Genomic DNA, 53,365 nt, shown 5'->3' with positions numbered 1-53,365 from the left:
ATCGTAGCATTGGCATAGCAAGAGCGAGCAAACTAGCATAGCAAAGATAGTAGTGATTTCGAGGGTATGATCATCTTGCCTGCAAAGCTGTCGGAGTTGACTGGATCCTCAAAAGCAAACTCAACGGGCTCCTCATTAGCGAACTCGTCTCCTGGCTCTACCCAAACAAGCAACAAGGATACAATCAACCACGTGCAAGCTCAAACAATAAGATGCAATGATGATATGCTATGCGGGATGCAAAATGCAAGATATGACAGGAAATGCATGAACCTGGCCTCAAATTGGAAAACCAAGTGTGCCACTGGAAAGATGGGATGAAATCACTTGAAAACGATATAAAGAACGCCGGAATCGGACTTACGGTTTGGAAATGGCAAGCGATTTAAGAATGACACCGGTCTGCGATTTACAGCAAGTAGGCATCTAAATGCAATGAAATGAACATGCTACAGCACCCAAACATGACAAAAAAATACATGGCAAGGAAGCATTCAAGATGCTTAACAAAAGACTAGCACTGAGCCACGGCCAATTCATCCATTATGAGGTTCAAAAAAGCATGGCAAAAACGCAAATGCAAAACAGATTTCAGACTTAGTGAAATTAACACTAGTCTGAAATTTCAGATCATGAAGCCCTCTTCGGAGCAACAAAACAACATGATACATGACCTGATTAGGACAAAGAAGAACATGGCATGGAGCTACTCAACAAGCTTAACAAAAGACCCTAAGTGACCTGGGGCCAAAAGGGATCACAAAATATACTAATAAGCGCATTAACATGCTGAAATATAACTCACGAAGGCATGTAAACGAGCTCAATGCACTCACTACGGTGCAAGTCATGGCAAGGCAAGCATACATCCATTAATAAGGTACAAAATTCTAGCTAGAAATGGCAAGAATAATGGCATAGCATGCACGGACCAACCGCAACAACATCGGCAAAATCGCAAACAAGTTGACGATCTGCCCAGATTCACCATGAAGCAAAAGTAGAGCTCGATTGACTCAAGCTAGGGTGATCCATAATTTCAAGTAAAGACATGGATGGATAAAGCATAAAAAGATTAACAAAACTCCTTTACTGATCATCCTCAAAAGAGGCACGGATCATTAGGAAACAGCAAGAACATATGGCATCATGAACTAAATAATCCCAGACTTCGTGAAAACAACTAAGTCCCTGAAAACAGATTTACCGGGTGCCTCACTTTGCAAGCTTGCGCAAGTCACCACACACATCCTAAAAATGCATGGATTTCACCTCTGGAAATATAACAAGATGCTTAACAAAACATATGAAGGACTCACATGCATATCATGCACACAACAATCATGGCAAAAATGACAAAAGTCTAAGATGAACTAGCAGATCTGACAAATAACTCACGAAGCCTCCTTCTAACAGCATTTCGGGCATCAAGATGAACTCAAATGAAAATGATGCAATGGAATGAAATAATGTACTCGTCGAGATGAACATTTTGATATACTATATGTCCAAAACGGATCTACGGATGCGGAGATATGGCAGGTCAAAGTTTGCACAAAAATTAGAGGGAGAGGGGAAAAAGTCAACCCCTCGGGTTTCGGATCTGGATATGGATCTAGGCGGTTACTGTAGCGCACTGTTCATCGGGGTTCGCCGGAGCCCTCCTCGTCGCCGGAGATGGAGGGGAGAGGCCGGGGCCGGCCGGATCCGGCGAGGGAAGACACGGGCGGCGGCGAGGGACGCCGGCGGCGTGGCTCGGGCGGCCGGAGAGGCGGCGCGGTGCGGCGGTCGCCGGCCGGCGTCGAGTGGCGGGGCAGCGCCGGCGACCGGACGCGGGGACGGAGGAGGGAGACGGCGCGGGCGCGCGGTGGGAGGCGATGGGCTCGCGGGGGCCCGGAACGGGCCTCCCGGGCCGGCGGCGGCGGTGAGGTGGCGCTGCCACGTGTCGAGGCGGGATTGGCGGCGGCGAAGTGTCCGGCCGGGTCGGACACGTCCGGCGGGCGCGAGGGAATTTTAGGGTTTCGGGGAGAGGGAGAGATCCGAAAATCGGGGGTCCTATTTATAGGCATAAGTGGAGCTAGGAGAGTCCAAATGAGGTGCGGTTTTCGGCCACGCGATCGTGATCGAACGCTCTAGATGATGGAGCAGAGTTTGGTGAGGTTTGGGCCAAATTGGAGGGGTGTTGGGCTGCAACACACACGAGGCCTTTTCGGTCCCTCGGTTAACCGTTGGAGTATCAAACGAAGTCCAAATGATACGAAACTTGACAGGCAGTCTACCGGTAGTAAACCAAGGCCACATGACAAGTCTCGGTCCAATCCGGAAATGTTTAATCTCCACACACGAACGAAAGGTAGAAATGACCACCGGAGGAGAATGAAGCGCCGGAATGCAAAACGGACAACGGGGAAAATGCTCGAATGCATGAGATGAACACGTATGCGAATGCAATGCACATGATGACATGATATGAGATGCATGAAAACGAAAACAACACACGGAGACAAAGACCCGAACCCGAGAAATAAATATAACTTAACGCCGGAAACGGCAAGAGTCGGAGTACAAATTGGGAAAGTTATATCTGGGGTGTTACAGTGAACCTATTTTTAGGCGTAATTATTACAATGGTTTCGTCGTTTCTAGCACCGGTTTGATGCTTCGAACGCGTCTACGATGTTTTAAAAATAATGGAAAATGTAGTTCATCAGACATGGGTAGTGGAAGTCATCGTCGTTTTACATTTTTGGCTGTTTTGCTTCTGCATTTTCATTGCTTACTTCACCGGCTAGCATGGGTAGGTTGATCATGCAGCCACAACGTTTTGCTGAGGTTTACGCACGTTACGCTGTTTTCCAACTTGTTTCCCATACACTTGCACGCAACACACTACGTGTCCGTAAACCGCGTCGTATTGTCATGGGAATATATGCCATGCAGTGTCATCAGGAATACCATGGCAGATACAGTACAAACAACATGGCAGCTCCAGCATAATTAACATGGCAAATACAGCACAACTAAGATGGCAGATCCAGTACAATTAAAATGGTAGATCCACTACAACTAGCATGGCATATTCAGTACAAAATAGCATGGCATATTTTAGCATAAAATAGCATGGCATGTTTAGTATAAAATAGCATGGCAGACTAACTACACATAACATGGCAAATTAACTGCATATATCATGGCAGATTAAGTACCCATAACATGGCAACTGCATTTATCCATTCAATGAAATTTTCCTTGCACTTCTGATGCCCCTGAAGAGTCATCCCCCCAATTGTTTTAAAAAAGAATTCTCATCATCTAGGGTACAAAACAAAATTTCCACAAGGACCATGCCACATCGCCACAATTTTTGCTCATGGATTGGCCGCCCCTTTCTTCGTTTTCTTGTGTTTTTCCTAGATCTCCAATCCCGACTTGTACCTTATCTCTCTTGGACGACCCATTGTGATGGAACGGGGTGGGTTCCTGACCTGGGTCTGTGTGCTTGCTGTTCCAGATTCTATCTCTGAGTTTTCAGACGATGGCCCCGTGGATGAAGGCACGCTTGATGTGCGGGGAATCGGTGTAAGGCTTCCTCGGCTTTCCTCTTCTTGATCTCATCAAGCTCTCTTTTCAGTGCCTTCCTGTGTTTTTCTGCGACTCTCGTTGTGTCATCACTCTTGCATGCTTCATCAATTAGCTCAGCATAGTTCTTTGTTAGCACAACGTGCCTCACGGCTTCCATGGTTGACTCTAGTCTCTCGTGATGCACAGCCAGAACTGTGTGTGTTGTTTGCGGCGCCAACGCGTCGTTAGCGTCCCAAGTCCATCGCCGCCTTATGAAATGGCGGGGCATCCGTGTCACAGCGTTCACGTCCATTTCTTTTAGTATGTGACAGCACACAATGCCGTCCCGTTCGAACTTGCAGCATTGGCAGTAGAACTCGCCTTCGCCTACCGAGGCTGTGACGAAGTAGTTCCTTCCTTTGTCCGGGTCTTCAGGTTCTGAATCTGACATGCCCAAAATAGAACACACCTTGAACGTACGTTCGTCCACCTGGAAAGCCGTGAACATGCTGACACGCTTTATTTCTTCCTGGAATCTGCAAATTTTGTGTGTTTTCTGTTAAACTATCATGCGCTCTTTTCTTGTACCACCTTATGTTGTCATGGAAATAGAAATACATTTTGTTTGAACATGGCAAACATAATTCATTGAACATGGCAAATATAGTACGTTGAGCATGGCAAATGCACTACGCTATACATGGCAAATGCAGTACACTAGACATGGCAACTGTAGTACATTTTCAACGTGACATCATCATTTTCCACAGCAGCATTCCCCAATGGAAGCACATTGCATAAAACATGGTAACTGCCCTTTTATTTAAACATGGAATCTACAGTTGAGTAAACATGGCAACTGCATTTCAACAAACATGGCAGATGCATCTTATTTAAACATGGCAACTGCATTTTATTAAACATGGCAACTACAGTTGAGTGAACATGGCAATTGCATTTCAGCAAACATGGCAGTTGCATTTTAGTAAACATGGCAATTGCATTTCAGTAGATATAGCAACAACATAACATTTTCCAGTTGACACTGGCATTTGCATACCAACATGCCCAATGGAAGTACAGTGCATTAAACATGGCAACTGCATTTCATTGAACATGGAAACTGCATCCGGGTAACCATGGCAAACAGAATTTCCATTGAACATGACAACTGCAGCTGAGTAAGCATGGAAAATAGTATTTCATTAAACATGGCAACCGCATATCATGGCAACTGCATTGCACCCTATAAGGCAGATACTGACTTGGTGCTTTTTCTGCAAACAAGACTGTAATGCAACTGACTTACTTGTTAAAGATCTTGTTGGTGTATATCTTGCTCATTTGCCTCTCCATCGGTAAGTACGTTAGCAATTTTGGCTGCTTTAGCGCGGTGTTCGCTTCTTGCTGTAGCTCAGATCCCAGAATTTTTTGTTGCAAAGCTGTGTACTGTTTGGCAAACTGTAGCAATGAGTTGCCAGGGCTGACGTACCGCTTCAAAACAGCATTGAATCCCTCGCTGCGCTGCGTAGTCTGCAGAAAGGGGAAGAAGCACTGCATGAAGTAGGCTGGCACCCAGTACATTCGCTTCTCCCACAGGCTTACAAGAGTCTCGTTGTCTTGGACTTGATGTGTTTCAGTCATGGCCATCCAGCTCCTTTCAAACTCCTCCACCGTCAAGCTGTGGTCCACGCACAGCTCGAATTCCTTGTGCAGATCTGGACGCTCAGCAAAAAACGGTCCTAGCGTCTCCTCAGCCTTCCTTATAATGTGCCACCTGCAGTGCCTGTGCACTACCAACGGAAAGACCTGCTCTATGCCTGCACGCATGCTGAAATCCTGTTCCGTTATTATGTTCATCAGAGCAAGTCCATCCATGCACTCCAAGAAGGTCTTGAACAGCCAAACGTACCCATCCGTGTCTTCGTTCCGGACGAGCCCGCAGCCGAACTGCAATGACTGATTGTGGTTATTTATTCCTATGAACGGAGCGCATGGCATCTTGTACATGTTGGTGAGGTACGTCGCGTCGAATGAAATGCAATCTCGGAAATGTTTGTAGGCTCTCCTTGCAGCACCATCCACCCAATACATGTTCCTGACACGGTCCTCATCGTCCAACCTTATCCTGTAGAAGAAATCTGGATCTTCTTTGGCTTTCTCATCGAAGTAGGCAATTGTGGCCTCTATGTCTGCCAACTTGCTCTCTCTACGGTACCTGGCCTGTAGGTTTGTGACGTCAGCTGGTATGTACGGCATGCTACTCAGAGTCCCCTTTTTGCTGTGGATGAGAGATAGTATCTGCACCATTCTTGATGGACCGACGTTACAATCATGTAGCAGCTTTACGAATTGCCTTTCGACGGGGGTGAACCCTCTGTGGGCGGTCAGAAATTTCACCAGGTCGAACTTCTTTATCAGTTGGTGGTTGTGCTCGTCAAAATATTCATTGACCACCCACTGTGCTCCATCTACGTTTAGCTTACACCGGACAGGGTACTCAGTCTTCTGAATGATACCTCTCTTCGTTCCGGAACGACAGGCGCATCGCCTTTCCCCTTCTTGTTCCTACGTGCCTTGTGGCACCTCATCTCACCTATGCTGTACTCGTTAGTTTTCTTAATTTTCCTATGGTACTCGGTGTTGACCGCAAATCCAAGGAACTTTGCATATGTCTGGTAGTATTCCTTTGCTCCTTCGAACGACTCAAATCTCTGCCCAATGTACGGTGGCTGAGGCACCACGATATCTGATTGCCCTGAAGGAAATATGCCCTAGAGGCAATAATAAAGTTATTATTTATTTCCTTATATCATGATAAATGTTTATTATTCATGCTAGAATTGTATTAACCGGAAACATAATACATGTGTGAATACATAGACAAACAGAGTGTCACTAGTATGCCTCTACTTGACTAGCTCGTTAATCAAAGATGGTCATGTTTCCTAACCATGGACAAAGAGTTGTTATTTGATTAACGGGATCACATCATTAGATGAATGATCTGATTGACATGACCCATTCCATTAGCTTAGCACCCGATCGTTTAGTATGTTGCTATTGCTTTCTTCATGACTTATACATGTTCCTATGACTATGAGATTATGCAACTCCCGTTTGCCGGAGGAACACTTTGTGTGCTACCAAACGTCACAACGTAAATGGGTGATTATAAAGGTGCTCTACAGGTGTCTCCAAAGGTAGATGTTGGGTTGGCGTATTTTGAGATTAGGATTTGTCACTCCGATTGTCGGAGAGGTATCTCTGGGCCCTCTCGGTAGTGCACATCACATAAGCCTTGCAAGTATTACAACTAATGAGTTAGTTGCAAGATGATGTATAACGAGTAAAGAGACTTGCCAGTAACGAGATTGAACTAGGTATTGAGATACCGACGATCGAATCTCGGACAAGTAACATACCGATGACAAAGGGAACAACGTATGTTGTTATGCGGTCTGACCGATAAAGATCTTCATAGAATATGTAGGAGCCAATATGGGCATCCAGGTCCCGCTATTGGTTATTGACAAGAGATGTGTCTCGGTCATGTCTACATAGTTCTTGAACCCGTAGGGTCCGCACGCTAAACGTTCGTTGACGATATAGTACTATGTGAGTTATGTATGTTGGTGACCGAATGTTGTTCGGAGTCCGGGATGAGATCACGGACATGACGAGGAACTCCAGAATGGTTCGGAGATAAAGTTTGATATATGTGATAATAGTGTTTGATCACCGGAAGGGTTCCGGAAATTACCGGAAGGGGTTCCGGATGTTTCCCGAAATGTTTGGGTACGAGAACACTTTATTTGGGCCAAAGGGGAAAGCCCACAAGGTTTTTGGAAAGCGCAAAAGGAAGTTTTGCGGAGTCCAGGGGCCAGACGCCAGGGGCCAGACGCCAGGGTCCCTGGCGTCTGGGTCCAGATGCCGGGAACCCTGGCGTCTGGCCCTGGAGTCCGAGAAGGACTCTTGCCTTTCGGGTGAAACCAACTTTGTGGAGGCTTTTACTCCAAGTTTCGACCCCAGGGCTCAACATATAAATAGAGGGGCAGGGCTAGCACAAAGGACACATCAAGAAACACCAAGCCGTGTGCCGGCAACCCCGTCTCCTCTAGTTTATCCTCCATCATAGTTTTCGTAGTGCTTAGGCGAAGCCCTACGAAGATTGTTCTTCACCAACACCGTCACCATGCCGTCGTGCTGCCGGAACTCATCTACTACTTCGCCCCTCTTGCTGGATCGAGAAGGCAAGGACGTCACCGAGCCGTACGTGTGCAGAACTCGGAGGTGCCGTGCTTTCGGTGCTTGGATCGGTCGGATCATGAAGACGTACGACTACATCAACCGCGTTGATATAACGCTTCCGCTTACGGTCTACGAGGGTACGTAGACAACACTCTCCCCTCTCGTTGCTATGCATCACCATGATCTTGCGTGTGCGTAGGAATTTTTTTGAAATTACTACGTTCCCCAACATGCCCACCATCTTCATCCCCTTGCGCGTCGTCGTCAGTTTCATCATTCACTTCAGTATGGGCGGCAGTCCCATCTACCTGAGTGTTGCCAGTGCTTGTGTTCAAAGGGGTGCTTGCCGGCATTGCTGGAATGATTGCCATTCCCGACTCTGACTCGAAATTGTTTGCGGCATGTTTGTCTGCTGGCTGGTGGAACGCGTCTTCCGTGCGCTCAGAGCTCCCCGCAGTAGATGTTTCTGCGCCGCTGTGCATTGTAGTTGTAGGTTCTGTAACAGGAAAAAACAGGTACAAGAGTAAGATTTTTGTGTTGGATAACATGTGTATCGCAACGGATCACACCATCTTCGAGTGATTTTGCATGACATCATTTTCAGACAGCAAGCCGTCAGTCTGTGTGTGGACATTTTATGGTAGCTGTAGGTGTGCAGTCATGGCAGCTACTGTTCAACAAACATGGCAACCATTGTTTTGCCTACAAATAACTACAAATAGCAAATGTAGCACTGTTTTTTGTGGTTCAGATATTTTCCCTCTACCTTGTTGTGCTGTATTTGACCATCTTGTGTGGTCTGTGACACCATAATGACGTGATCCACCTGGAATTTGTGAAGCTTGCCAGGAGACGTTTGCCGGGTCACCGCCAGCGTAATAACCTGCAAGCATAGTAGTGGTTGGTCAATTCGCGGCAAACGCATTTCGTGCTAGCATGGCAACTGCAGTTGCCCCTTATGTGGCAAATGCAGTTTTGCTTGCATGGCAACTGAAGTTGCATCGGTATGGCAATCGCAGTTTGCTCCTAGATGGCAATTGCAGTTGCCATGACATGGCAACTGCAGCTGTTCCTACATGGCAACTGGAGGTGTGCAGGGATGGCAATTGTAGTTTTTAATACATGGCAATCGTAGATGTCCAGTCATGACAATTTTTGTAGTTGTCAACTATGCTCCTTGTGCTAACTGAGCATCCGCAACTTCACTATGTTTATGGACTCACCTGTGTATGCCGTCGATGGCAGGTACATGGGTGCTGCCTGATGCCACGTGCTGCATGAAGGCTCTGCATTTTACACCCGTGATAACTTGTGAGTCCTTTTGCCATCTTTTTTCATGTTCATTTTTCATGTCCACAACATTATGTGCTCTTTTTTCGTTTTTGCATTACCTTGATTAGCCATACTAGCTAGTTGAAGTTGGCTGCCCGTACATTTGTCATCGTTAGCGCCTTGTGACAGAACTTGCCACGGGGCCCCCCTAAGAGTGTTCTGGTCATAAGAACCTGCAAGAAAAATGACAGTGCACGACATAAGTAGAATGTCATGTCCATCATCGCGAAGATGGCAAATGTTTCTCTTCATTGTTTAGCACGCATCGTACCTACGCCTGCATACTGTTCTAGTAGCGGCAGCAACGGCCCCGCAGAGATGAGCTGACTGTACTCTGATGCATCCAAAGGTGGCGGCGTTTCTGGCCTTTGAGAACCCCAATCATCAGCGCCATCTTCGTGATTCATTCTTTTCCGTGTCTCGCTTCTGTTCCGATGTGTTCTCAATCACTGGATGAACAAGAAGGCATCAACAATCCAAAAAAATGTTATCATTGTGCTGCTTGCATTTAGAAGTTAACACGTCAGTGTTATCACATTTTCATGCGTTGGCAACCAACATATCATGGCTAGTAGGACATGCACATCACACATCTTTTCTAAAATCTGGGTGCTAGCTATCCGTTTGATTCGACGGCATCAGCCTCTACAATAGGATGGCAAGCAATAAGTTGACATGGTGGCAGCTGACGACAATGACAGGTGGCAACTAACGTTAGACACCAATGGCAATTAATTTTTCACACCCCCCATTATTCCAAATTTATCAATTTTCTCTCCCTTTTTATGGATTCGTGCACATCCATTCATTTACCAACTACGTGCATCAATCTACCGAGAACTTACGGTTATCTCTAGCGTACTACATGGCAGATCTAGTCTATTCTGCTTGGCAACCGCGAAGACACACAACGTATGCAGTGTTTTAACCCTGTAGGATGGATCTAGTTGCCAACTTTGTCGGTAATTTTGCAATTTTCTGCCCAGAAGGAGGATGAGAAGCAGTAGGGAGATCGGGAGATTCACCTGCTTTTAGCTGATCGTCTTTGGAGGGCGTTGCTGGAGTGGGGGTGGGGGTGGGGTGGGGTGGGGTGGGGGAGATAAGGGGTGTGGTTTGCGGTGGGAGCGCCCTATGGATCCTCCCTGGTTGCCATGGCAACCAGAGATGGCCGGCGACGGAGGTCGGGGTTCGATAGGTGGGGGACGAGGGCGGCAGACGAGAGAGGGGACAGATCGGAGGCTGGGAACGGCTGGGTCGTGCGGGCAGCGGCTCCTCTGGCCCGGACGAGGCAGTGCGGGCGGGGTTGCCACGCACCGGACGTGCGGGTGCGCTTTTGTGCGCGCGGACGGGGTCGTGCGGGGCGGTTCCCGTCCATGCCACACGATGCGTGCGGGCGGGTTGCCCTCCACGCCACACGTGTGGCAGTTAGCACGACCCTTATACTATTATTGTCTTGAAGGTAATACTACTACAGCAATACTACTCCGTTGCTGCTATTCGCGTAAAGGGATCCATCGAATATTTGAGAGGGTGCTTGGATCCAAGGGACTATTTTTAGTCTGACTAAAAATAGTCTCTTTTAGAGGCTAAAGTTCCAAGCACCTCTGACTAAAGAGAGGCTAGGACTAGTCTTGAGGCTAAAACTTTTTAGTCATAGGAAACCTACTAAAATATGTATTAGCCCTCTCTCTCCTCATTTAATTCCTCTCCTTTAACACATGCGAGTTCTGGATTGGAGGGTTTGGAGGATAATAAATGCTCAATAACTTGATTTTAGTCTCTTTAGTATTTAGATCCAAGCATGGGTGAGGCTAGCAAGTTTTAGTCCCACTACTGAGACTCGGGAGCTACAATGGTATGACTCGGCAAAATTAACCGGTTTAAATAAATTCAAGAACTCCGGGTCATTGAAGGGAAAAATAACCCGGCCCCGGAGATTACTGCTAGATCGATGAAAATTTAAAAGCCATCAGAAGATTTCCGGCTCAAAATAAGGATTCTGGTTTAAAATCCGGTTCAAGAGACATCTTTCTCCACAAAGCACTGAAGCTCTCAAATCCGGTTCAAAATCCGGCCCAAGGTAAATTTGTCCCTCACAAATTTTTGAAGCTTTCAAATCCAGTTTAAAGTTCCGGTTCAAAAAGAATTAATCTCTCGCAAGTTCGAGTTATAAGAAAAATTAAAGGTTGCCAAAAATAACTTGCTGCCATGATGTGCGGTTCAAACGTAGATATCCTGCCTTACGGCTTATCTTATTATGGTCACTTGGGGGCTTCCTTCTCATCGAGCACAGCTGTCGGTACCCTCTTGATCGGTGTAATGCTAAAACTTATATGATCACTTGGGGGCTTCCTGTTCAAACATAGGTCGTATTCGAACCAAAGAGAACATAGCTGTCGGTACCCTCTTGATCGGCACAATGCCAAGCTCACTAGGGGGCTTCCTGATCGTATCCGAATCATAGCTTAACCTCTTTTGGGTTCGACGTGGATCGTATTCAAATCAGCGTCGTTAAACAACTCTCAAGGTCATTTGAGGGCTTCCTATTCAAACATAGGTCGTATTCGAACCAAAGAGAACATAGCTTTCGGTACCGACTTGATCGGCAATGCCAGAGCCACTGGGGGCTATATGATCGTATTCGAATCTTAGCTCAACCCCTTGGAATGGGTTTCTGATCATATACGAATCAGAAGCCTTAAACTTTTTAAGTCTTTTTTGCGAACAATTTTCGGGTTTGACTTGATACCTTTTTTTGGATCATATCTCAAATATATATGAGTGGTTTATACTTAACCCGGCTTGACTTTTCGACTATAAGTCGCCAGCTTATGACAATCATCATCTATGTGGAAGCATTGGCTTCTAAAGATTGGGTTATCACCCTTACTGCATAGGTCATGTAAACCGGCAGTACAAATTCAATATCACAGTGGTTATATGTGAGGTATTATGACCCGCCCTGCGGTAAACCACCAAGGGTTCTTGTGATCTACTTGTGTGCAGGGTAAGACTACATTTGGGTGGTGACCCGCCCTGGCTCTTGACGTTAAGTCGCCAGGGCATATCTTGTTTAAACTCTGTGCAGGATTTGCAGAATTATGACTTATATAAATGCTTCAGTCCAAGCTCATCACTGAAATTGGTGTCTCAAAAGGGTTATCAATTATTGATTTTCTCAAGGGCTATAGGCCACCGGGTTACAAAAATTCCGGCTTACAATGAATGTGCATTAAGTCGTCATCGGCCAAGAGCTGCCAGGTATTTAAACTCTGGATTTACTTGTCAACCGATGAGGTATTCAAATCTTTAATAGCCAAAACTGGCTGGATTTTCATGATGATATTGAGTGATTGAGGTTTTCATACCGGATTATATTATTCAAATCTTGAATAGCTAACATGGCTGGATTTCTATTGTGATTATCAATAACCAGTGTTATGATTGAGGTTTTCAAAGTCGCTTTAGCGCAACGGCTATTATTTTTATCAATGGATATGATTTATTCTACAATGGAAGGAATAGTCCCGAGTTGCTGCAGGCTTACGACCCGGCACTTGGGGGCTACATTACTTAGATTGGGATTATATCAAATATGCAAGTCCCATGTCACTGCCAGCATGCACCATGGCACTTGGGGGCTAATGCAAAGTCATTTTTTGCTCAACTTATTGAAGACCCGACTCATCACATTCTAAATGAGTTGGCCCTTGGGGGCTACCAATTGCTCCTGTCAAAAATTCAAGGTACACAAGCATTAATCCATTATATTGAACGGTCCACTATTCTGTTGGTGGAGTACAAAGCTTTTAACCTTATGGACGTGGGTTCAAGCCCCATGGTGGAAACTATATTATATGATGTTAGTATCAATTATATACAAAGTTCCAGCTCAGTATTATCTTACTAAGCCAGCCCTTGGAGGCTACATGTTGCTGTTCAAATTTACATGGTTATATCTACAAAGTCCCTGCTCATTATTGCATAATGACCCGGCCCTTGGGGGCTACACTGGTTGAAGTTTTCATGAGCATAAAGCAATTACAAGTCCCAGGTTGCTGCAAGCATGACAACCCGACACTTGGGGGCTACATGTGTGGAATATTCAGTTTATATGATTGAGATGAATAAACCGGATTTCTTCAAGGTTGCAACATTTATTGGAGCAAGTTTTAAACCATCACTTTGTTCTGCTCAAGACTTGGGGGCTTCAGGTAATATGGATATAAGGGAGAAAAGTCTTCAAATTATCAGTTTTGAGCAAATCAGGAGGATCAATTACATAAACCGGTGTCAACAACAATTATGACCCGGCATCGTCTGTTTTATAATCCGGTAGTTTTTGGTAATGATAAACCGGCAAGTTTTACATCTTCAAGCCGGTTGCATATCAGATGAGTATTTGAAGACCAAAATTATTTAACCCGGCGCCTTGGAAGCCGACTCAAGTGGATTATTCTTCACAATATTTTTCTGTGAGAAACCAACATCAGCAAATTGTGTATGAAGCTAGCTTATTTGACCCGGATTTTCTAGATGAAGGAAATGACAATTGGACTTAAGGATAATCAGGTCCCGTCTCAGGAGAATATTTAACTCGAAACACAATCTGTCAAACTTGTTCTGGTGTTTGTTTTACAGGATCAGTTTAATATGGATAAATCCAAATTAAACTGGGGGCTAATGTCGGGGATATACCCCGCGGTATGACTCGGCCGGAAGTATGACCCGGTCGGACCTGGCGCTTCACCGATGACCCGCCGAAGGACTGGCGACTCACGGGTCTGGCGGCTCACTGGTCAGACGACTCACAGATGACCCCGATGGCGGGTCACGTGGAAGACTAGGCCCAAGGCCCAGTTGGCCTGTCAGGACCCCGATTCCAAGTCACATCGATCTAGCCGGTAACACCTCATATCACTTTGCGGCCTCACGCACGGTATTCCCACGGGTGTCGCCTTACCATGGCCCGGGACCGTTTGCGCCTTTTGGCTCACGTATATGATAGTGTCGCTAGCATCCATATGACAGAGAACCCGGGCCGACATGGCTAGTTGTGAACCCAAAGCGGCACTAACCCATGGGGACATGCATACATGAATCAACTTCGAGCATGTCGGTCAGCAGCGTGCGAATCCGGGCTGTAGCACTAGGCTAACAGGACTCCGGTAACCCGGGCTGTAGCAGGCTAGGCAGGACTCCGGATGTCACCGCGTGACATTTCCCCGAAGGGACAGACACAGGAATGAAGTGAAACACATGCTGGCCAGTCAAGTGTCCTGAGTAGTAGTGCTGGGCTAGCAGGACTCCGGTGAACCGGGCTGTAGCGGACTACTATGGCTCATGGAAGCACTAGACTACATTTCCCCATAAGAAAGGCTGCCAAGGATAAACAACTAGATTGTCGGATCCCACACATACCAAGCATTTCAACCATACACACAATATGCTCGATATGTGTGAATACAACATGGCATCACAACATAACTCCACGACTCAAAGTATTTATTCATTAGGCTCTGAGGAGCGAGATATTACAAACATGGGTCTCATGACCCAACATTCAGAGCATACAAGTCAAAGCACATGCGGAAGCTTAACATGTCTGAGTACAGACATCTACAAATGAAAAAGGCTGAGAAGGCTGACTATCTACCAGATCCCGCCGAGGGCGCAAGATCGTATAGTTGAGGTATCAAGCTAAACGTCGGAGTCCACACGGAACTACTAGTGAGACTGACGTCTCTCTGCAAAAACATAAAATAGGAAAACGTGAGTACAAATGTACCCAGCAAGACTTACATCAGAACTAGCTACATATGCATCGGTATCAACAAAGGGGGTGGTGGAGTTTGACTGCAGCAAGCCAGCTTTGACTTAGTGGCTATCCTAAACTATGACTGCAAGTAACTCTTTTGGGATGGCGCACACGAGTCCACATATTCACCATATATATCAATACACCACTATGGATCCTCTCCCGTCTACCTACGAGAACGCCATCCATAGCACTCACGCTTATCTTGCGAGTTCTAGAGTATCCACTTTCACTTGTCTATGAACTATACAGGCAACCCAGAAGTCCTTTACCGCGGACACGGCTATTCGAATAGATGATGTTAACCCTGCAGGGGTGTACTTCTTCACACATGCTCTCGCCACTTACCACCATGTACACATCGTGTATCTCGGCAACCTTCAAGCGGAAGCCTGGCGAGGGAGTCGGCCACGGCCTGACTAACCACACAAGTATCTAGTCCAGGTTTATCGCCTATTCGGGTTCCATCCGCAGGGAGATCCGGCCGGGGTGTCGCTCACGGCCCCAAACGATGTGTGCACGGTTCCCAAGCCCACCTCGACGGGTGGATCTACGCTTGGTACACCGTGCCACGGTGCCTAGTCTGTCCCAAGCCCACTTGTACCGGGTACCACTTGGTAGACTACTAACACTACCTACAAACACCACAAACTAGTTGCAACTCCTAGACAGAGATCGAGGCGATTAATAAGCCGAGAGGGGTCGAGTTACCGGAACCCAATGTGTGGTAGTAACTGTTTCATGGATCACAAACACAGAACTCAGTTCCTGAGGACGGTTTCAATGAGACAACCCACCATGTACTCCTACATGGCCTCTCACCGCTACCTTTACCAAATCGTGTTCACACACTTAGCTCTCAACAGTAGGACATGTTCACAACTTCCTAATTCATCCCCGATGAATCAGACCTAACACAACTCTAAGCAATAGCAGGCATGACAAACAAGCATGAATGAGTAGGCACATCAGGGCTCAATCAACTCCTACTCATGCTAGTGGGTTTCATCTATTTACTGTGGCAATAACAGGTCATGCAGAGGAAAGGGGTTCAACTACCGCAACATGTAACAGTTGAATCGTTATTGTCCTAATGCAGTAAAAAGAGAGCAGGAGCGAGAGAGTGGGATTGTATCGGAATGAACAAGGGGGTTTTGCTTCCCTGGCACTTCTGAAGATAGTGTAGTTCTTCATCGGTGTCATCGAACTCATCGTCGGAACGAACGTCTACCGAGAGGGAACAACACCGGCAAACAGAGAATAAACACAATCAAGCAATGCAACAATATGATGCATGAACATGACATGGCAATATGATGTGATTTGAGCTAATGCAACTAAAACCAGAAGGGTTTGAGCTAATTTGAACCAAGGGTTCAAATCCAAACTCAAGTTATGAGTTTATATAACGCAATATCATGTTTTGATCTAAACAGCAAGGTTAAGTTGCTTTGTCATGCATGAAACTAGTACCAATGGAAAGATTGGATTTTTCTGATCATATTTCATATATAACTTATTTCATTTGGAGTTACGGTTGATTTTATATGATTTTTAGAAGTTTATAACATTTTCTGAAATAAATAAACCATTTAAGATTTATTTAAATTCTAGAAATGAATTACTGCGTCAGCATGACGTCACTGTGATGTCAGCAGCCAACAGGGCGTACAGAGTCAAATCTGACGTGTGGGCTCCACACGTCAGTGACACAGGGGTTAAACTGGTTTAACTAATCTAAACTGAAACTTAACTAGAGTTAGTTAGGGCGTGGGGCCCATATGTCAGTGACCCAGGGTTCATTAGCTTAGTGCTAATTAGTGGTTAGGCCGGCGTTTAGCCGCCCGCGAGGTGCCGAGACGGCGACCATGCGCGGATTCGCATCACAGGCCACGGTTCGTTGCACCGGTGGCACCTTTGGAACGCTGGGCCTCGTCCGCGTCGATTGGTGGCGGAACGAGACCAAATGGTCGCTGGAGGCGATGACGGCGACCAAATCAGCGGCGGCCGGAGCTCGGGCAGGACCGGCTACTCGCTATGGTGCATGGGAAGGTGAGCTAGCAGGTGCGTTCGTCTCCTGGGAGTAGCACGAGCACGATCACGTGCTCAGGGGCAAGCTACGGCGTCTGAAGCCACGACGGCGACATGGCCATCGGCGGCGAGCTTCGGGCACTTGTGGAACGACGGCTAGAGGAGGGGAACGGAGGGGGCGAGCAAAGACGAGACATGAAGATCTCACAGGGAGGCGGCGTGGAAGGTCAGTGGGCTTGGGGAAGCGCTGGAGGTGAGGAACGGTCGCCGGTGATCTCGGCCGTCAGAGGTTGAAGAAGAGGTCGGGGTCGAGGCTGCAGTGCGTCCTGGGTCGCCTGGTTCGGCTGTGAGGAAGAGCAGTTTGCGGCGAACCCCTGGAACACATCGGGGAGGGAAGGCGACGACGGTGGCTACGCGTGCGGGCTGCGGCGGCCGGCGGTTGCTCTCGGTGGCCGCGAAATCGAACGCTAGAGGGAGGGAGAGAGTGCTACAGAAGAGGGGAGAGGTCGAGGAGGATCCGTGGCATCTTCTGGCATCCAGATAGACTCGGGGGAGGCCCCCGTCGCTGGAAGCAGGAGGTGGCCGCGGTCGCTGTGCTGCTGCCACGCAGCTGCCTGAGGTTGAAGACAACCTGGAGGCGCTGGTGGGCTGGGCTGCTGCTGGGCTGGGCCGGCAACATGTAAGTCAGGTGAGTTTCTGTTCCCTGTTTCTTTCTAGTTTGTTTTCTGTTTTGTGTTTTCTTTAATATCTTTTGCCACTGTTTTAAATTCATGAGAAATTCAAAAACAGGGCAAAACCTTCTGAATATTTTTATGTTGCCATTATGGACTTTTCCAAAGGCACATAAATAATTTCAGGGCCTCTTGAACTATATTCTATATAAAATGAATATAATCCAAAACTCAAATACTTATTGATTTAATTTCAAAGTCCCAAAATAATTCCTTCAAAAATGTTCCTACATTTTGGAATGATATATAGCTCTGGCCAAAATTGTCAGAACTTTAAAGGGAACGTTTTGGAATCATTGAATGCATTTTCAGGGTTATTTGCCCTTCTTTTAATTAAATTTTTGAGGCTTTCAAATTTCCTCAGTTAAACTTTTAGAATTTTGACATGATGCATGGATGCAACGCCACTAATTACAAGCATTATTCTAGGGTTGTGACAAGGCCGGCTCATATTATGCTGGGCCGGCTTAAGATAGAAGGCATGAGGAATATTTCCTTTACGAGGAAGCAAGACCCTTACTTGTATCCGACTTGTAATAGAGAATAAGTTAATTCTAATCCTAATAGGACTCTACATGTAAGCCGCCCCTTCAACTTACATAAGGAGGGGCGGGGCTCCCCAAAGAGGGACAAGCAACAAGAAACAATCTCTAGGGCTAGACACAAAGGGAGAGCCGGCTTATGTGGCCACTCTCTCATGAGCATAATGAGATCTAGCCACAAACAACATGTAGGGCTATTTCGGATGATGTTTCCCGGGGCCCGAAGCTGTCTAAATCCTTGTCTTGTGTTGTGTCTCTCGATTCCGCTCAACCCATCTCTAGCTACCACATAGATGCGTTGGCCTCGCGACTAAGTCCTGACAGTAAGGACATCTGCCGTGACAAATCCACGACACATCGTGAACTCCGGACAATCCTTTGGGTAATTCCAACTTGTAAGCAACTTCTCCCATACGTCCCAAAACTTTGTATGGTCCCACAAAACGTGGCGCTAACTTTTCCTTAACTCCAAAGCGCTTCACTCCTCGAAGTGGGGATACACGAAGATACACTCTGTCTCCGACTTCGTAAACTATCTCCTTGCATTTAGAATCTGCATAACTCTTCTGCCTGGACTGGGCTACCTTGAGTCTATCGCGAATCAGCTTAACCTTCTCTTCAGACTCTTTAATCAAATCGGGTCCAAATAACTGTCGCTCTCCAACTTCGTCCCACAACAACGGTGTTCTGCACCTTCTTCCATACAATGCTTCGAAAGGGGCCATCTTCAAACTGGCTTGATAACTGTTGTTATAAGAGAACTCCACATACGGCAAATTATCATCCCAACTAGATCCATAATCTAGTGTACAAGCTCTCAACATGTCCTCTAGAATCGGATTGACTCTCTCAGTCTGTCCATCTGTCTGTGGGTGAAAAGCTGTACTGAACTCTAGCCTGGTTCCCAAAGTTTCATGCAACTGATTCCAAAACTTTGAAGTAAACTGGGTTCCTCTATCTGATACAATGGTCCTTGGAACTCCATGCAGACATACGATCCTGGTCATGTATATCTTTGCCAACTTAGCACTGGTGTAAGTGGTCTTCACTGGGATGAAATGAGCTACTTTCATCAAACGATCGACTACAACCCATATCGAGTCATAGCCTGAACGAGTCCTGGGTAATCCCGTGATAAAGTCCATGCCTAACTTATCCCACTTCCATTCGGGTATCGGCAATGGCTGTAGCAATCCTGCTGGCTTCTGATGTTCTGCCTTCACTCTCTGACATACATCACAAACTGCTACATACTCCGCAATATCCTTCTTCATTCCGGTCCACCAGAAACTATCCTTCAAATCCAGATACATCTTGGTATTTCTTGGGTGAATCGAATATGGCGAATCATGGGCCTCTTGCAGAATCAACTTCCTGATCCCCTGATCATTTGGCACATATACGCGGTCCTCAAACCATAAGGTATCCTGCTCATCCTCCCAAAATCCTTTAGCTTTTCCTTTGCTCATTCTTTCCTTTATCTCGGTAGTCTTTTTGTCCGTCTTCTGAGCTTGTCTGATCTTATCCATCAAATTAGACTGAATCTCCAAAGATGCTACATAACCTCTCGGAAGTATCTCCAAACATAGCTCGCGAAGGTCTTCTGCCAACTCCTTGGGTAATTCTCCGGTCATGAGTGTATTGACATGACTTTTTCGGCTCAACGCCTCAGCTACTACGTTAGCCTTCTCGGGATGACAATGTAATCTCATATCATAATCCTTAATGAGTTTCAACCATCTCCTCTGCCTGAGATTTAACTCCTTCTGCATGAAGATATACTTCAAACTCTTGTGATTCGTGTATACCTCACAATGGTTTCTGATGAGAAAATGTCTCCATGTCTTCAACGCATGTACTACGGCTGCTAACTCCAAATCATGCATAGCATAATTTAACTCATGGGGTTTAAGCTATCGTGAGGCATATGAAACAACTCTTCCCTCCTGCATAAGTACGGCTCCAAGTCCTCGACAAGAAGCGTCGCAATACACTTCATAATCCTTGCGTTGATCTGGCAGAATCAACACGGGCGATGTAACCAAGCGTCTCTTCAACTCCTGAAAACTGGCCTCACATTCCTCAGTCCATTTGAATTTGGTGTCCTTCTTTAACAACTCCGTCATAGGCTTCGCAATCTTTGAGAAATTTTCAATGAACCTCCGGTAGTATCCTGCGAGTCCAAGAAAACTCTGGATCTCTCCAACTGACATGGGTGACTCCCAGTTTGTCACAGTGACAACCTTGGTGGGGTCTACTGCTATTCCTTCTCCGGATATAACATGTCCAAGAAATCCAACTTCCTTCAACCAAAACTCACACTTGCTGAACTTGGCGTATAACTGATGTTCTCTGAGCTTCCCAAGTACCAAACGCAAATGCTCTTTATGTTGTTCTTCATTCTTCGAGTAGACCAAAATGTCATCAATGAACACCATGACGAACTTATCCAAAAACTCCATAAACACCTTGTTCATCATGTTCATAAAATAGGCAGGTGCGTTAGTTAGGCCAAATGACATAACGGTATACTCATATAGCCCATACCTCATGGTAAAAGCTGTCTTAGGTATATCCTGCTCTCGAATTTTCAGCTGGTGGTACCCTGATCGCAGATCGATCTTCGAAAACACCTTAGCTCCTTGCAGCTGGTCAAACAAATCATTGATCATCGGCAATGGGTACTTGTTCTTGATCGTCACTTCATTCAATCCTTGATAATCAACCACCATCCTCAACGATCCATCCTTCTTTTCCACTAGAAGTACTGGGGATCCCCAAGGTGACGAACTTGGGCAGATATAACCTTTATCCAGTAACTCCTTAATCTGCTTCTTAATTTCCTCCAAATCCTTTGCGGGCATTCTGTCCGGTCTCTTAGATATTGGCCCTGTGCCTGGCAAAAGTTTGATAAAAAACTCAATGTCTCTATCCGGTGGCATGCCTGGCAACTCTTCTGGAAATACATCTGGAAAATCCTTCACCACTGGTACTTCCTCCTGTACAACTCCTGATAAGGAATTTACTTGAGTCCTATTCGGCACATGTCGGGATACATACTTGATCCTTCTTCCTTCTGGGGTGGTGAGAAAAATCGTCTTACTGGCGCAATCGATGTTTCCTCCATACATCGATAGCCAATCCATACCCAGAATCACATCCAAACCTTGCGACTCCAAAACTATCAGATCTGAGGGGGAAACATGCCTACCTATGGTTAATGGCATCTAAAAACATCCTTGGCTTGCCATATACTCTGCTCCTGGCGAGCTTACTAATAAAGGTGTACTAAGAACTTTGGTGGGCATTTTATACTTATCCACAAATCCCCTTGATATGTATGAATGCGATGCACCAGTATAAAAAAGAACGACTGCAGTAAATGACTTAACTAAAAAAACTTACCTATTACTGCATCTAGTTGAGCTTCAACCTCCTCCATGTTAACGTGGTTCACTTGTCCCTTGGTGAAAGGGTTGGGCTTCTTCCCAGAGCTTCCATTGCCGTTTCCATTCTTAGCTTCAGGACATTCATTGGCGTAATGTCCGGTCTTCTAGCACTTGTAGCAAGTAACGTGGCTTAGATCTTTCTTGGCGGGTGTTGCTGGGTTGGAATGGTTCTGTCCGCTACTTCCTCCATTACCATTCCCATTCTTGGGGCCACTATGGTTGTGTGAACTTCCTCCATTATGAGTGTGGCCTCCATGGTTATGAACAAGTCCTCCCGAGTTCGGGGTGAAACAGGGTCACTGTTGAGCTCCATAATTATACTTCCCTTGTCCATACTTCCTCTTGCGGCTGCCAATCTGCTGCTGCTTCCCTTCAAGCATGAGAGCTCTATCCACCAACTCCTGGTAGTTATTGAAATTTGCCACCATCAGCTGCATGCTCAGCTCATCATTTAGTCCTTCCAGAAACTTCTCCTTCTTAGCTGCATATGTAGCGACGTCATCTGGGGCATAACGTGCTAGCTTACTAAAGTCATCCACATACTGGCCAACAGTGCGCCCTCCTTGGCATAAGTTGTGGAACTCACGCTTCTTCATGGCCATAGCTCCTGCTGATACATGGGCAGTGCGAAAAGCCTGCTGGAACTGATCTCATGTCACAGTGTCAATGGGGTAAGTGACTATGAAATTCTCCCACCATGATGTTGCGGGTCCATCAAGCTGATGCGCGGCAAAACGCACTCTCTCCGCATCTGTGCATCCTGCAGTAGTCAACTCCCTTTCAATCTTGCGGAGCCAATCATCTGCAACAATCGGCTCGGTGCTACTAGAGAACACCGGCGGATTCAGCCTAAGAAAACGGGCTAAGTGATCAACTGGTGGTGGTGGTGGTGGGTTGTTGTTGTTGTTCCCCTGGTTCTGATTCTAGACTAGTATCTGCATCAATGCATTCTGCTGCTGGATCAACTGAGTGAGCTCCAGTGGGAAAGCAAATCCATTGTCGCGTCTCGAAGGCATCTGCTGGGTTTAGAAAAGATGAGAAAACAGAGTAGAATGGGGTCTAGGGGGAAAACACTACCCATATGCACATGAGACAAACACAAACATATCACTCAATCAAATCAAACAAGGGCATACACTCGGTCTAGAACTATCGTTACAAAAGTTCTTGGACTATACTATATATATATGGTGGAATACTACTACTGATATGGTGGTCGACTAGAAAAATTGATCGGTCGAAGACTCCATGATATCTGCTCCAGCTTCATCAACATAGTAATCATCGTTATCATCAGGGTCCGAGTCAGTGTCGTCGATGATGGTGTAGTTCTTCGGGCAAATGGAATCGTCGTCTTCTCCTCCTGGTGAGGGATCTCCCATGAAAACTCCTAGCTTCTTTGTCAGGTCGTCATTCTTCTCCACTAGTACGACGATTTCCTCCATATAATCTTCACGTGTAACCTTGAGTTCTTCCTCCAGTTCCGTGATCCTTGTCAGCGCCTTCTTCAAATCTGTCATGCCTGCACACATCTGGTTCTCCTGGCGTTGAATGTGCTGGTTTAACTCATGGATGAAAGCTGCAATCGATCTATCCTTCCTGGTGCTGATCATCTCCCATTGCTCATCTCGGTGCCCACAAATCTGGTAGATAGTATCCTTGAGATCCTGGTGGTAAACTCTCCAATGCGTCCCATGGTGATGTGAGCTGCCATTCCTAGACTCCAGGTTGGTGCATCAAAGGAAAACTCTATGGGCCTAGTGACTAGTGTGAATGTCCTTCCTGGAACTTGAACTTGAATCATCCAGCGCTCCTCTTCTGGTAAAGTGGCTTTGTAAGTCCCGGTGAAGCTTGGTATTCTGATGTTCAGGTACCTAGTAACTTCCTTCAAGTGGCGTCCAAATGGGCTGTCTTCATCCGGTTGCATGAACTTGATCCTTGCATCCGCCATCCTAAAGAGTAGAAAATGGATAGGAGTTAGAAATTGAGAAGAGAGTAGTGATCTAGGGCTTTAGCTTAGTGGTCGTGTCCTACAGTCAGCGTGTGCTCTGATACCATCTTGTAGCGACCCGACCTCAGACGGTCAAGTCTCTGTGCATAAGTGTCATCCCTGGATCGGTAATGCTGACACGCACAGTATTTGAAGGATTTATAACAGAGTAGCAATCACACACTTATTACATCGAATATCTCAAAAGATAACTTATTACAATAAATATGGCATAAGGCCATCTAATACGATAACAGTGGAAGGCTTGGAAGATAAAGTGAGTCCATCAACTCCAACGGCATCACTGAGTGAAAGACCACGACCTAAGGCTCCTTACTCGTCGTCTGAAAAGTCTGCAACATGATACGTTGCAGCCCGAAAACGGGTCAGCACATGGAATATGCTGGCAATGTAACACAAGAAGTAATGAAAAGAAGAAAGCTATCACTATATGCATATATGGCTGGTGGAGGCTGTATGGTTAATATGTTTTGCGAAAAGCCAAATTTTCCCTACAACAAAGGAATAAATTTTTACTTAACTATCATGGTGGTTGTTAAACATTGAGAAGGTTCACCCAACTCAATCCCAATTAAGCTTCATCATTAAACCCAATCAAATTATATTAAGAGTGATGAGATCCACATGATAATCCAAGAAACTAGATACTCAAGACGTCCATAACCGGGGACACGGCTAATCATGATTAGTTTATACACTCTGCAGAGGTTTGTGCACTTTTGCCCACAAGACTCGATCTCCTCCATTTGATTTCTCGCACTACATGATGTTTGAAAAGCGGATGACCGAGACACAGTCTTTCCGAAGAGGTCCCTTTAACCGATAGATAGGCCTGTACACCTACAATCCCCTACATCTGCTAGCCCATCATGGAAAAGTTTCCCACAACTTACTCAACTATGCCAGAGCCCATATTGGCATGTGGCTGCACACGGAAGTTTCTAGCATGAATAATCTTATGACCCCTTTGAGCCTGGGTGGCAGTCCATAGGAGAATCACACGGTACCCCGAGATTTCCGAAAAAAAAACCCAGGCAATCTCTGGAATTCCCCAGGTGCCTCAATCCACCCAGATGTGTATTAAAGTTGCCACCTTAAGTTAACCATTAATTAACAATACTCACATCTGTCATGAATACACTCAAACCCAATCCACGTCTACGAGCATAGCATAGCAGTATAAGCAACGTAGAAGTAACTCCCAAGGTTTGATAGTAAACAGGTGAATAGGTACTACCTCATCTACTCCCCAAACCCAAAATTTAAATCTGATCCTAACCATGCAATTATTTGAGGATTGATCTAATGCAATAAAACTGGGTATGAAAGAGGTATGATCAAAGTGTTACTTGCCTTGCTGATGATCCGCGAAACCTAAAGACTCGTAGTAGCACGTTTCACACTCCGGGTACTCTATCGCAAACAAACAAGCATACAATAAGCAATCAAGCAAGGGCACGGGTAAAACTCAAATAAGAGATCTAACCAAAAAGTTCAACTTAAGAACTCCGGTTTGCAAAAAGAATCAAATCAAACGAAGCAACAAAACTCAAAACGGCGAAAGAAACAAGTTTCGTTTACTAATCTGGACTAAAGCCAAATTTTACAGTAGCAAAATCTTGTTTAAGTTGGTTAAACAGAAAGAGGGCTTCGAGACGAAACTCTAGGCGCTTGAATCGCCTGATTCCGATAAACGAGCAAAAAGTTAAATTAAAACGAAAATCGGATCAGAAATAGCGATCGAAAATAATCGTGGAAAATTCGAGAAAAAGAAAAACTGACGAACAGGCTTACGAACGAACGTTCGCTGTCTGCGGCTAAACGGTGAAAGCCGTTCGTTAAAACGAATGTATGAACAGGCGTTCGCTAAATAACTAAACCGAAAAAAATAAACCGAACCGGATCTAAAATAACGGATCTAGGGTTTAGAGAAAAGAAAACCGTTCGGTTTTCTTGCGTAAACCGAGGCGGCGGCCGCGGCTACCTCCGGCGACGACGCGGCGACGGTGCGGCGGCGGGTCGACGGCTGGGCAGCGGCGAGGTGCGGCGGCGGTGGCGGCGGCGGGCTAGGGTTAGGGTTTGTTGCGGCGGGCGGCGGGTTATAAGGCCCCCCGGGCGGAGTCCCGCTCGGGTACGGCCCGGAGTCGGTTTCTCTTTTTTTTAAATAATAATTCCGACGTGCAGAAAAAGAAAGAAAAGAAATATTAAAAGGACTCCAAAAATCTCGAAATAAATTTTTCCCGTCCTCTAAAAATAGGCCGCACTCCAAATATGTACTCTTCTTTGGACCGAGGGAGTACATATATTGACTTGGTAGGCTAGTAGGGCCATGCGATGACAGCAGACCACTGGCCCATATCCACCAAGGACACATCCCCTTTTCTTTTTCTCTGAAGTCTAAGCTCCCAACGACCAACTACTTTGATGTGTAAGTATGTTCTTGCGTGCACGTTTGTTATTCAAAGACCAAATTGTGGTCTCGAATGCATGCTGATTATTCAAAGACTAAATTGTGGACTCAAATTTGTGAGCTCAGAGTCGAGTAAGCTACCACCACATTAGAGGCAGCGCTCAAACAACCAGTTTACTCTGCAAAGCTACCACCAAATTGCACGCTCAAACAACCAGTTTACACACCAAAAGCCTCAAGAACCATGGCGGAGGCTGTTGTTGGGCAGCTGGTGGTCATGCTGGGCACTACGCTGGCAAAAGAGGCGGTGATCTTTGGTGGGGCGCTGCTTGGCAAGGAAGCCTCCGCCCTCAGAGGCCTCTTCGGCAAGATCCGCGAATCCAAGGCAGAGCTGGAGAGCATGCAGGCCTACTTGCAGGAGGCAGAGCGGCTCAAGGACACCGACAAGACCACCTGCATCTTCATCAGCGAGATCAGGGGTCTCGCCTTCCAGATCGAGGACGTCGTTGACGAGTTCACTTACAAGATGGAGGACTGCAAGCACGGAGGGTTCATCGGCAAGATGAAGAAGCGGCTCAAGCATATCAAGACCTGGCGTCGCCTGGCGGCCAAGCTCCAAGAAATCAAAGCCCAGCTACAGGATGCCAAGCGGAGGAAGAATGATTACACCGTCATCGGCATATCTGCTTCTGCTGCCAGATCGACGAGTCAAGGTCAATCTTTGCATTTCACCAGGGATGAGGACCTTGTGGGGATAGAGGAGAACAGGGACAGGTTGATACGGTGGCTGACCGTCAGCGGTGGTAGTGGTCATGGTCTAGAGCAGAGCAGCAGCAAGGTTACCTCGGTGTGGGGGATGCCTGGTGTTGGTAAAACCACTCTGGTTGCTCATGTGTACAACACTGTGAAAGTGGATTTCGACGCGGCAGCGTGGGTAACTGTGTCAGAGAGTTACCGTATTGAGGGTCTGCTGAAGAAAATCGCCGCCCAGTTCGGCATCGCAGTCGACATTGCCGACATTGAGATGAGAGACCTAGCAGAGTCCATCCACAACTACCTTCAAGGTAAAAAGTTCATCATGGTCCTGGATGATGTTTGGGCTGCGCGCGTGTGGTCCGAGATAAGGAATGTCTTCCCAACGTCTAACTGTACCGGCCGATTTGTTATCACATCAAGAAAGCATGAAGTGTCACTGTTGGCAACTAGGGAGTCTGCAATTCACTTGGAACCGCTACAAGCTCATCATTCCTGGGAGTTATTCTGCAAAGGAGCATTTTGGAATGATGATGGTAAAGAGTGCCCATTGGAGTTGCAGGAACTGACTTGGAAGTTCATAGCAAAGTGTCAAGGCTTGCCTATTGCTATTGCATGCATTGGCCGCCTACTATCCTGCAAACCCCCAACTTCCGCTGAGTGGGAGAATGTGTACAGGGGTTTGGATTCGCAGTTGACGAAAGATGTGATCCCTGATGCTCATATGATCCTAAAAGTCAGTTTGGAGGACCTCCCGTATGATTTGAAAAATTGTTTCTTACACTGTGCACTATTTCAAGAAGATTATGTATTAAAGAGGAGAAGGATAATAAGGCAGTGGATTGCGGCAGGGTTTATTAGGGAAAAGGAGAACAAAACATTGGAGGATGTGGCAGAGGGATACTTGGCTGAGCTTGTGAACCGAAGCCTATTACAGGTTGTGAAGAGGAATCATGCCGGACGACTGAAACACTGCCAGATGCATGATGTCATAGGACTTCTTGCCCTGAATAAAGCCAAGGAGGAGTGCTTTGGTAAATTTTATGATGGCTATGGTAGTGGGGCATTCTCTATAGAGGGTGCACGTCGCATATCAGTCCAGGGGGAAAACCTTGAACAACTGAGCCGATCTGGTGCAAAACAACTCCGTGCACTCCATGTTTTTGGAAGGTATATCAATATTGATTTGCTGAAGCCTATCTTAACATCTTCGAATTTGCTGTCGATGTTGGATCTGCAAGGTACTTGTATCAAAATGCTGCCCAATGAAGTATTTAGCTTGTTTAGTCTGCGGTATTTGGGTCTTAGAGATACCAATCTCGAAAGCCTGCCTGAAGCAGTGGGGAGGTTACGAAATTTGGAAGTCTTGGATGCTGTGCATTCTAAGCTGACGTGTTTGCCAAACAGTGTTGTAAAACTTAAAAAATTGAGATGCTTGCGTGCATTTACTACCAGCAGATCAAAAATTGGAAGAACACGTGGGGTCAAGGTGCCTAGTGGTATACATCACTTGGCAGGACTGCGGGCTCTTCAGTCCATCAAAGCCAGTCCAGAGTTTCTGCGTGAAGTTGGAGCTCTGACAGAGCTAAGAACATTCGGTGTCTGCAACGTGACAAGCGAACACTCTTCTTACTTGGGCAATGCTATCACCAGAATGAGCCATCTTATTCATCTCGATGTTGGGGCTGCAGCTGAGGATGAGGTGCTGCGGCTGGAAGGGCTATATTTACCTCCAACCCTTTCTCTGCTTGGTTTAACAGGGCAGCTAAACAAAACATCGATGCCTCAACTTTTCTCTTCCTGGTCACTTCTTAATAGCGTCACCCGGTTGTACCTGGCATTCTCCAATATTGATGAGGGAACCTTTTCATGTCTGTGTGTGTTACGTGCTCTAAGCACCCTTGAGCTAGTGCAGGCTTTTGAAGGGAAGAGGTTGGATTTTTATGCAGGGTCGTTTCCAAAACTTCGGTTCTTACACATATGGGGTGCTGCACAACTCAACCAAGTGGGAATAGAGGAGGGCGCAATGCAAAACCTTGTCGAGCTATGGTTCACAGAGTGTCCTGAGCTAAAGTTTCTTCCAGATGGCATCCAACACCTTGCAGCCCTTGAGAAATTACTTCTGAAAGACACATCAGAAGAGCTAGTAGAGAAACTCCATCAGAAGAGAGATTCAGATGAATGCAATGAAGATGTAATGAAGATTAGCCACATAAGGAATGTTACAGTGGAATTGAGCCAAAAAGGAATTTGGAAAAGGATTAGGTGATCATCGCTATTCACAAGGTTAGTGTTCAGTGTTTCATCCTTCGTGCGTATATTAAATATTGAAGTTAAATTCGCAATTGGTAGCTAGTTACGAGTTTGTCTACTAAAGCTAGTTAACGTGATTCCTTTCTCCATGTTCGTGTGTATCTTCCTCACCTATACTAGAAATAGAGATATGCAACTACATAGCCGGTAACTAGTAGGATTTGTCATAGAAAGAAGCAAGCAAATATATGTTATGTTGTATTTAGGATATGTGTGCTTGACACCGCTTGTGTTCAAGTCCCCGTTGACTCAAGTTTGAGTCATATGTGTTCGCTGTTGATAGAACTTCTAGTTCCTCCTGCACGCATGCTCTTTCGTTTAAAGTCTGTCATAGAAAAACTGATCAATGTGTGCCTTTCATACGTATCCTAAATTAATAGGCTGACTCGCACTTGCCCGTCCTATTTCTACCGTTGACAAATATACAGAGATCCGTTCACTCCCCTGGCCGACTGACCGAGTCTTTTGCTATTGTTGTCAGATCCTGGGCTGTAGCATGTCAAGCACATTCTGATCACTTGGATCATAATCTCAATGAAAATCTGGGCTATTCCTTGGATTGAAGACATGTAAGACGGTCAGCTGTGGGTCGGGTTCGGGAAGGCAAATATCAGCTGTGATGTGTATTTCTGCTCAACAGCTGTGGATCCATCTTTATAGATTTTCAGTTTCTAATCTATCTTAAGCTGTAATCATTACTGAGGCATATGCTGTTGCGAACTCAATCTGGAATTATATTGCTGTAAATTTAAGACTGAATTCAGTGAATGAAGTTGGGGAGCTGAGCTGTATTCATGTTAGCTTTCAGTGATGTTGATGGAATATTCATTCATAATGCAATGTTCCTCTTTTCTTTTGAAGAAAAATAGCATAAAGTTGTCCAAAAGTATATTTGTTTCTCCAACAAGAAATATAGTTGTTCTTCTTGTCACGGTCGTTCAGTGATCTTTCGACCCGAATTTGCATCTAAGAGTAATAGACAAACAAACTATTGTATATTTTAACGCAATAGCTATATGTAAGTCGCCTGAATTTACAATTTGGGTCAGTGGAATTTTTGAATAAGCAGCTGCCGGCGATCTATCTTAGGTGGGTGGGTGGGTGTGCGGGGGGGGGGGGGGGGGGGGGGGGGGAGAGATGGCGGGGGGCTGCGGTTGAGGGGAGGGCGGTGCGGACGGAGGCAGGCGGTTGGGCCTGTGGTACGTGGGCTGGTTTGCAGGAAAGAGATGAACAGGAGGGTGTTAGGAGGTTGAAGAAGTTGATCTCGCCATTCATCTTGCATCCAATGGCTCGAAATAGATCGACTGACCAAAACGTTTTTTTTCAGTCGACTTAAAGCATCTCTATCCCGTAAACCGGGCCATCCGGCAAAATAACCGCTATTTTGCCGGCCCGAATAGATCCTGTATATCCATCCATCCCGGATTTTTCTAAGGGATCCTATTTTAAACTTAGCTGAAATTACTCTATTTGTTGCTCTAATAACAAAGTGCACGACCAGGAAGGCAGTTTGTGACAACAATAGCAGCTTCAGTCTCATGTCCCCATCTACTGGGTAACTGACAGCGTATCAGCATTGGTGGAGTTGGAATGGAGACTCTTTTGCCCCCATCTATTGGGTAACTGACAGTGTCCAGTTGACATTCTTCAGACATGGCAATGTCAGTGTTACTGCAATTTCCACTCGTTGCCCCTTGTCGCGCGTACAAGTAGCATTCAACGGGACTGGGTTGCGCTAGTATATGCAACAACTAGAACACGGCAGGGGGTTCCATTGAATCAGAGTTGGACTTTTCTTTTTCCTGCCTACGATCGAAGATGCCATGTAAGAAGATCAGCTGTGGCCTGTGGCTCTTGTTATCAAATGCAACTAGCAGTGTTACCTGCGCATTTGCATGGCTAGATTTTTTACATGTGTGTTTTTTGCATGCAATTGAACATCAAAAAATCATTACATCAAGGATGCTCATTCACTTTCAGACATTAGTAGTACAGTGTTCTGTGGAGATTGAAAATATGGGAATTTATTTATTTAAATCAAAATTATATACCAAGTAGAAGCTTGGACAGATCTTTTTTTAGCTCGACAATATAACCAACAAAAACCACATTCATTTAAAATAATAATTTTATGTGACAAGATTGACATACCATGTGCTATACGTAGTGACCAATCAAGAACATCCTATTTATGTGATAGAAGTAAAGAGAATTCAAAATTCCAGTACTCTAGTTATCCAGATCTAGTATGGAAATAATAGAAGAATGATTACAACACATTTGAAAACATGTCCATTTGCAAATAAGAAACTGAAAGTGCAACTAATCCCCGGGTGGTTTTGGTAATTCATAACAACATATAGCTCATTAAACTAATAGCCTTTCAAGATAAATATTTCAGGAAGTTCAATGAATGGCATGGCATGTATTGGACATGTGAACCCCTCAAAATGCTAAGGACAAATGTTGGCAAAAGCTCAAGACTCTTCATTTTTATTTTAGTGACCCAAAATCACATTGAGTCCATAGGAAAGCCAATACTATTAAAAGGGGATGAGGTGTTGCTTAACGGCTTGCTTGCTCAAAATGCTTAATGATATTGCTCCAAAACCCTCAATCAACTTCTCCATCCAAATATGTCAAAACCCTAAACTCCAACTCGGCCCCACTGATTCACTTTCATCCGGAGCCACCGAGTTCATATGACATAGCCATAGCCAGAAACCCTAACAAATCGGTCTCACCTATATGACTTTCGGTCTCACCGAGATGGCCTTGCAAACTCTTTGTTACATGTTGCATTTATTTCGGTCTCACTGAGATAGCAATCGGTCCCATCAAGTTTGCTTGACCAACTCTCTGTTGCTCTATTGTTTTATTTCGGTCTCACCGAGATAAACCAATTGGCGCCACCGAGATGTGGTTTTCCCTAGCCACTGCACATCAGTCCCACCGAGTTTGTTCCAGTTGGTCCCACCGAGACTCCTAACATTCACATTTTGAACTAGTCGGTCTGACCGAGTCTTTCTGATCGGTCTCACCGAGTTGTGTCAATAGTGTGTAATGGTTGGATTTTGTGTGGAGGCTATATATACCCCTCCACCCACTCTTTCACAAGAGAGAGAGAGAGAGCCATCAGATCGTGCCTACACTCATACCTACCAAGATCTGAGAGAGAATCACCTACCCATGTGTTGAGATCAAGGTGACCCATTCCTACCACATAAATCTTGTTCTCTAGCCTTTCCCAAGTTGCTTTCCACTCAAATTCTTCTTCCACCATAGCCAAATCCGTGAGGAGCTGTTTGAGTGTTGGGGAGACTATCATTTGAAGCACAAGAGCAAGGAGTTCGTCATCAACACACCATTTATTACCTTTTGGAGAGTGGTGTCTCCTAGATTGGTTAGGTGTCGCTTGGGAGCCTCCGACATGATGTGAAGTTAAACCAAGAAGTTTGTAAGGGCAAGGAGATCGCCTACTTCGTGAAGATCTACCCAAGTGAGGCAAGTCCTTTGTGGGCGATGGCCATGGTGGGATAGACAAGGTTCCTTCAAAGTCAACTTTGGTTGATATGCATGAGGGTACCAAGTCCGTCAAGGAATATAAGTTGGATGTGCTTCAAAGTCAACTTGACAAGTTCAAGAGGAAGGATGGTGAAGGAGTCGCCGAACTGTACTCTAGGCTAGCTCTCATAAAAAATATGACCGACAAATTCATCATCAAGAAGATCCTTAGATCTTTGGATGGAAAATATGATACTGTGTGCACATTAATCCAAATGATGCCAAATTACAAAGATCTCAGGCCCACGGAAGTTATTGGAAGAATTGTCGCTCATGAGATGTCTCTCAAGGATAAAGAGGAGCTACACAACAAATCAAGTGGTGCTTACAAAGCCTCAACCGATGCTCCCACAAGTTCAAGTGACAAGCTAGTCTCAAATGAGGAGATAAGTCTAATGGTGAAAAGATTCAACAAGTTCTACAAGAGCAAAGCTAAAGAAAGAAGCTCTAGCTCAAGACACTATGAGAAGAGATCATCAAGTCGAGAACGAAATTGCTATAATTGTGGAAGACCCGGACACTATTCCAATGAGTGTACGACACCTCACAAGAAAAGAGAAGAATCATCAAGAGGAAGATATCAAAGAGATGAATCACCTCATAAGGAGAGAAGGAGTAGAGAAGATCATTATGAACGAAGATCCTCTTGAAGAAGCAAAGATTCAGAACGGAAGGACAAGTCATCCAAGAGCTATACAAAAAGAAGACATCAAGCTCATGTTGGTGAATGGGTCTCCGGCTCTGACTCCGACAACTACTCCGAGAGAAGCTATCACTCCAACTCCGAAGACACTCAAGATGAAGGTGTTGCCGGAGTTGCTCTAGTGTCATCCAACTCCTATGACATATTTGACTCACCAAATGAGGGAATTGGAGGATGCTTCATGGCAAAAGGTCCTAAGGTATCACACCCCGAATACCTTGACTTTAATAGTGATGAGGATGATTTGCTTGGTGATGATGATCTACTTGTTGATAATGCTAGTAATGTGAGCTATAATTAAAATGCTAGTAATCATAATGATCAAAAGGAAATGAATGACAATGCTATGAAGGAGATTGAGCGCTTGACTAAAGAATTGAATGCTCTTAAGTTAGCTCATGAAACAACTCAAGAAGATCATAGAGAACTTCTAAGAACTCATGAGAAGCTACGCTTCGAGAGGCTAAATTTAGAGCAAGAGCATGAGTTTCTTAAAGCTATCAATGACGATATTCGAAAGAACAGTTCTTCATATCTTGCCAAATGTTTACTCTTGGCTACTTATATGCCTCAAGTAAAATCTAGCAATAAGAACAAGAAAGATTCTTCTTCTAGTAGTAACAATAATCATGTCAAATCCAATGTTGTTGCTTCTAGTAGTTCTCTTGATTCCACTAAGGATTCTCTTAGCCAAGTTACACCCGAGCAAGAAAATAGCTTATTGAAGGGAATTATAGAGAAAGGTGTTTACAAGAGCCTTGCCGGAATTAAGCAATTTGAGAAAATTGTACGCAAGCAAGGAAGGCACTGGAAGAATCAAAGTGTTGGTTTTGAACGAACGTTCAATGCCAATGGAGTTGAATGGGAAGAAGATCAATACCCGAAGATGAAGTTTGTTCCTCAACATGAGAAGTATGGCCCCACTTCTTTTAAGGGAACACAAGCTCAAGATGATCTTCCACCACAAGACCACAAGCTAAAAGACAAGGACAAACTTCAAGAAGAGATTGATTGGTTTGAAGAAGCTCCTAAGGCCATGGTCAAGTGGGTTCCCAAGAGTACATCAAGCTTTACTTCATCAAGTTCAACTACAACTCCAAGGATTCCCATCAAGTTGACGTGGATACCAGAAGAAGAACTAGAGTGTTCTTGAGAGTGACTTCGCCAACGTATTTCATGTAGGGGAACACGACAGAAAACAAAAAATTTCCGACCTACACACCACCAGCCCAGTACCACTATGGAGATTGCATACAAGGTTTGATATTTTTTGTTACCGACTTGTAGCGCAGCGAAAGTAGAGTCGATGACGATCGGCGGTCCAGATCCCCGCAGCTAGGATTTACAACCTCCCAACCGTGAGGATGTATACCATCATCCGCCCCTCGGACAGCCCTCCGGGAGGCAGTCGGACAGTCCCCCGGATGGTGTCGGTGACAGCCCTTCGGGAGGACCTTCGAAACTCGGACGGTCACTCGGACAGCCCTTCTGGAGGACATTCGAAACTCGGACGGTCGCACGGACAGCCCTTCGAGAGGCACTCTCAAACTAAGACCGAAACTACGATCTCTCTACAGAGTTGCACACATACAGTGTCATCTACTCGGCAGGGCTTCGCCGTCCAGAACTAGTTCCCACCGAAACCCAGACAACCTTTCGGCTCTATGAAACTATTTCGCGGGGAGTGAGAGAGAAGCCAGACAAGTCAAATGGCATGTGTATGTGAGAAGGGATGAAGTTTGGGCAGCCCCCTCACCTCCTATTTATAGGAAAACCAAGGGGTAGGATGGGTATTCAAAATACCAAAAGTGCCCCCACTTTATGTCATACACAAAGGGTATATAAAAGGGAAAGAGGGTGCCATGTGGAGCTCCATGGAGGAGCTCCACCCTTGGCCGGCCACTCCTTAGGGGCCCCCATGTGGGGCTTCCTTGGTCCCCAAGCCCTTCTAGAAGCCTTTTGGAAAATATCCCAAAAGGTGGTTTTCCAAAAATATCCAAAAAGCACTTTCACTATTCACAACAACATTTTTCAGCGTCTGTTCGAACTAAAAATATTTATGTGGGCTTAGAACATTTAAAATACCCACTAATATAATTTTCAACGCGTTCCAGAACAATTCTGAATTAGTGATTTTCATGTGCGAAAAGCATCTGAAGCGGTTCCGGCAGCTCCGGAACATTTCCGGTTTTCATCTCGGAAAATTCCAGAATGATTCTGGTACCCTCCAAGAATTATCAGGCATGTGACGAAACCAATTTGACTTAATGATATCCCCTGAATAAACTTTTCAGTTTTACCGGAACTCTTCCGGTGACCTCTCTCTTCGGAACTTTTCCGCTGTCTCCGAAAACTTTTTCCAGAGACTTTCTCTCAGACTCCCTGTCTAGTATTCAGCACATAGATGACCCTTAAGCGTGTGACCCTATAGGTTCGGTGAAGTATAGACATGACCAGGAACCCCTTCCGATCAATGATCAACATCGAAGCCGTGGACACCCATATTGACCCCTATACCCACACGAATATTCAAGTGAACCTCTGTCGTGTTCTATTCCTGTTGCTTCGCGATATGTTACAAATACCCGAGGTGAGACATGTTGGCCTCCCCGTGGATCAACAACTTGTCCACTATGCCAGTTACCTCGTTACCGGTATTGTTCTCTTTTCTCGTTACCGTGTTCCGGCATCCCCGTGATCAAATCACCCTGAGTCTGGCCACACGATGATGGATACGTAACACCATAACACCCTGACTCTATGCATGTTGCTGTTTGATATTTGTGCCTTGCTATATCTGTTTTTTATTTTATCGGACTTAAGTTAAGCTACATTGTGACAATAGCACATTGATAAGTAATATATACTGTTGAAAAATTGCCTAATTTGGTTCTATGCATGTTAATTAAGCGAGTAACTATTGATATTTTAGCCTGTGCATTTGACAAACTCCATACATCTTCAATGCTATGCTTGTACAGGTTTCTTCTACCTGCTTCACTCATTGTGATCAATGACATTGCTGCCTATTTATTTGGGTTCTTTCTTGGGAGAACACCATTGATCAAGCTATCTCCAAAGAAAAGATGGGAAGGCTTTATTGGTGCATTGGTGACAACCATCATCTCTGCTTTCCTGGTGAGATGGAAGCCCAGGTTTATGCACTTGAGAGATTACTAGTACCTTCAAGGGCTTGAATCTGTAAATAATAATTTATGTTACACATTTGATGCACAAAATGATTTCGGATGCTTCATTTGTAATTATTTATAATAGCATTATTCACTTTCACTTATTTTGCACTTAGCAAATGTAATGGGTCGCTTCCAGTGGATTACATGCCCAAGAAAGGCAACTTATTGTTTCTTTCAGAATGTGACTATTAGTTGTATTAGCAAATTGGTGTGCTGTTGATTTTATACTTAGTTTGTATTTTGGTAATATTTTCAGGACCTGTCAACAGGGTGGCTTCAGTGTGATCCTGGCCCTATGTTTAAGCCAGAGCATTATTATCTGGGAGATTGGGCACCAAATTGGGTAAGAAGAAAGATATCCTTTTCAATTTGTTAGTTTTAATACTATTTTCTCTACTATACACTACTAGAAAAACAGCTATAGCCAATATGGACACTAATGGCGCACTATACATGTGGTGCGCCATTACTAAATAGTAATGGCGCACCATGTGTAGGTGCGCCATTAGTAATCAAAACAGTAATGGCGCACCAGGTGAAAAGTGCATCATTACTAAGTTTGACCAAGGTTTGACCCAGTCATACACATACTCCCTCCTTTTCGGTTTATAAGGCTTATCTCAAATTTTTCATTTTCCCAATTTAAAGGGCTCATCTCCATCTCCTATTGAGATTCCGAGGGGCATTAAATCTTTGCATGCAATAATTAAAAATGAAATCACCAATGCATGCAATGTTCCTACTCATCTAGTGGCCAAGCATGCATGCACTGTAATTAATCCACATTAATGCATTAGTTTAATTTGGGTAGTTTCGTAAAGTATGAGATATAATCCTCCACTCATTATCTGTCTTGGTAGATGAGATTTCAGATTTGAGCCCTATAAACCGAAAGAGGGAGTAGTAATGACGCACTTTGTATAGGTGCGCCATTACTAAGTTGACATAGTAATGGCGCACCTTTACAATGTGCGCCATAACTATGTGTATGACTGGGTCAAATCTTGGTTAAACTTAGTAATGACGCACTTTGCATAGGTGCGCCATTACTATGTCAAACTTAGTAATGGCGCACCTCCCGTCACGACCGTTGCCTGAGTCCAAAAAACAGATCTCGACTCCAAAACTGTTTGGTTGATAGCTCTCACTCTTCACCAAGACAAGGCACATCATCCCCCTTGAGTCGATTTACTCCAGCTTCGTTCTTCGTGGCCACTCTGGCATTTTAACCAATCAGCAGAATCAGCCAATAACCAAAATCGATGGTGGGAGGTGCCATGTTATGCAGAGCACGGCAGAAGCGGCGACAAGAAAGAATCTGGAGAAGGTCCTGCATCCAGATGGTGTTTAGCCTCTCAGGAGTTATGGAGTTATCTGTGGTAATAGTTGGTGTCCATGACATGTTAGTCTCAGTCTTGTGTCAGTTGAAGATTAGAAGTGATATTACTGGTATTCTATGGTATAGATTCCTCTTGATAATTGGAAAGGGTCAACACTGTGTTTGACAATCAAGAAAAAGTATGCGATGTATTTGCTATTTCTCAGTCCATATAGGCCTCAGCCGTATCTGTCTTCCTCCCAACAGTAATTATCCCGATGTGGAAATGTGAACCAAGGTTAATAACAGCGCACTTGTTGTGGCTGCTGATGTGTCTGACAAGCAGCATTTTACATTAGGGAAGTTTAACATGTAGGTGCCATGTTAATTAAAACCACGGGGCGTTTGGGTAAGGTCAAATCTAGTGCTTGAATGACCAATGAAGATGTTTATCCCATATTGGTCCTTGAAGGGTCAAGACAAGCATAATCACGTCATTTACATGTGACCAAGTGCTCAGCTGAACCAACAGACTATTCTTTTTCCGTATCCACCAAATCCCCCCTGTTTGATGAATTAATGCTACTTCATCATGATAATTGATCTATTTACTTTACCTAGTTGTTTCCTTATTGGTTTTGTACCATCTTTCCGAAGTTTATGGATCTTTTAGCCATGAACTTTATCTGATTACTTGTGTCTCTTGACAGTTTCCGTGGAAAGAAGTGTTCCTAATGCCCGAGCAGTGGCATGCTTTAGCCTTTGGTTTGTTTGCATCGATAATCGCACCATTTGGTGGATTTTTCGCAAGTGGCTTCAAGAGGGCTTTTAAAATAAAGGTGCATACAACTTCATTATGTTGCTGTCTCTGGGAATACTAAAGTATGGAGTTTAGACAGTTTTTACTTCCATTAACATCTTCAAATTTTATAGGATTTTGGCGACAGTATACCTGGGCATGGTGGAATCACTGACCGAATGGACTGTCAAGTAAGTCACTACAAAAAACATTTACATGCTGGCTATGAACATATATATGCATATACCTCAATATTTTGGTTCTACTTGCGCCTTAATTTTTATGAGGAAGCATGTGGTTAGTAACTCAATTGTGAACCAACTTATTGACGTAAATGTCTAAGGTAATTGTTTAGAGTAAAGAGGAAATTACTGAGAAGACTTGATTATGCAAAGTTGAATGAGCATGTTTATGATTCGATATATATCATATATTCCTAGCCTGTGCAGTTTAGCTGAAAATAACATTTATTCTTGTACATTTTCCCCAGATGGTTATGGCAGTTTTTGCATACATATACCACCAATCGTTCATCTCGCCCCACAATTTCTCTGTTGACGCAATCTTGGATCAGGTCCGTATCTATAGCACCTTGTTGGTTTTCGGTTGATCTTATTATTACCCTTTTCATCGTGGTTCTCATCGAGCCACATTCTACCTTCTTTTTTGCCGTCATCCAGATCTTAAGAAACCTGACATACGAGGAGCAGAGAAACTTGTATGAGCAACTCGGGGAGATGTTGGGCAACTTATGCAAAGCTCATAAACTCGCTGCTTGCTTATGAAAAGCACACAACACAAGAAAGTAGGCTGGCTGTGTATGTATCTATTTGAGCGCTCGCTCGGTTCGCCGCCATGAATGTAGCTCTAGATTCACCGTGTACAGCATCGTCGTTGTAGCTCCTCTGTACCCTTGTGATGGGAGTGATGGTGTCCTTGTCGAAAACATTGTACAGAATGGATGTAAGGACTGTGGTTGATAGGGCTAACTAATTTAATTAGGTGCTTGATTCGCTGTGAACTTGTGTTGCTTTTATTCTCCCCCTGCTATTGATTTGTTAATTTGCCCGTTGTGCTCGTTTTTCATAATCGGAGATGGAAAGCTTATATTCCTGTAAACCCTCACTTTGTTTGTTGGACCATATCGAATAGTTGGAGAGCTGCACACAAAATATTTAAAGCCTGCATGTTTCCGTTGCCACTCTCATCTACACTAATAGTATGTACTACTACTCTCTCTGATTCATTCAAAATATATGAAGTTCCAGGTTTGTCCTAAGTCAAACATCCTTTTAAGTTTGACTAGTATGTGGCGTGGCAAATTGTTCGATGTTACATCTTTTTTGCATGTCCTATTTGTTTGTAATACAGCCATTTGCATCAACACCCAAATTGCAAATTCATACTGCAGAGGTATTTTGAAAGGGATGGATGCACTGTTTGGAGAATGACTATTTGGGCATCTGACATGTTCAGACTAGTTCTGTATGATTGCAGAGTGTGTATGCATGCTTGAAGTTTGTGCGACTAAGTACTACGTTGTATTATATGGGATGGTTTATGTCCTTGTGCAGGACTATTCTTAAGTTAGTTCAGGATGACCGGCTGGGGATGTCAGGGACGACTCTGATAATCTGTTTACTTCCTAGCCTTCCTCTCCAAGGCATGACTAATGTCTTGAGAAGCTTGACATGAAAGTTAACTGGTGATCCGCAAGCAACGACCCACTATTTTTGGTAAACATTGTACAAAAAGTCCACTCAATGTCTGGATATCGTAAACTAAGTGATTGTGGAGGATCATTAGCCTCGACGTTAGCACTGGCCTCATGGATGACGCATTCTTGCCTTCCATACTCCATCACCCAGGCTCTACATAAGTCACTCCTCTCACTATAGCAAGGAACCAAGCAAAACACAGTAAACATCGTCAGTACAATCAAAGTTCAAATCTGCAGCACACACCCATAGCGCGTTGCGGAGGAGAAATGGCTGGCGAAGGTGAGCTGAAGCTGTTGAGTACGTGGGCGAGCCCCTGGGCTTCTAGGGTGAAACTCGCGCTCCACCTCAAGGGCTTGAGCTACGAGAACATCGAGCAAGACCTCAACAGCAAGAGTGACCTCCTCCTCACGTTCAACCCAGTGCACAAGAAGGTGCCCGTGCTCATCCACAACGGCAAGCCAATCTGTGAGTCGGTCGTCATAATTGAGTACATCGACGAGGCCTATGGCAGCACCGGCCCCTCCCTCCTACCCACTGACCCCTACGAGCGTGCCATTGCTCGGTTTTGGGTAGACTACATTGACCACAAGGTGCTTAAGTGTCTGATTTGTGTTATCGATTTTACATATGATGCGTGGTGAGTTGATCAATGATGCTATTTGTGCGTGTGCATGCAGCTAGTCATCCCGTGGAAAGTGGCGTTCATAGCCAACACTGAGGAGGATAAGACTGAAGCGATAAAGCAAATATTAGTGGGGGTGAATGTGCTAGAGGGGGCTCTCAAGGAATGCTCCAACGGGAAGCCCTTCTTCGGAGGTGATAACGTTGGATACGTGGATATAGCACTAGGCGGACTGTTGGCGTTTCTGCAAGGAACTGAAGAACTATGTGGTACCAAGCTCTTTGGCACCGCGAACACCCCACTTCTGCTTGCTTGGGTAGAGCACTTCACCGCACTGGACGCTGCCAAGGTGGCTCTGCCGGACGTCAATAAATTGGTTGTGTTTGCAAGGACAAGGCGGGCCCAGATTGCTGCTACTATAAATGTATCTGTCAAGAACTGAGCCAAGCGGTTTCCGTTGAATAATATATGTTGTATTATTATACTCATTATGTCTGTTGAACAAGATATGTTGTAGAGTTATGCATTATCTCTCGTTGGTGTCATTGTCACAAATGTCATGTATGCAATATTGTACGGAATAAGGAACTTGGAATGTTCATTGGTTATAATATATATCTTTTTTTACAAGATTTCTTTTTTTTCTTCAGCGGAGATGGAATTTGGAAGGAGGGCATGTCTATCTTTGTTGGCGATGACTATGAGTGCCCCAACTCCGCGTCACAAAGGGAGCTGTGAAAGAAAACACCTTCAACACCAACTTTCACGATCTGGTAGTTCAGAACTTGAGATTCAACAAAAATGCACCTTGATATATAACTCCTCTGAAGGGTTTTACAATATCTCGACATAAGGAGCCGAAGGATGACTATTCCAAGTGTATTGTCATCTCCACCGTACATGACATTCTCGCTCTAGTGAACCAGATGACTATTCTGAGTGTGTTACCTGTCCATCTCCTTCAAGGAGCCGAGAAGGTGGCTATTGATTGCGTCACCATCGGCCGCCTACTCGGCTCCTCGAAGAATCCTCCCCCGACCCCAAAATCTCCTAGCTTGACGGGGATTAAAAAAATTGGGGAATAAAAGGCTAGCATGACAAGAGAGATTGTAGATTCAATTGATGGTTTAGAGAGAGAGAGAGAGAGAGCACGTGTGGGAATGGCAGTGGGGTCAACTATTCTGACCTGTGGGTTCAGAGGAGTACTCATAGCTGGGGTTCAACCGGTCAACAAATACCCGTGGGGTGAACCAACCTGTGGTTGGATGGTCAGAGGGATTGTGGTATCCCCAACCCGTGGGGTGAACCAACGGAAAGCCGAGTTTTCCTCAATATTTTCTTAGACCTTTCCTGAACCAGTCTTGTGAGGCCATTGCCGAAGTTAGCTTGCTACTTGAAACACATGTGTGCGACGATCCTATTTGGTTAACCTGCATACTCCCTCCATTCCCTTATACAAGGCCACAAACTCATATTACAGGTATTAAGGTAAAATTTATTGACTGCTTTGGAAGCCAACTTTTCTTTTCGTTAACCGAGATCATTAATATGCCTACATGCATGCAAGAAAGAAATATGAAGGAAGTAGCACATTGTCATTATGACTACATGCATGCTAGTATTAAACAAATTGCTAGTACGAAAAAACATCATTATTTTTTGCCTCGATTACCGTTAGTGGCCTTGTATAGATGCAAAATGTAATTTTCATAGTGGACTTGTATAAGAGAATAGAGGGAGTACATGATAAATTTGTCAGTGTAGCTACAATAATAGGATGATACCATAATAGAACATGATATAAATAAATAAATATTAAGGTATGTTAGTACCCTGGTCTTTATCTTATCAGCCATCAAACACATGTTATTTTTCATGGACAATCCTCGGTCATACAATGTGCCATCCACCTACTCTTGTTAGCTTTATAAGTCCAAGGTTGAATTCTTCATTAATTGCCCATTGTCTCACAACCCTCCTACAATCTAACATTGTTGGAAAGATTGAACCTTTTTTTAACTTTTGGATGATCTTTGTTATATAAAATTTCTATGTCTTCAGAAACTTGGTCATCTACTGGTATGCCTCCCTCAGCCATTAATTCCTCACTAACATGGCACACAACAATGGGAGCTGGCTCATTTCGTTCTTCAGTATCATCGACCTTATCCTCAATTCAAAGAACCGCACACATGTTTTCCTCAGACATATGAGCTATTATATCATCACCAACAGGAGTAATCTCCAAAGTGGACCAATCAATGACAACTTCACCATCAGATTGCACATATCTCTGATTACTTACAAGTTGCGGAATCACTGATACATGATGCACTGCTAGCATTTGACTGGTAAACAGAACTTGAGCAAATGATGTTGTCCACTATATCACTACATGGGATATTTCCAAAGCAAGATGATGTCGTAACCCCCTTTGCAATGTCCACAACTTGAGCAAGCACAAGCAATTCTTTTTCTTCCCATCTCTCAAGAAATGCTGTCAACAACTTCCAATATTTATCAATTCTCTTAACTGATTCAAAGTGCTTATCTTGACACAAAATATGGACCTCTTGACCAACCCCCCATATAATTTTTGACCAAATGAGCTCTATCAATTTTTCAACCATAAAATGCTTCATGTTAACCTCAAACTCCACATCATGTTCAGCAACTCGATGCTCGCTGCCATCAGCAAGCTTTGCTACAGATCGAAGAACTCTAACAATTAGTTTATAAATGACAACACGCAATCCTGCACCTTCTTCCCTACAAGATTACACGAATTTTCAAATAGAATAAATGATTAGGCCTAATTTTTCATAAACTTCCGATAAAAAAATCACACAATGCTCCAATTCAGAAGATACTAACCCTTTCGGAGCTGTGTCATCTGGCTCCATCACCACAATCAGTGTGTTCTACTCGAGTAACTCGACGTGAAGCTTGCCCACTATCTCTCCTACATAATAATCTCCATGATCTAGGGTTCCTGTACGCCTCAACTTCCTGGCTGCACAAGTGAGACAGTTAGAGAGAGAGAGGGAGAGAGAGAGAGAGAAAGAGAGATGTGATGTGACCTGTGAGTCGATGGACGAGGCGGCGACAGGGCCGAACGGCTAGAGCGTTGCTGGATGAGAAGAAACAGACATGAGGCGGCACGGAACGGGCGGCACTCGGGGAAGAGGCACGGTGGGGCGGTGCTGGTCACTGGCGGCGCGGGTGGGAGGAAGGCAGGAGCGGCGGCGCGGCGGCTCTCTTCCGTGCTTCGTTCCGTTCGTCTTCCAGGAGCGAACGATCGAAACATTTTGATCGAGCAAGGCAGGTAAAACGACCAGGGGCAAAATCGTCCAACAACATATGACGTGGGGCCCATACCTAGAAAAGGAGAGAAAAACTTAATTTGTGTCATTTAATCCGGCTATCAATCAAAGATGTGTCATCTAATCAAACCAAAAGAAAGGTGTGTCTTTAGATCAAAGTCCAAGGAAAAGTGTGTCATATTATCAATTTACTCATCCAAATCTAAGGTGTCGTATTTGCCAAACAGTGTTGTGAAACTTCAGAAATTGAGATACCTGTACGCATATAACGATGGTGCATCAGATGTATTGCAAATTGGAGTCAAGGTGCCTAGTGGCATACGGCACTTGGCAGGACTGTGGGCTCTTCGTTTCGTTAAAGTTAGTCCAGAGTTTCTGCGTGAAGTTGGAGCTCTAATAGAGCTAAGAACATTTGGTGTATGCAACCTAAGAAGTAAAAACTCTGCTGACTTGAGCATGCCGTGTGTTTTCTGGCCTCGGCTCAGCTCGGATCTGGCAGGCCCGGTGTGGGATGGGTTGGATCCGTCTGGATCTGGCCCGAGGCGGTGGGGGTTGGATACGGTGGACCAGCTGGCTTGGTATGTGTGTTGAAGACGATGCCAGGCGAAAGTCTGCCTCCGACTATGATCGGAGCCGGCAGCAGCGGCGTCCGCGTGCGTCGCATCCTTTTTGAAGGTGCTGCTGTGGTGAAGTACTCCTCTCCCTTACCGTCCCCTTCTCCGAGGGAAATCTCAGATCCGTGCTCTACCGGATCGGATGATGGCGGTGCATTGCGTCGTTCACTTTTTGAGGGCATGATTTTTGGAATAGGGATCAGCCGGAGAGACCAGTGGTGGTGGTGGTGAAGCGACTGACTTGGAGTCGACGGTGGTTGTTCGGTGGTGTTCTTTGGGGTTTGGTGGCGGTGCCTTCGGCACCGCAAGGCGGCCATTTGTTTCCCCCTCGTGTTAGGTGTCTCGCGATGCTTGCTCATGACCCTCCCATAGTGGCCGATGTGTTGCAGCGAGCGTCGTGCTCTCGGTGATGTCTTGGTTCATCTTTGCTCTTTGATGGCGCAAAGTGCCTCCCCAAATTGCTAATCGTTCCGATCTTCCGCTGCGAGGCTCCCAGTCAAGGTTCCTGTTTTACACTCGTTGATTGTGGATGCTCCTGAGTTGTGCCGTGGGGCTCGGTATGCACGCAATGCGGTGCGTTAGGTTGCTCGCAAAGTCTAGGTATTGTGATCCCTTACAACACCCCACATCTACTTATGTCTCTCGTGGTGTTGTTCTTTCTACATGCTAGCTAGTTCGTTCCATCTCCTGGGCGTCAATTTTTCTTCTTCTTCTGTAACTTTGTTACTTGTACGGTTTTCGGCCCGGTTTCCCTCATAAACGGGGTCAGCTTGTTTAGGTTTTCGACCCAGTTTCCCTTATAAACTGGATCAGCCAAAGCTAAGGGGAGACTCTTGGCTTTGGCAGCTTTTTGAGCAATATATTCAGGTGGGGAGCCTCTCCCCCCTCGTTGACCGTTCAAAAAAAAAGAGCCATCTCGTCCCTCTTGAAATTGGTGCTGCTACCGATAATGAACCATTTTTATTGGCTTGCTTTAGTAGGCCAGCTAGAAAAAACATTGATGCCTAGCTTTTCTCTTCTTGGTCACACCTTAATAGCCTCACTCGATTGAAGCTAGCATTCTCCAATATTCATGAGGAAACCTTTCCAGTCTATGCGTGTTACGTGGTCTACATTCTCTTTTGCTAGCGAATGCCTTTGAAGGGAAGATGTTGAATTTTATGCAGGGTCGTTTCCAAAACTTAAGCATCTATGGATACAGGGCGCATCACAGCTCAACCAAGTTGGAATAGAGAAGGGCGCAATGCAAAACCTCATTGAGCTGTGGGTCGTAGAGTGTCGTGCGCTAAGGTTTCTTCCAGATGGCATCAAACACCTTGCAGCCCTTGAGAAATTAATTCTTGTAAATACGTCAGAAGAGCTGATAGGGAAACTCCGGCAAAAGAGAGAATCAGATGAATGCAGTGAAGATGTGATGAAGATTAGCCATATAAGGAATGTTACGGTTGTACTGAGCCAGAAAGGAGTCCGGGAAAGGATTAGGTGATCGTTGCTGTTCCCAAGGTTTCATTTTTCCGTCTTTCACCTTGCAGCTGGTTGCTAGTAATGGCTGATGCGAGTTTATTACGTGTTTGTCAAGTGAAGCTAATTAACATGCTTCCTTTCTTCATGCTCATGTGTATCATGTTCTTCATGCCCAATCTGGAATTATGTTGCTGTATGTAAGTTAAAGACTGCATTTAGTGAAATCGTGATGAAATTGGCGAGCTGAGTTGTGTTCCCGTTATCGATATATATTCTCCCCGTCCGGAAATACTTGGAAGAGAAATGGATGTATTTAGACGTGTTTTAATGTTCATCAAATAAAGAGTTTCTTTTTTGTCTGAAAAAATATTTCCTTCTACAAAGGAAATAATTGTGTTTTTTTTCTCAACTCTCCCATTGCAGAAAAAAGATAATTCTTCAAAGAACTGGCTCAAACAATTGTTTTGATCAAAATTTGCATCTAAGAGTAATAAATAAATAATTAAATAATTGCAAACTTAACTGAAATTGCTCTATTTGTTCTCCAATGACAACTGCATGGCCAGGAAGGCAGTTTGAGACAGGGGCTGCCATGTCCAGTAGTACAAAGCAGTGGACAACAACAATAGCAGCTTCAGGACCATATCAGGAGTTGGGACAGAAGACGCATCTGCCCCATGTACTGACATGGCAATGTCAGTGTTACTAAAATTTCCACACGGCGCCCCTTGTCACACGCACAAGTGGCATTTGACGGAACTGAATTGCACCAAGTCTATGCAACCACTACAACATGGAAAGGCGTTCCATTAAATTAAAGTTGGAATTTTCTTTCCTGCCTACGGTTGACGACGACATGTAAGAGGACCAGCTGTGGCTTGTGGATCTGGTTATCAAATGCAATTATGTAATTCCATGGCGGCAGTGATTTCTTAGCAGCAAATAGGAAGAAAAACTATCTATCTATGTCTACGTGTCCGTGGGGGTGCGCAATCCCCAAGGGGAGAATATGTCAGACAATGCCTCCCGCGACGACTGAACTGCCTCCCGGGTCACTTAGGGCGACTCCGGAGGCGCCACCGCTGGGACCTTACAAGGACCTTCCCTGCCTCCCCGTTCACCACGCCGACGGCGGCGGCGGGGCTTGTCCACTCGTCTTCTTTCTTTCTCTAGCCTTTCGGTCTTCAACTCAACCCTATCAAGATTGCTCCCGATCTGGTCATCGTCGTCCTGCATCCCGGCCTCTCGATCTGGCTGCGGCCGGCGGAATCGCGATCTGGCTGCCAGCAGCCTCATGAATTCATCAACAAAGCTGCAAACTTATCCATCCTGCCTATATGTCGGCTACTGGGATTTTGTTCCGAATGAACAAGACGGGCTCTTATTTACGAATTCATGCCAAACAATTCATTAGAGAACTACATATTCTATCACGACCCTAACAATTTTTAGAAGCTTCTAGTTTCGGATAAGCCGCTAGATATTGCTTTAGGCATTGCCAGAGAAATGGAGTACTTGCATCAAGGGTGCAACTAGCGCATCCTCTACTTTGACATTAAGCCTCCCAATATCCTACTCGACTACAACTTCAATCCAAAGATCTCAAACTTTGGCCTTTCAAAGTTGTGCGCAAGGGACCAAAACATGAGATGAACGGTTGGATCTTCTAAAGAATGTCTGAGATGGCCGCTGGACTCCCCGTCCCCAACTTGCACGGATTTATGCCGAGATCTGTCAGGTCCTCGGTATATTGGTGATTCCCAGAGATTCCTCCGCCGGGAACGCGATGAAATTTTACGTGGTCATTGTGGACTAAATTCCGCATAATTCCAGCGAAGAAATCATTGAAATGACACTCGAGTGATAGAGGGAGTACCTTCATATTATTAGATTTATGTTAACTCAAACTTTACAAAATTTGACGGAAGTACATTCGAATCTAACAATGTTGATTTGGCATGGTGAATGTCGATATTTTTTTTTTATAAATTTGTTTACAGTAGAGATACTTTGACTTTGGACAAAATTTATTTATGTAAACTAAAAAGCACCGGAGTACTTCGGTTGTAGAGATGCTACCCCTGACCGATTGATTGGTTGACCAGGCTAACGAGAGACGAAGCTCGTTCCCCCTCGTCTCCTCCGGCCGGCGCGCCACCGCCTTCCACGCCGACCCTCATCTCCTCCGGCCGGCGCGCCACGCCAAACCCCCCTGTCGCCTCGTAGCTACAGTACAGGTTGGTTCTCTTCTCCCCTCCCCTTCCCTTCTTCCTCGCTCGCGCCGCCGCGCTGCCCTGTGTCCAGGTCGGGCCGGTGGGCGCCCGGAGTTCCCCGCCGCGCCGTCCCGTAACTGCGCCACCACCCACCCCGGCGTGGATACGGATATGGAGAGGACAGTGAGAGTGAGAGTGAGAGAGGAGGGCCAGCAATAGCAGCAAAGTCCGGATCTGGCGGAGGCGGGGGCTGCAAGCCCGGTGCTTTGTGCGCCTGTCCTGTGATTTCAGATTTGGCTGCTGCTGCTTCATGCCGCTGCTGAGTGGAGGATAAGGATAATGAGGAGAAATTGATGTTGCTGCTGCTGCTCTACTTGCTTCGATGCTCATGCTATTGTTTGTCCCTGATGCTCTTGTTTGTTTCTACTGATTCTGCAGCTTCTTTCTTCATCACAGCCAAATGAGCCAAGTTGTGAAAACATTGTGTGTGGGGAGAGACAGAGACAGAGAAAGATATATGTTAGTTAGTTATATGTAACCAATAAGATTTGGTGAATGGGCTGGAGTTATCAAAGAAATAAAGGCGGTGTTTGTTAGTTATACGTTTCTTCTTCTGATAATGGTACTCAAGTGAGTATTCATTCAGTGAGTGAGATTTGGTGACTTGGTTGGAGTTGCTCTCAACAACAGTCATCTGAGGAAAAACCTCAGCAACCATGGCGGAGGCTGTTGTTGCGCAGCTGCTGGTCATGCTGGGCGCTGCACTGGCAAAAGAGGCGACACACTCTGGCGGAGCGCTGCTTGGTAAGGAAGCAGCCGCCCTCAGGGGCCTCTTCAGTAAGATCCACCAGTCCAAGGCGGAGCTGGAGAGCATGCAGGCCTACCTGCAAGAGGCGGAGCGGTTCAAGGACACCGACAGGACCACCACCATCTTCATTGGCGAGATCAGGGGCCTCGCCTTCCAGATCGAGGACGTAGTTGACGAGTTCACCTACAAGCTGGAGGACTGCAAGCACGGTGGGTTCGCAGGCAAGATGAAGAAGAGGCTCAAGCACATCAAGACCTGGCGCCGCCTGGCTGCCAAGCTCCAAGAAATCCAAGACAACCTGAAACATGCCAAGCAGAGGAAGAAGGATTACACAGTCATCGGCAGATCTGCCTCTAAATTTACCAATCAGGCTCTGCACTTCACCAGGGATGAGGACCTTGTGGGAATCGAAGAGAACAAGGAGAGGTTGACACGGTGGCTGACCGGCCGTGGCGGCGGCGATGGTCTGGAGCAGAGCAGCAACAAAGTCACCACGGTGTGGGGGATGCCCGGTGTTGGTAAAACCACTCTGGTTGCTCATGTGTACAACAATGTGAAAGTGGATTTCGACGCTGCGGCATGGGTAACAGTGTCAGAGAGTTACCATCTGGAAGACGTGTTGAAGAAGATTGCTGCCGAGTTTGACATTGCAGTCGATGTCGCCACCAGTGAGATGAGAGGCATAGCAGAGTCCATCCATAACTACCTTCAAGGTAAAAAGTACATCTTGGTCCTCGATGATGTTTGGGCTGTGCACATGTGGTCCAAGATAAGGAATGTCTTCCCAACTTCTAACTGTACCGGCCGATTTGTTATCACATCAAGAAAGCATGAAGTGTCACTGTTGGCAACTAGGGAGTCTACAGTTCACTTGGAACCGCTACAAGCACATCACTCCTGGGTGCTGTTCTGCAAAGAGGCCTTTTGGAATCATGCTGACAAACAGTGCCCATTGGAGTTACGGAGTGTGGCTTGGAAGTTCATAACAAAGTGTCAAGGCTTGCCTATTGCTATTGCATGCATTGGTCGCCTACTCTCCTGCAAACCGCCAACTTTTACTGAATGGGAGAATGTGCATAGGGATTTGGATTTACAGTTGGCGAAAGACGTGATCCCTGATGTTCATATGATCCTAAAGGTCAGCTTGGAGGACCTTCCGTATGATTTGAAGAATTGTTTCTTACACTGCGCATTATTCCCAGAAGATCATAAATTAAAGAGGAGGACGATAGTGAGGCAGTGGATTGCTGCGGGATTTATCAAGGAAAAGGAAGATAACAGAACATTGGAGGAAGTGGCAGAGGGATACTTGACTGAGCTTGTGAACCGAAGCTTATTACAGGTAGTGGAGAGGAATCATACTGGACGACTGAAACACTGTCGGATGCATGATGTCATACGCCTTCTTGCCCTCAACAAAGCCAAGGAGGAATGCTTTGGTAAAGTTTATAATGGCTCTGCTACTGGGTCATTCTCTGTAGAGGGTGTACATCGCATATCGGTCCAGGGAGAAAACCTTGAACAACTGAGCCGATCTGGTGCAACACATCTCCGTGCACTCCATGTATTTGGGAGGTATATCGATATTGACTTTATGAAGCCTATTCTAACTGCTTCGAATCTGCTGTCGACATTGGATCTTAAAGGTACTCGTATCAGAATGCTGCCCAATGAGGTATTCAACTTGTTTAATCTGCGTTATTTGGGTCTTAGACATACCGAGATCGAAAGCCTTCCTGAAGCAGTGGTGAGGTTACAAAATCTGGAAGTCTTGGATGCTTTCGGCACTAAGCTGACATATTTACCAAACAATGTTGTTAAACTTCAGAAATTAAGACACCTATATGTGTGGACGTCCGGCATAAGTGTAGGTGGGGTCAAGGTGCCTAATGGCATGCAGCACTTGGCAGGACTACGGGCTCTTCAGGGCGTCAATGCCACTCCAGAGTTTCTGCATGAAGTTAGAGTTCTTACGGAGCTAAGAACATTCGGTGTGTGTAAAGTAAGAAGCGAACACTCTGCTGACTTGAGCAATGCTATCACAAAAATGAGCCATCTTGTTCATCTCGAAATTCTTGCTGCAGCTGAGAATGAGGTTCTGCGGTTTGAAGGGCTATATTTACCTCCAACCCTTTCTTGGCTTTGTTTAGGAGGGCAACTAGAAAAAAACATTTATGCCTGAGCTTTTCTCTTCATGGTCACACCTTAATAGCCTTACTCGCTTGACTCTGGCATTCTCCAATATTGACGAGGAAACCTTTTCCTGTCTACGCGTGTTATGTGGTCTACGCTTTCTCGAGCTAATTAAGACTTTTGAAGGGAAGAGGTTGCATTTTACTGCAGGGTCATTTCCAAAACTTAGGTATCTATTCATATGGGTTGCGGCACAGCTCAACCAGGTTGAAATAGAGGAGGGTGCGATGCAAAACCTCATCGAGCTATCATTCACAGAGTGTCCTGAGCTAAATTTTCTTCCTAATGGCATCGAACACCTTGCAGCCCTTGAGAAATTAATTCTGAAAGACACGTCAGAAGAGCTGATAGAGAAACTCCGGCAGAAGAGAGATTCTGATGAATGCACCAAACATGCAATGAAGATTAGCCACATAAGGAATGTTACAGTTGGACTGAGGCAGAAAGGACTTTGGGAAAGGATTAGGTGATTGTCGCTGCTCCAAGGTTAGGGTTTGGTGTTTCTTCTTTCACTCTTTTGTTGCATGCACATACAATTTTTTCTACGAAAAATTGCCGTATGTTATTACAAAGTAATATTAATTTGTTACGAGTTTGTCAACTAAATCTAACATGCTTTTTCCGCATGTTCATGAGTATTGTCACCTGACTCCATAGGAGGGAACTGGTAGGGTCGATCATAGAAACAAGTTACTGATCATGCAGTTTCCACTATGTGGATGTTCATTAGTTTAGAGGGATGTGTAATTTCAATCTTTCATACTAGTTATCCTAAATTAAGAGGCTGAGTCGAGACTACTCTGTTAAGTAGCTTTTGTAAAGATAAAGAGATTCATTCACTCCCTTTACTGACTGACTCAATTTGCTATTATTACCAGATTCTGCACTGCAGTGCAAGCTCTGTTGTCTCCTTGTTACCACTCTTATGATTTTTTTACTGTCCTCTATCGAAGATGAGTTGTAAGAAGGTCAGCCGCACAGCCGAATTCTTGAAGGCGGATGTAAGCTCAGCTGCAAAGAAGAAAAAGAACTACGAGTCAGCGTACTTGGTGGAGCGCAATCATGAAGGGGGAACATGAGATGCTCCGCAACAATGTATGCCATTTTCTTCCACATTATGCTGTATGAAATGAGTATTCTGCTCATCAGTTAGTTGAGTAGCTTCTTCCTTAATCATGTCTGCATACAGACACACACATACACACAGTATGCGACCGATTGTTCAGGAGTAGTAATGCTTCTTCGCTGATCCCTCTTACACAAGCTTTTAAGTTTGTGTACTGCCGCTGGCACTTGTAATCATTATTGAGCACTACAAGTATCTATTTCTCACTATTCAGCAGCCATGGTGAACTCTGTTCATGAGAGTATGGTCATATGCTTATGGAAACCCAATCTGGAATTATGTTGCTGTAAATTATTTACAATGAAACCCCTCTGTTATTGAATTTTTTTTTGGGGGGGGGGGGGGGGTCTTATTTGTCGCATTGGAATTGGACGGAATGTATGTAAGTTAGCTTCCCAGCGATGTTGGTGGAGTGTTCATCCATAATGCAAAATTCCTCTGTTTTTTCTGAGAAAAGGAACACAAAGTTGTCTAAACAACTATTTGTTTTCTACAACAAGG

General features: G+C 45.1%; 2 protein-coding genes, 1 long non-coding RNA gene and 1 pseudogene across 4 annotated transcripts; all 4 read left to right on the top strand.

Moving 5' to 3' along the window:
* The first annotated feature begins 26,274 nt into the window (after positions 1–26,274).
* Positions 26,275–30,049, top strand: LOC125542620 (disease resistance protein RPM1-like). The gene is made up of 2 exons (XM_048705714.2): positions 26,275–29,175; positions 29,684–30,049. The coding sequence occupies exon 1, from the start codon at positions 26,381–26,383 to the stop codon at positions 29,156–29,158; it is 2,778 nt and encodes a 925-aa protein (XP_048561671.2). The 5' UTR covers positions 26,275–26,380; the 3' UTR covers positions 29,159–29,175; positions 29,684–30,049.
* Positions 30,050–38,909: 8,860 nt separating this feature from the next.
* Positions 38,910–39,788, top strand: LOC147988409 (uncharacterized). Its single transcript, XR_015614974.1, has 3 exons — positions 38,910–38,971; positions 39,271–39,354; positions 39,461–39,788. It is a non-coding gene; the product is annotated as an uncharacterized LOC147988409 (long non-coding RNA).
* Positions 39,789–40,692: 904 nt separating this feature from the next.
* Positions 40,693–41,755, top strand: LOC125536145 (putative glutathione S-transferase GSTU6). The gene is made up of 2 exons (XM_048699329.2): positions 40,693–41,091; positions 41,179–41,755. Exons 1-2 carry the CDS (start codon positions 40,768–40,770, stop codon positions 41,563–41,565), a joined length of 711 nt encoding a protein of 236 aa, XP_048555286.2. The 5' UTR covers positions 40,693–40,767; the 3' UTR covers positions 41,566–41,755.
* Positions 41,756–48,595: 6,840 nt separating this feature from the next.
* On the top strand, positions 48,596–53,100 carry LOC125542632 (disease resistance protein RPM1-like; annotated as a pseudogene). Its single transcript, XR_015616776.1, has 3 exons — positions 48,596–48,761; positions 49,176–52,224; positions 52,617–53,100. The product of XR_015616776.1 is annotated as a disease resistance protein RPM1-like (transcript).
* Positions 53,101–53,365: the final 265 nt, after the last annotated feature.

Source organism: Triticum urartu, chromosome 1A (assembly GCF_056163025.1).
Source record: "Triticum urartu cultivar PI428250 chromosome 1A, HENAU_Tu73, whole genome shotgun sequence".
Classification (NCBI taxonomy): Eukaryota; Viridiplantae; Streptophyta; class Magnoliopsida; order Poales; family Poaceae; genus Triticum; species Triticum urartu.
The sequence above is the reverse complement of the archived record's forward strand: the minus strand, read 5'-3'. Positions and strand labels throughout refer to the sequence as shown.

Coding starts and splice junctions, on each gene's coding strand:
- LOC125536145 (XM_048699329.2), top strand. CDS start 40,768: ATGGCTGGCGAAGGTGAGCTGAAGCTGTTGAGTACGTGGGCGAGCCCC. Junction 41,092..41,178: donor TAGACTACATTGACCACAAG/GTGCTTAAGTGT, acceptor GTGTGCATGCAG/CTAGTCATCCCGTGGAAAGT.
- LOC125542620 (XM_048705714.2), top strand. CDS start 26,381: ATGGCGGAGGCTGTTGTTGGGCAGCTGGTGGTCATGCTGGGCACTACG.